The 72,089-nt window shown below is 48.1% G+C and overlaps 1 protein-coding gene across 2 annotated transcripts; it reads left to right on the top strand.

The window, feature by feature from the left end:
- Positions 1-9,785: 9,785 nt before the first annotated feature.
- LOC140207753 (myelin-associated glycoprotein-like) lies at positions 9,786-35,079 on the top strand. 2 transcript variants are annotated; one of them, XR_011888644.1, is made up of 9 exons: positions 9,786-9,904; positions 19,615-19,989; positions 21,177-21,482; positions 24,680-24,937; positions 26,187-26,468; positions 29,986-30,079; positions 30,604-30,682; positions 31,510-31,667; positions 35,024-35,079. XR_011888644.1 is itself a non-coding variant. In XM_072276312.1 (8 exons), the coding sequence occupies exons 1-8, from the start codon at positions 9,850-9,852 to the stop codon at positions 31,597-31,599; spliced, it is 1,539 nt and encodes a 512-aa protein (XP_072132413.1). In that variant the 5' UTR covers positions 9,786-9,849; the 3' UTR covers positions 31,600-32,764. The 2 variants fall into 2 exon arrangements, 1 of the variants encoding a protein (XP_072132413.1); XM_072276312.1 differs by lacking the exon at positions 35,024-35,079 and having other exon boundaries at positions 31,510-32,764.
- Positions 35,080-72,089: the final 37,010 nt, after the last annotated feature.

The following is a 72,089-nucleotide window of genomic DNA, read 5'->3' on the forward strand; positions in this document are numbered from 1 at the left end:
TCAAACAACGCAGGGTTTAAATACAGCTGACACTGTATTGCTGTTCCACGACAAACTCGTGGGGCTGAGAATGACATGAGGCCGCCCAACTAACTCAGCGCTAAACACAGATCTTGTCTGCAAACTAACAACATGACTCACATATTCACTGTTTCGCATATTTTTTGAATAAAAATCACTTGGACTAGATGGACGTGTGAACATTTGGAACAAAGAACATCAAACACGACAACTCAGTACACGCTCCTCGGCCCCCGATCTTTCAGTCTACTCTAAGATCAATCTAACCCTCCTTTCCAACATAACGGTGCAGTTTTCTATCATCCATGTACCTGTCGTAGAGTCTCTGTGATGTATCAGCCTCTACCACCACTCCTGGCAGGATTTTCCACGCACTCGCCATTCTCTCTGTAATAAATCTCATCTCTGACTTCCCCGCAATAACCTCATCCAATCCCCTTAAATGATGGACATTCATATTGGTCATTTCCCTCCTGGGTAAACGTCTCTGGCTATATGCTCCTTACATGTCTTTTGTCAAATTGTACATCTCTAAAACGTCACATCTCATCCTCCTTCGCTCCAAAGAGAGAAGCCATAGCTCGCTCAACCTTTCCTTACACGACCTGCTCTGTAATTAAAGCATCCCGGTAAATCTCCTCCGCGTCCTGCCTGGATGTAATATTCTCAGTGTGGCCCAGCTACGATGTTACCTCGCCGCTCTTGAACTCAATCTTCAATAAACTGAAACAAATTAAAGTAATTGGAATTAATATAACACCCTGAAAACAAAACTCACCAGTGAATACTCTGTGAGAGCTATTGTTGGAGTATCCCAGTTACAGAGCTTTCATCTTCTCACTCAGAGTCCGTGTCGGTGTAATTACCCAAAACCAAGCGGGAGCTGTCATTGGAATTGAACCGGCCGCATGATTTAATTTGCGCTGATAAGTACGTTTGAAAATGTTGGACAGAATGAGCTGGAGTTACACGCACAAAATTCAGGTGGAACTCAGCGGGTCAGGCAGCATCTATGGAGAGGAACAAGGAGGCGACCTTTCGGGCCGAGACCCTTCATCAGGAATGCCTTCAGATCCCACCATTGCTTTCTGACCTGCTGAGCTCCTCCAGCATTTTGTGTGTGTTACTTCGGATTTCCAGCATGTGCAGAACCGTGTGGGTTGATGGTGTAGCGAGCAAGTTCAGCAGGGTGGAGATAACTGAGGGGAGATTTGATGGAAATTAATAGGATAGCAATGAAAACATCATTCCCAGTTTAGGATAGTTAAAGGTCAGATATTTAATCAAAACACGGTTGAAGGTTAGATAGTTAGTCAAAGTAAACTTTTTCTTTTAATTCCGAAAACTCTTTGTCTATCAACACAACAGAATCCATTCGAGTGCTGATGCAGGGTTTCGAACAAAACCTCGACAGTTCCTTTCCCCCTACCGACGCTGCTCGACACGCAGAGTTCATACAGCAGGTTGTTTCTTGCTCTGAATTAGAACATAGAACATACAATATGGAGCAATACAGAACTATACAGACCCTCCGGCCCACGACGTTGTGCTGAACATGTAGCCTGATCCAAAATCAATGTAACCCCCCACTCCACAACAACCCACCATTTCAAACATCGAGGGTTCCAATACCAATACCTGTGGATCAACACAGATCACAAGCAGCCGATTATAATCCCTCTGTCTCCTGTTGCCGTAGTAACAGGGGATCCACTTTGCCAATTGCTGTGAATCCCAGCAGCTAGCTATTTGGGCCAGTCTCCTTTTAGCGTCGAGAAAGTTCGAGAACTAGAAGAGAGGCAGAGAGAAGGAAATAGGGGAGAGATAATAAGGGAAGGAGAGGTAGGGCGAGACGGGGGACTGGAGGGAAACAGAGAAAGGAAGGAGAGGTAGATGGAGGGAGGTTTGTGAAGTTACAACCTGCGGAAAACACTCAGCAGGTCGGTCAGCATCTGTGAAGGGAGAAAAACAGACAATGTCTCAGCTTGAAACGTACATTTACTAATAAATTTCAGATAAAACTATAAACAAGAAAGTTTTAGGTTGCCAAATAGAGGAGCAATGGTTGGGACAAAGGCAACTTATCTGATAGATTGCGTCAGGGCCATGTCACATTGGGATGGGACATTTTATTCTCTGTGCCTATCCCCATGGGGGGAGGGGCAGCCTATGTAGTACCAGGAAGATGGGCAGGTGTGTGCTGAGCTGTACCGGGAGTGGGATGGGGGATCCGGCGATGCCAGGGATATCACTGTTTTGCTGGCAGGTTGGGTTGCAAATTCAGTGCACTTGCAATCATTGCGCTGGCACGGAGTTGGTACTGGGTGATCTGTGGAGGCTGGCACCGGCACGGGCATGCCCTGTTGTGGGGTAGGCTCAGGGAGGGGCCTGCGGAACGGATTCGAGGATGGGGCGAGGCACCATCAGGAGGGGTAGGGAGAGGGTGAGCTTCACGGACTGTTGTTGCGGGCTGTGCTGAACGTGGGGCCTCGCGTAGAGACAATGTCCAGCGGGCTGCTCCTGGCAACCACTGGGAGCCCCTAGGCACATGTCGGCCAACTTTTCAAACCGAGCCTGGCACAGCTCCCAGCTGAATTGCGGGCACAGCGCTGGTCTCTGAGCACACTCGCACACCGTACACAGAATCCGTGCCCCTCCAGCCCAGCGAGGACGACAGCATCTTTGAACGGTCCCGGGGAAAGTCTGAACGCAGCTAATGTTAGTGGGGAGTAGCAGTAAACAGTGATAACATCATACACTTTATTAAGCCTAGGGAAAAGGCACCAGGTAAACGACTATCAGTGGCACACATTGGTGATCCTAAAGAGAAGGTCGCAGAGTGCGGCAAGGTAAAACCAGACAGTGGTTAGAGTTAGTGGGATCTGACCCAGCAGAACAGAACCGCCTGCAGAGACGTTCATTGAACAGTCCAACACAGGAACAGGCCTTGCTGTCTGTAATGTTTGCAGAAACCAATTAATAATCAAAGGGGCAACCAAACAAACCCCTTATGCCGTCACAATGTCCAGATCCTTTAGGTTTCGACCCGAAACAGCGACTCTACTCTTTACCAGGTGCTACCTGGCCTGCTGAGTTCCTCCAGCTTGTTCTGTGTGTAGCTCGGATTACCGGCATCTGCAGATTTTCTCTTGTCCATATCCGACTATTTCCTCACAGCCACCTGCTTATCTAAACGTCATTTAAACATCTCTAACACGTCAGCCCCTACTGCCACGACAGGCAGCGCATTAAAGGCAGCCACTATTCTCTGTGTAAAACCTTGCCCCTCACATCCCTTCCCACTTACCCCCTCACATTAAATGCATGTTCTCTGGTATTAGACATTTCAAACCTGGCATGAAATAGTACTGTCTGTCCACTCCGTCCAAACTCTCGTTATAGCACGTGTACTCTTCTCCAGGCAGCAACCTGGTAAATCATTTGTGCACCGTTTCCAAAGCCGCGACTTTATCCTGACAATGGGATGATCAGAATTGTATACCATACTCCACATGCGGGCTAACTAATGTTTTATAAAGTTGCAACTTGATTTCCTGACTTTTGAACTCAATCCCTTGGCCAATAAAGTCAACATGCCATATGCCTTCTTAAACTCCGTATAAATCTCTGTCGCTAGTTCGAGGGAGCTGTGAAGTTGGACCCCGAGACCCCAATGTTCATCACACTGTTAAGGGGCTGCGCTTACCAGTATACTCCCCTTTTATAGTTGACCTGTGAGGTGCAACGCTTCACATTTGGCCGTGTTAAACTCCATCTGCCAATTTTCTTCAACAGATCTATTTCCCAATGTATCCTTTGCCAATCACCTATACTATCCACAACACCACCAATCTTCGTAACATCTACAAATTTATTTGCAGCCCCCACCCCCTCTACATTTCCATTCCGGTCATTTTTAAACCTCGCAAACAAAAGAGGTCTCAGCGCAAATCCCTGGAGAACACCAGTAATCACAGACTTCCAGCTCCAATGTCCTTTTGACCACGACGCCCTGTCTTCTGTGGGCAAGTCAGTTCTGAACCCAAGAGGCCAATTCACCACTGATCCCATGCAGCTTAATACTTTGGAGGAGCCTCCCATGAGGGATCTTGTCAACGCCTGACTAAAATCGAAGTAGACGACATCCACACATCCACTTCCAGTGAGGCCTGCACATGTAGGCTCCTCCCAGCTTCCACCCAGCTAACTGGAGTCACCTGCCACTCGTTTCCAACTCACTACCTGCAGGCTGTTTAAACTCAGCTCTCATGCACAGTCCATGTTCACGTATCCGATCCAGCTGACCTCAAAACCTCGCTCCGAGCCATCAGTTACCTTGTTGCCTCGTCGTGTTTAGTGTCAGTTCTGTCTTGCTCAGTGGCCCCTTGTGGCTTGTTATTTTGCAGTTTATTACTAAAATAACCGTTCCCCGTTGGATCGTATCCGCTGCTCTGCGTTTGAGTCAAGCGTTCTCGACATTTCCTGACAGGATCGGCAAACCATCGACTGACCCAGCAGAGAATGCTCACCTAAAGGGAGTTTTCTGCCGAGATGGATGCCCGATCCGGAAGCAACAGGAAACCACTGACTGTCTGATCACCTCTCTCCTGCAACCCCGGGGCAGCCAACCTCCCCTCTCTGAGCCCCGGATTCCGCTGCCCGACGCCTCGAAGGATCCCAAACCCAAAGCCGCAACTTCCTTTCCCTGTGCGTCTTATACTTCGAGCTCCAGCCATCTCTGCAGTTGACGGCTCGAGTCAGGATTGCCTTCGTCACCTCTCTCTTCAGTGGAAGAGCACTGACCTGGGCGGCGGCCAACTGGGAAAATAGAAATACCCTTTGCAATGTATACGACTAAACACCACTGGAATAGCCCGGAAGTTCCTCGCAATTGAAAAACCAGTGTGCTTGGCTATGCCCGTAGATCAGTTTCTACCAGCTTGAGCTGAAAAATGAAATAATAATAATAATTATAAGAGTAAATGTCTGAGTAACGAGATGGGTAGATAGATAAAGAGATAGATAAATATATGTATGTAATTGTAGATGCTTTCAAATCGTGTCAGTAGGTTATGGAATCAATTCTGCGTCGAGCTGCGTGCAGTTACCCACAGTAGCTCAGGAGCCTGCAGTGTGAAGGGTAATAACTGAATCTCTTAATCATCCTTCATCCCAGACGCAGATAGTATATTCCAGGTACCCACCATTCTCTTGTCCCGAATATCTTCTATAAACTCCCCTCCCCCTCGCCTTATCTTCATACGTCTCATATTATACCATTCCATCAGAAGTCGATTCCCGCTGTCGGCCCTGTCTGTCCCGTTCAAACTTTTACAAAGTTCTATCATACCTCTCCTCTGTCCGCGACGCTCCGGAGAAAGCGACTCCAGTTTGTTAAAACACTCTTCACACCAGAAGCCCGTTAATCCAAGTGCAAAGTTCAATGTTCAAAGGAAACTTATTATCAAAGTACAATATGTCACAGTGTACGAGACAAAGATTTCTTTTCTTGTGGGCCTAATCAATATATCCAACAATCACAATGGATTCACTGAAACACCGCACCAACTGGTGTATAATCAGTGTGAAAAAGATAACAAACTGCGGAGATACAAAATAAACGATAGAATAGCAATAATAAGAGGAAATTTAAAAGAAAACTTCGCAAAATGAACAGAGTATAAATTGTCCTGACTGTAACATCTACAGCTGGTATAATTCCAAAGTCAGTACTAAAGCGTTATACAATTAGGGCGACACAGCAATATCTGTGTAACTGTTCAGAAAGCCACAAACCTAAATATAACGAGAATAACAGTTGAGAAAAGAACGTGCTCCGTTTTTACCAGCTTCAGCTCAGAAAAATAAGTGCAATAATGATAATGACGATTTGAGCAGACTAGACCTCTTCAAGAGATCCCGACCGGCCGGCTCAGAGTTGGAGACATCTTCCCATAAATAGAAGAGTTCGTCGTGGTAATACAGGACCCGGTAGTTAACACGAAAATGATCAAAAATACATAATTGAAGACCAAAAAATTCAAGACGATAAATACAGAAAATGCCAAGAGAAATCGAAAACAATCCAACACCTTACAGAATCCTGCAGCAGTTTATCTCAACCTGATTACTTACACAGGCACAGTAAAGTGGTAAACATCATTCACCAAACTATTGCTATAAAATACAAACTCATTAATAAACCGTACTTTTATATAAGTACTTTTATATATATCCTTCCTGTAGTGGGGCGAACAGAATGTAATGCAATGCTCCAGGTGCGGCTCAACTGGAGTTCTATAAAACTGCAGCACTATTTCCTGATCATTGATATCAGTGTCTGGCTGAATAAAGACAATCAAGTCCTCAGCATCTGTTGTTGTTTTTTTGTAAACCAGCTCATATTCTTGTCTGGTCTCTTCCCAGGAGCTATGAACCTGGTCCCCATATCGGTGTGCACATCAACACGGTCATTACCAATCTACCCGCATTTCACATCCGACCTCCCAAATTGCTTTACCTCCTACTTGCCCTGGTCAAACTCCATTTGCCATTTCATCGTCATGATCTGCAACTTCACCTGCATCTGCTGTGCTCTCTACAGTATCCACAAGAGACTTCATGACCATCCTAATGGGAGTCGCTGCAGAGATTTAAGGTGTGCAAATAGCAATCGACCGAAAAAACACACACTAGATTTGGGAAATGTTCCAGAGGACTGGAAACGATAGAAGAAAGGAGGATGTCTAGCACTCTCTGTTAGGAAGGCAGTGAACCCATTATTAGTGACATGATCCCAGGTTGTGTGCAAGTGCATGAAGCTATCAGGCAGAATGGAGATGAAGGAAAATAGGAATACTGTAAGGAAATCTGCTGACCTTTGAGGATTAAACATACAACTTAATAACTGAAAGCCAATCCATGTCATATATATTTGGATTGTGTGGAAAGGACTAGATGGGGGGTGGGGTGTGGAGAGGACGCTTCTTATGGTGGGGGTATCCGGAACTAGAGGGCACAGCCTCAAAACTGAGGGGCGACCCTTTAGAACGGAGTTAAAGAGAAATGGTTTTAGCCAGAGAGTCGGGAATCTGTGTAATGTTCTGCCACAGGCTGCGGTGGAGGGCAAGTCCTTGGATATATTTCAGGCGAATGGTGATCGGTCATGACATAAAAGGATATGGCGAGAAGGCAGGTGAATGGGGTTGAGTGGGGTCCGGGATCAGCCATGATGGAATGGCGGAGCAGACTCGATGGCCTGAATGGACTAACGCTGTTCTTATGTCTTATGGTCTTCTGGATTCGAGAAAATGGTCATGAAGACGCTGCATAAAAGTGTTTTGTGCATGATTAAGCAGGTGCATTAGAGGAGAATAGTCAACAACCATCACAGAGAGTTGAATACTTTGACTTAGCGACCATAACCTATTCGGGTGCAATGCAAGACCCAACTCCAGCTTGAAAAACAACGTCTCATCTTCCCTTTTTAGCATATAACAGACTTCTGTGGTGGGACAACTGTCCGCGACAGAAAAAAACACTTTTGCCAAACATCCAACTGTGAAACGGTCTCTGCGTTTATCCTTCTACCGCTGTATTCTGGCCCATTGTGCAGCCTTGCCATTTGCAATAGATAACCAAAGGGGGAAAATGAAGAATCGATGATTTGTTAAAATTTGCACAATATGTATTTCCTTGTACATTGATTGTCCGTATAGATGCACAGTTTTTTAAAAAAATTCCATCTTATTTCGTTGTTCCTGCAATTGTCTGCAAGGAAATTAATCTCAAGTTATCCATGGCGACACATATATTACTTTAATAATACATCTACTCTGACTTTGACTTACCCTATTATTTTTATCCTTTGTTCCATCCACGTTTCGTCAATCGCCGCTGCTGTTGAAAACTAACCTGTCTTCACTCTTTATCAATGCTTCATCGTCACAGGGACCTGGATAAAAATTCCTACGGCTTCTGTTTCCTTGTGTGCTGCTAAAACCCGGAGAACTTTCCGCATTTCCGGTTGTACTCCCCATTCCAAATGCCGTGTTGTGCTGTTTAGGTTCTAACTCTATTGAAGATGAATTGTGACAGTTACCAGCAGCCCGCAAGGTTTGAAAATCCCCGATTAATGAATAACTCATTATTTCATAAAACTGTCATTTTTGTAGTCTCCCAGAAGAACAGGAAAGCTGGAACACGAAACATCGCCGGTACGACCCCTCCACGATCATCAGCTGCCTTACTTAGGTTCTTGGGTCTAAACGTCGACAATGCATAGAAATGGTTTGCTTTCGCCCAAAAGAGCAATAAACATTTCTCACCGAAACCCATTAGATACCTCCTTTGTTGGTTTAGCTAATGGGGAAGGAAGAAGAATCAGTTTTCCTGTAATGAACTGGGAATTTTCATAAATGTACCGCTCGGAATAAATAGCGGCAACAATAGTGACAGAAGCGAAGGCTGCGAGACGTTCACAAAGTACAGGAAAACAATCGGGATGTGCGGGGTGGGGAATGGAGAATAAATATCTCTCTCCACATCGATTATTATACACAACACACATTGACCTTGTCCGATAGAGGTTATTTTCACTCATGTAAAGAAAGAGCAGTACAGAAGTGTACCTGATCTCCGGATTGAATAAATAAAGTCCGAGATAGATACATAGGACCGTGATGGACAGAAATGGGCCCTTCGGCACAACACGACCTCCCCTGCCCAAGTCAGCTGAAAATGACATGTTCACTCTGAGTGAGTTCTCAGAAAGCCGGACGAAATAAACCCGTCACGGAGTCTTGGAACGAAACAGAATTCGATGCAACTCACATTAAACGGGCAAATTCTGTTCTTTTTTGCCCCTGTCCATGTTCCCATTAACTGCCCGAGATTCCATCACGCATGCGCGCAGTTGGTGCCATTTACAACGGCAAATCAAACTAATAGTCTGAGGAGACAGCAGGCCGGCAGAAACACGTAAAAACAAAACTGTTCGGACTTAAACCTCCGCATTTTCCACACCCTTCAAAATCCGAGACAGACTATTGCAAAATATCGCCAATTCCGCAATCAATTAGCATTTTAATTGATGACAAGGTCCGAATCTCCTTAATTTAATTTTTCTTTGTTTGAAACTTTCTTTAATTTATGAGGGGGATCAGCGATTTAATATCTGCAAAAGTTTTCAACAATGAAGCGAAATATTTAATTTCTGCAAAAAGAAATGCGACCTTTCTCGTTAATTAAATTGTTTGAAAGATCATCGACAGGGCGTGGGCCGCGTGCGGCTGACATTGCTGCCGTCTGTGACGTCACAGGCGCCCAGCCTGACTCAGACCAGCGGCCATAAGGAACCGCAGGTCGCAACACATGGCGGTCAAGCTAAGTTCAGTGAGGGCATCCACGTCTTCGGTGTTGTATTCGCTTCCGGAAAGAGTGAGGCCTCAGCAAGTGTGGGCGGTGGGCATATGGTGTAGATTCGCATGCATTAACCACAACAAGAAAAGGTTAAGGAAGATGCGTGAGTAGCATACCAGTATTGGTTTGAGAAAACAACTCTTTAGTTATTTTGGGGTGTTCCCTGGGTGTGTGCATATCCAGCAACAGCTTATTGATCACTAACGTGCCAGCAGCCGGTATGAGCGGGGATCTCACAATACACAGCACCAACAGGCTGTCTTGACAGTCACAGTCAGCAGGGCTGGGTAGATGAGCGGAATGAGAGTTGACCATCAGCTGAACAGCCATTACCAAAGGCATCCCAGGTCGGGCGGATGGGAAAACAAACCGAGTATTCGACTCCCGAATCGGCCAGTGCGATCAGCAATGTTCATGGCCACGTGCGGCTCTCTGGTTCTTTTCCTCTTGACGCTTCCCGAAGGTAAAATTATTTAAGCATAGTTTGTGAATGGTGTTACCTAGCGCATGGGAAAATGTCGGAGAAATGGGAGCAAAAATCTTTACTAAGCTTGAAGCAGGGCAAAGAAGATATTATTATGATCCACAGAGTGTTTCATAAGTTTAGGGTTGACATATTACAGTTGAATACGTTGGTGTGCTGTTATCATTTGTTGCTAAACAAAGAAAGAGAGAGAGTGAGTGTGTGTGAGAGAGAAAGAGTGAGTCTGAGAGTGTGTGTGTGTAAGAGAGAAATAGATAGAAATAGAGATAGAGGAGAGAGAAAGAGAGAGAGAGACGTTGTTATCGTTTTTCACCGGGTGTTGGTTAACTTATAAAATATATTCTGCGCTAAGATAGATGACATTTATGTGAATTAGAAAGAAGAGTTATTGCATTACACATTTAAAAGCGCGTCTAGTGAGCAGCGCACTTATCTAAGAATAAATTATTTTAAATATAATAATAGTAATAATCTATATTGATCCGTACCTATCAAAACATATCAACCGTTTTCCTTAAAATTCTGAGAAAGTGCCCGAATGTTTGATAAGACAAAAATATCTCTTACCAAAAGGAGAAATCACAAACAACCCATCAAAATATCGTCCTATTACTTGTTTACAAACTGTATATAAAATTGTAACACCATGTATCTCGCAACTACTCAGCACTCACTTAGATTACCATAATATACTTGCAGAAGCGCAGATTCTTCAATTCTAAATCAAGTCCGGCCAAAAAGCAGAAATCTTTCACGCTGTTATACTGAGTGCCATAAAGCACCTGATTCTGCCCCACACGTGGTTAATAGAAGCTCTTAAAATATCTAAGCTACACCCAATACCTGTGAAATTCCCACAGTAACTGGTGAAGTATTGGGACACTATAATCTATTAATATCCGTAAAAGAACAACCGCCGTTTGCAAAATCACATGGAGCCATTCCTGGTCGACTCTCTAAGCCCACTATTGTTTTGTACGGCTTTAAACCCGCTCTCTCGTTTACAGAATCGGGAGAAAATATAGTATAAAATCAGAAATAAGCAACCGAATTATACATTGCCACCGGCTTCTACAAATTGGCGGTTTAAAATTCACGCTCCTTCATCGTAAAGCAAACAATTAAGTCAAATATTAGAATTATTTGCTCATCAGGCTTGTTGAGGTAGGTATCTAGTACGTCTCTTCTTCTTTCTTCTCTTTCTCCATCTCCTCCTCCTCCTCCTTTCCTCATCGCTGATCCGCGAGTACTCCGTTAGTGCAGTGAGAATGGTCCAGGGACTGGGTTGCGTTCTGTGTGAGAGATGTGGGAATTCTATGAGAATTCCAGCCTCCAGGATAATCCCATCTACACCAGGTGCACAGAACCGCGACTCCTCGGGGAATGTGGTCAGGAACTGGAACTCCAGCTCGATTTCCTTCGGCTCACACGGGAGACTGAGGAAGTGATAGATAGGAGCTACAGGGAAGCCGTCACCCTCGGCTGCAGTGGGCGGGTTACTGGATGGCTGTCAGAAGAAGGAATGGAAATGGGTGGCCAGTACAGAGAACTCCCGTGCCGTTTCCCTCAGTAATGAGTATACTGTTATAGATACTGTTGAGCGGGACGAACTACCAGAGGGGAGCCGCAGCGCCGGGTCTCTGGTGCTCAGGGTCGGAAGAGAGGAGAGGTGAAGAGCACTGCAATATTGAGAGGAGAGTCCATGGATGGAGAAATAGTGGCGAGATTCTGTGGACGCGATGGAAACACCCGAATGGTGTCTTGCCTCCTAGATACCAGGGTCAGGGATATCTCGGGTCAGGTTCACGGTCTTCTGAAGGGGAAGGCGAACAGCTCGAAGTCTTGGCCCAAATTGGCAGCAATGACATAGGCAGGGTAATTGAGGAGGTCCTGAAGAGAGATGTCAGGGAGCGTGGTAGAAAGCTGAAAAGCAAGACAACAGGGTGATGGACTCTAGTTTGCTCCAGAGCCTCTCGCCAGTGATGGTAAGAATAGGAGAATTTGGCAGATAAATACGTGGCCCAGGAACTGGCGCAGGGGCCAGGGGACCAAATATCTGGATGATTGAGATTTCTGCTGGGGAAGGTACGACTTATACACATGGGACGGGTTACACCTGATCCCGAAGGAGACCAATATCTGTGCGGTCAAGTCTGCTAGAGGTCCTCTGGAGAGTTCAAACGAAATTGGCAGGGGGGTAGGAACCAGAATGATAGGGCTGAGGGTGGGGTAGTTGGTTAAGCAAATAGGAGCAGTGTGTAGTGAGACCGCTAGCAAGAATAGCCTGATGATGGGGCAACATCGTAGTCAAGGGGATGAGTTGAAACGTAAAAGGGGGACAAAGTGGAAAAGAGTGACGAATACAGGACTGCAGGTGTGAATTCTGACTTCACCGTCTACACCGATAGGTGGATGAACTTGTAGCACAATTGTGGACTGGCAGGTCTGATATCTGATACAAGTCGAGGGACCGAGCAGTATACCTCCCACGCATTCGCGGGCCGGGTATCCAAGGCGGGACGCTGACACGGTGGGAGAACGTATGAACCGAGCATCGTGCCGTCCCAGAGAACCCCGACGGGGTTGAGCGTACCCAAGCTCCCCAACCTGGGGGACACGGCTCCGCAGCGTGCCGTGGACTGATATCTGCTACCGGTGTGGCGAGACTGGCCATTTGGCCCGGTACTGCACCACGCCACAGCCCAGCGCAGCCACCGGGAAACGTCGAGCGGGCGGCGCCGCCTGAGACCTCCAGCAGAACCCCTCCGGTGCCGCCTCTCCGGGTGGACCGTTTGGGTGAAGAGCAAGGCTTGTCCACGGACTGCGTGGTGGAGGGCAGCAGATGCCTCGGAAGCGGACCGGCCATCCGCGCCAGGGTGCTTAAAGACGGTGGTCCGGCTGGCGACCGTGCGCTCATGAGAGGGAAGAGGTGACCGCGCATCGTAGTGGGAAAAAACACAGCGGATCACGCGGTGTGGCTGGCCGACATCCGCGAGTCCTGCATCATTGTCCTGGACCTGCTGTCCCGCCGGGGGCCCGTGTGGCTGTACCGGGGACAACACTCTACCCCGGCGCCGAAGGGCGGCTCCAGGACGCATACCAGGCGGTGCACCAATAACTACCACCGGTCTCACAGCGGCCCGCCACAGTGCAGCACAGCCCGCAGCGGCGGATCGCAACACAGCGGACCCAGGGGCAAGGGACGGTGGCGGCAATTCAGTTTGCATCCGGCGGTGGTCTTATAGTTAGACAGCGACTGCACTCCATTCGAAGTTTGAAGAGATTTGGTATGTCAACAAAAAACACTGAGAAACGTCTATAGATGCACCGTGGAGAGCATTCTGACAGGCTGATCACTGTCTGGTATGGGGGGCGAAGGGAGGGGGCTACTGCACAGGACCGAAAGAATCTGCAGAGGGTTGTAAATCTAGTCAGCTCCATCTTGTGCAAGCCTACAAAGTACCCAGGACATCTTCAGGGAGCAGTGTTTCAGAAAGGCAGCGTCCATTATTAAGGACCCCCAGCACCCAGGGCATGCCATTTTCTCTCTGTTACCATCAGGTCGGAGGTACAGAAGCCTGAAGGCTCACACTCAGCGATTCAGGAACAGCTTCTTCCCCTCTGCCATCCGATTCCTAAATGGTCATTGAACCCGTGAACACTACCTCCCTTTTTAATATATATCATGTTTGTTTTTGACGATTTTTATTCTATTCAATACACGTACATTGCAATTGATTTACTTATTTATTTGTTGTTGTTAATATTATTATTTCTTCCTCTATATTATGAAATAGCAATGAACTGCTGCTGCTAAGTTAACAAATTTCACGACACATGCCGGTGATAATAAACCTCATTCTGATCCTGGTCTAAATTTACTCAACTGTCAGATGAAACTTCCAAAGATTTTTTTTTTCATTATTGAAAAGAAAATTCAGCACTCCACGCGAGCATATGCATTCTGTTAAGAAGCACACACTACTAAGATTGAATGAAGTATAACCCAGAAACAATGAGGAAATGATCAGTACAAAAGGAAAAGAAAATGACCAGGGGAAGAGTGTGACCCTCCTTGGTAGACATCCCCCAATCTGGGCAGACTGTTTCCCTTGGCGTTCAAGGAAGAGTTCAAGGAGTTGAAGACTTCTGCCCAGAATCGGGCTCCTTGTGGCGTCACAGGACCACGTGGCTAACTTGAAAAGTATCAAAAACAGAATAAAAGACCAATAAACTGAAGACTATTAATGTAGAAAATGCCGAGAAAACAACCAGAATCAAACATTTCAGTTTCCTCCAGCAGTTTAACTGAATTTCATCACTTGCATAGGCACAATCACCTGGAAAAAGTCTTATTTACCACAATCTCCCTTTAAAATGCAAACTCATAAAAATCCCCTACCTCATTACAAATACACGCCTGGTCCAGTTTTTGTCACAATGCCAGGGCATTGAGAGCAAGAGTGGACCCAAATGCATGACACAACTTGTGAGGTTACTTAGATTTAGTTTATTGTTCGATACCAAGGGAGGAAGGCACGAGCAGGAAATAGCGAACTGGACAAGGACTCAGGACTACGACTAGGCTGGAACAAGGGTCTGGGCTTGGACTCAGAATCGGCTCCCAGAACTGGAGGAGACATGAAGAGGCTAGGGTATGGACTCCGAGCTCGAGACTGGGCAAAGACCCAGTACCTGGGTCTTGCGTCGGGCTCGGACCCCAGAACCAGGCAAGGACATGACATGGGCTAGGGAGAGGAGGTACATGGAAAACAGAGCCTCGGTCTCGGGAGAGCAGGTACATGTAACCATGGACACATTCACAGAACACAGAGTCGGGACACCTCCTTGGGTACAAGACATCGGGCCGGGACTCACACACAGAACAGAGAGTCGGGACCCCACCTTGGGTACAAGACATAGGGCCGGGACTCATGACCCCTCGCGGGGCAACAGCAAGACGGCCTGACTTATCCCACGGAGGCGAGGACGAGACAAGACAAGACCAAAGCACACCAGACAGTACCTATCTAGCCCTGGCGATGGAACTAGACCGAAGTGCAGGCGGGAGCTGCAGACGAGGGCTAGAGGCGAAAGGGGCAGAGAAGGGATTCAGACAAGGGAGTAGGACAGGAATCACAGACCGCCAGGGCCAGGACTTGACTTGGTACTTGCATGCCGCCAGGGACAGGACTTGACTTGGTGCTTGAATGCCGCCAGGGCCAGGACTTGACTTGGTGCTTCAATGCCGCCAGGGACAGGACTGGACTTGGTGCTTGAATGCCGCCAGGCACAGGCCTTGACTTGGTGCTTGAATGCCGCCAGGGCCAGGCCTTGGCTTGGCGCTTGAATGCTGCCGGGACCAGGACTTGGCTTGGTGCTTGAATGCCGCCGGGACCAGGACTTGGCTTGGTGCTTGAATGCCGCCGGGACCAGGACTTGGTTTGGTGCTTGAATGCCGCCGGGACCAGGACTTAGCTTGGTGCTTGAACGCTGCCAGAGCCAGGACTTGGTTTGGAACTTGAACGCCGCCGGAGCCAGGACTTGGCTTGGAACTTGAACGCCGCCGGAGCCAGGACTTGGCTTGGAACTTGAATGCCGCCGGAGCCAGGACTTGGCTTGGAACTTGAATGCCGCCGGAGCCAGGACTTAGCTTGGAACTTGAATGCCGTCGGAGCCAGGACTTGGCTTGGAACTTGAATGCTGCCAGAGCCAGGACTAGGCTTGGAGCCTCCGAGTAGTGGCGAGCTCTCTACTCGGCTCGGGAACAGTAGACAGCGGTTCTTGATTCCCTCCGTCAGGTTAACTGACGGTCCCACCTCAGTTAGGAAACTTTGCAGGCTCGCTTTGGCGAGGTAACTGGACAGGGTTGCTCCGGTGAGGAGAGGCGAATTACCGGCACTCGCTTCGGCAGAGAGTAGGCTTGCTCCGGCCAGATGACATCGGCATACCGTACCTTGGATGAATTTGCAGACGCTCCCGCGCCGAACGGCTGAAAGCCGGAGACTATAAACTACCGGTTCAGCCGAGTGTTAATTGCCTCTAATCACCAAAATCGAGGGGCAAGCGAAAACAGGGAATCAACGGTCCAGATCGTAACATAAACAAGGTAAATTTAAAGGGACCCCGATCCGGACAATGACAGTTTTCGAGTCTGGGTCCCGCAAATTGTATTCCGACCGATCCGTTATTGCAGACAGGACAATCCAGGATACCCGCCCAGACATAATAACACAGGATAAACAAACAAAGACCACTTACTGAATACATACAGCCATTCCAAACGCACAGAACATATAGAAACCGATATTCATGTAAATGTCCCTAAATCCACAATCCTAAACATCACTAGAATAGTCCGTAAGCTCCAAGCAATTGGGAAATGAGTGTGCGTGTTTATGCCCCTAGCCCACGTTTTACCAGCTTGAGCTCAGAAAAGTTAGAGGTACTAAGTAGTGAGGGGGGTGGAGGGGACTAACTGGAAATATAAGGATGGATTTAAAGGGAAAGAGAGAATAAGAAAATTTAAGAAAGACAACAGAACCAACGGAGTAGAAAGCTCAAGAAGGGATCGTAGAGTATGGCCAAGTGAAATAGGAACTGATACGGGAGGTGAGGGGAGTAATTAATTAAAAGTATTGTATATGAATGCACGAAGTACAAGAAATAAAGTGGATGAGTTTGAGGCACAGTTGGAAATTGGCAAGTGTGATGTTGTGGGAATAACAGAGACATGGCTTCAAGTGGACAGGGCCTGGGAAATGAATATTCAAGGATATACGTCCTATCGAAAGGACAGACTGATGGGCAGAGGGGGTGGGATTGCTCTGTTGGTGAGGAACAATATTCAGTCCCTTGTGAGGGGGGGATATAGAATCAGGAGACGTTGAGTCAGTATGGAAAGAACTGAGAAATTCTAAGGGTAGAAAGACCCTAACGGGAGTTATCTACAGGCCCCCAAACAGTAGTCTGGATGTAGGATGTAAGTTGAATCAAGAGTTAAAATTGGCATGTCGCAAAGATAATGCTACAGTTATTACGGGGGACTTCAACATGCAGGTAGACTGGAGGAATCAGGTTGGTACAGGACCCCAAGAAAGGGAGTTTGTGGAGCCCCTCTGAGATGGATTCTTCGAGAAGCTTGTATTGGAGCCTACCAGAGAGAAGGCAATTCTAGATTTAGTGTTGTGCAATGAACCGGATTTGATCAGGGACCTCGAGGTAAAGGAGCCAATAGGAGGTAGTGACCATAATATGATAAGTTTTAATCTACAAATTGAGAGGGAGAAGGGAAAATCGGAAGTGTTAGTATTACAGCTGAACAAATGGAACTATGGAGCTATGAGGGAAGAGCTGGCCAAAGTTCAATGGAACAATACCCTAGCAGGGATGACAGTGGAACAGCAATGGCAAGTGTTTCTGGGAATAATGCGGAAGGTGCAGGATCAGTTCATTCTAAAGAGGAACAAAGATCCTAAAGGGAGTAAGGGGAGGCCATGGCTGGCAAGGGAAATAAGGGATAGTATAAAAATGAAAGCGAATAAGTATAACATAGCAAAGATGTGTGGGAAGCCGGAGGATTAGGAAACTTTTAAATAGCAACAGAAGATAACTAAAAAGGCAATACGCAGAGAAAAAATGAGGTACGAAGGTAAACTAGCCAGGAATATAAAGGAGGATAGTAAAAGCTTCTTTAGGTATGTGAAAATGAAAAAAAAAGTTAAGACCAAAATTGGGCCCTTGAAGAGAGAAACGGATGAACTTATTATGGGGAACAAGGAAATGGCAGACGAGTTGAACAGGTACTTTGGATCTGTCTTCACTAGGGAAGGCAGAAACAATCGCCCAGATATAATAGTGACCAAAGGACCTAAGGGAATGGATGAATTGAAGGAAATTTATATTAGACAGGAAACGGTGTTGGATAGACTTTTGGGTCTGAAGGCTGATAAGTCCCCGGGACCTGATGGTCTGTATCACAGGGTACTTAAGGAGGTGGCTTTAGAAATCGTGGACGCATTGGTAATCATTTTCCAATGTTCGATGGATTCAGGATTAGTTCCTGTAGATTGGAGGGTGGCTAATGTTGTCCCACTTTTCAAGAAAGGCGGGAGACAGAAAACAGACAATTATAGACTGGTTAGTCTGACGTCAGTGGTGAGAAAGATGCTGGAGTCAATTATAAAAGATGAAATTATGACACATTTGGATAGCAATAACAGGATCAGTCTGAGTCAGCATGGATTTACGAAGGGGAAATCGTGCTTGACTAATCTTCTGGAATTTTTTGAGTATATAACTATGAAAATGGACAAGGGAGAGCCAGTGGATGTTGTGTACCTGGACTTCCAGAAAGCCTTCGATAAAGTCCCACATAGGAGATTAGTGGGCAAAATTAGGGCACCTGGTATTGGGGAAAGAGTACTGACATGGATTGAAAATTGGCTGGCTGAGAGGAAACAAAGAGTAGTGATTAACGGGTCCCTTTCGGAATGGCAGGCGGTGACCAGTGGGGTACCGCAGGGTTCGATGCTGGGACCGCAGCTGTTTTGTAAATGATTTAGTTGAAGGGATTAAAAGTAACATTAGCAAACTTGCAGATGACACAAAGCTAAGTGGCAGTGTGAAATGTGAGGAGGATGTTATGAGAATGCAGGGTGAACTGGACAGCCTGGGTGAGTGGGCGGATGCATGGCAGTTGCAGTTTAATGTGGATAAATGTGAGGTTATCCGCTTTGGTGGTAAGAACAGGAAGGCAGATTATTATCTAAATAGAGTCAAGTTAGGAAAAGGGGAAGTACAACGAGATCTAGGTGGTCTTGTACATCAGTCACTGAAAGCAAACATGCAAGTACAGCAGGCAGTGAAGAAAGCTAATAGCATGCTGGCCTTCATAACAAGGGTAATTGAGTATACGAGCAAAGAGGTCCTCCTGCAGCTATACAGGGCCCTGGTGAGACCACACCTGGAGTATTGCGTGTAGTTTTGGTCTCCAAATTTGAGGAAGGACATTCTAGCTATTGAGGCAGTGCAGCGTAGGTTCACAAGGTTAATTCCCGGGATGGCGGGACTGTCATATGTTGAAAGATTGGAGCGATTGGGCTTGTATACACTGGAATTTAGAAGGATGAGAGGGGATCTGATGGAAACATGTAAGATTATTAAGGGATTGGACACGCTGGAGGGAGGACGCATGTTCCCGCTGATGGGTGAGTCCAGAACCAGAGGCCACAGTTTAAGAATAAGGGGTAGGCCATTTAGAACGGAGTTGAGGAAAAAATTTTTCACCCAGAGAGTGGTGTATCTATGTAATGCTCTGCCCCAGAAGGCTGTGGAGGCCAAGTCTCTGGATGCTTTCAAGAAAGAGATGGATAGAGCTCCTAAAGATAGCGGAATCAAAGGTTATGGAGATAAGGCAGGAACTGGATACTGATTGTGGATGATTCAACCAGGTTCACAGCGAATGGCGGTGCTGGCTCGAAGGGCTGAATGGCCTACTCCTGCACCTATGTCTCTTGTCTATTGTCTGTCTATTGTCTATTGATATCAGTTTTGAATGTATATAATTATGGTGGCCGACTGTACATTAATGGGCCCACAAAGCTCACAACCAGTTATTTTCCACACTTGAAATGGTTTTGAATGAGCTTCTGGAGGAAATAATTACAGATCCTGTTTCTCATTTCCAGTTTCTACACAAATGACGGTGACGATGCAGCAAAACGTTTCGACGGTAGTGGGAGCTTGTGCCGAGATCGATTGCGCCTTTCGCATTCCCGACTTTCCCAGCAGACTGCGGGCACAGTGGTTGTCAACCAGATTTCGAAATACCCGACTTGAAGCCGTCTTTGAATATAATTTCAGTAGTCTCACTTTTTACCGTCGCAGCTCGATCGACCGAGCAGATTTCAGCGGCAAACCTGAAAAGGGAGACTGTTCTCTGCGAATAAATGATGCCAAGAAGAGAGACGAAGGTTCATATATATTCACAGTAGATATATACACGACCTTTCCCATTACGACCAATCGACCCGGAAGCTCACAATCCTTTCTCACTGTTTGGGGTGAGTGGTCCTAGTTTGTTTTGTAAACTTTCTCCAATTGTGCTTTCATGTAGATGTGAAGTCACGTCGGCGAGGAGAGGACGCTGCTAGACTGGTGACTACACACGCCATCCATTTTCATTACTAACGTGCAGTTATATCCGAATGCTAGAGTTTTATTAAATTAACTGAACTTCATAATCTCATAATCTGGGTATAACGCCAATCTGTCATGGCCAGCATCGCGCTTCTCCGGGCAATTTACACACGAAAGGGCAAAAACGATGTTTTCCTTCACTGGTTAAGCACAGAACACGAGTGAATATAGAAACACGCCGTGTGTGTTTTCATCTGGGGTTGTACGGGCCCCTGCTGACGTCTCCACCTCGGTCAACTACCGCCTTAATGCGGCAGCTCCCTCCCCAAACACAAAGACCACCAGGTGTTCGTTTGAAATACGTACCGATGTTTTCAGCGCCAGCGAGAGAACAGGTTCGTTGATTGAGAGTAGGGAGGCTGCGGGGAAGCAAGTAGGGTAAGGAATTCAGACGATTGCACTGGGGGACAGCATAGATTAGATGGAGCGAATGGTCCTACTCTTGGCGTTATACTGTCATACAGCTCAGAAACGGGACCTTCGGCACCCCGCGTTCACGCTGATATTTCCGCTCATCTGCCGCGATTTTGCTTTCCCGCAGTAGGGCCATACCTCAAGCACCTCACTGAGCGAGGTGGAGACGTCAAGTGGGGCATAGTTTATCGTAAAATAGTTATTACTAGGCAGTTTTACGTAACGTCTTTCTCTGCATAGACCTGCCCCCCAGTCCTCTTTTAAAAATCTGTCTCTCTGTAACGCACGTGCCTTGATTTTTACACACTCTTACCATGAGATAGCATTTTCACCCTCTCCCCAACCCGGGCCTCTTCTCTAATTCCATCAGGTCACCGCTCCTTGGAAAACAAACCAGTTTGCCCAATCTCTGCCCATAACTCCAGCTCTCCAATCTAGTCAAAGGCCTGGTGAATCTCCGCTGCACTCTCCCCGGAGCACACACTACCTTCCTCTGGCGGGCCGACCATTACCGTACGCAAAACTCCGTGCTGAAGGGAGACAGTGAAATAGCGAGGTGTCATGATTTCTACGTTTCTTTTACTTATATCTGTATTATTGAAATTTACACCCTTCTGAACGCGTTCTTCTGTTCTAGAAAAGCCCCGGATCTCGGTTGGTGAGGATCTGATCGCTGGACAAAGGGCGCGTTTGACCTGCTCCATTCCCGACAGCTGTTCCAGAGACAAACTGGAATTAAAATGGATAGTTTCAGTTCACGTGGTTACGGCACAGGACAGCAAAGCGGAAGGGAAGGTTGTCAGTGAAGGTCCTGGCACTCGGGTGGTGACGTCGGCGCTCACGTTCACTCCCTCACTCGCTCACCACGGGGAATCTCTGGGATGCGCTGTTTTAGCGAAGGGCGTCCAAAGGGCCAAGGAAAATATTACCATGGACGTCAAAGGTAAGCATGTGTTCTCAAAGAGGAAACGGGACACGAGAAAATATATGAATGTTTGCTGCCTCCTCAGGTGTATCAATTCCTGGTGTGTCTGTCCAGTGTTGTCACGAAATTAATCGAAACACACGGCGCACTGCTGCCCTACACGGGCGGTCAAGTTACGAAACTGAGATTTCACTCAGTAACACTTTGCTGGTAGTTCTGTGAAATGCTGTTAGTATACAATTTTGATCCAGTTTTAATCAGTGGACCGAGGTTTGAACAGAACGGCTGAAAATAGCGGCAGAATAGGCGGCTCTGCTCATTAGCACAGTTGGGATCGGTTGCGCATTGTGGCCTCTCTTACACTGGAGGAACCAAGCGCCCATTCGCTTTGCGGGGAAATACCTGAGACTGCGGGAAGAATGCTGAGTTTCCCGTTATCCGCTACTTTAATTATCCCGGCAATACTGGAGACTGCGGGAAGAATGCTGAGTTTCCCGTTACCCGCTACTTTAACTATCTCTCCTACTCCCGCGTCCGTGACCTTCCGCACTGTCACAAAGAGACCCAATGCAATCCTAAGGAACGGAATGTTTGCGAATCTTGCAGTTAGCCGCCTTGATATTAATCTCCCCAGTTATATATGACTCCTCGATCATGCTGTTTGTCTGATGAAAGGTTGTATTTGTCGGTCAGTCTCCCTCACCTTCCAACTGTATTTTCTGGCCTATTGGGCATGACCCATCGGTCAGATTGATAAGATTATATTCTCTTTACAAATTAACGACACATTCCTCATTCAGTAGACTTAACCGACATTTAATGGTTAAATATTTGACACCATCATAGGAAAGTGTTCCACTGTTCGCTACCTCCCAGTACTACCTCCCCCCTCCCTTTCAGTCACATGTCCGGAGCTGTTTCGCCTTCTTTCTCATATCCGATTGATCTCAGCCCCGCAAGATTAATTATTTTATTTTTATATTTATGCTGATTATCCTGTTATTTTTCTCTGATGTTTCCCATTTTTATATCGCATATTTATGTTCTTAACCTTATCCATCTCTCTGCCATGTCGATCTTTACCCATGTCCTCCCGTCTATTGAGGGACACGGATCCCACATTTCTCTGTGGCCGGGAATTACTCGGTTCCACCTCTTCCCAGTGGATAAGTATCGTATCGCTCTGTCATGAATATCTTATCCTGTGTCATCTGTATGAATAAACCTCTTCCCGAGATCCATCGGACGGAAATACCCGGCGGATGGAGACGTCACAATGTCACACACGTCATCGAGACGTTAATCCATCTGTGCCATCTGCCTCGTGCACTCAACCTCACGCGATAGTCAGACCATTGCAACATGAAGCCAAGAGCATCCCTGTGTTCCCCCTGTCTTTCTTCCTGAGACGGGAACAGTGCCCAATGTCCCCGGTGTTGTCACCACAAATACACCCATTGTCATGTGTTGGCTCGTATTTTCAAATCCTCTTGGAGTAAGGACCAACGCACATTTTGCTGCCTTTAATTTTTGTCTCACCTATTATCTTTGCTTCCAATGAACACTTATTTGCGAACATTTGGGCAAACTCTCCCAACCCAAGTCGATAACTTACATTTATCGAACTGAAGCTGCTCCTGCCATGTGCTTTCCGACTCATTCAACCTCTCTAAATGTACTGTACGTGAAACCATTTATTGTGACTTCTGACAGCTCCTGCCCCGTTTCCTATCTCGTGTCGCTGTCAGAAACACGGCAAAATCCGACAATCGCAACGAAACGGACAGACTATTATTTAAATGGGGAAAGAATTCAAAGTTCTGAAATGCAACGGGACTTGGGAGTCCTCGTACAGGATACCCTTAAAGTTAACCTCCAGGTTGAGTCAGTAGTGAAGAAGGCGAATGCAATGTTGGCATTCATTTCTAGAGGAATGGAGTATAGGAGCAGGGATGTGATGTTGAGGCTCTATAAGGCGCTGGTGAGACCTCACTTGGAGTACTGTGGGCAGTTTTGGTCTCCTTATTTAAGAAAGGATGTGCTGACGTTGGAGAGGGTAGAGAGAAGATTCGCTAGAATGATTCCGGGAATGAGAGGGTTAACATATGAGGAACGTTAGTCCGCTCTTGGACTGTATTCCTTGGAGTTTAGAAGAATGAGGGGAGACCTCATAGAAACATTTCGAATGTTAAAAGGCATGGACAGAGCGGATGTGGCAAAGTTGTTTCCCATGATGGGGGAGTCTAGTACGAGAGGGCATGAGTTAAGGATTGAAGGGCGCCCTTTCAGGACAGAAATGCGAAGAAATTTTTTTAATCAGAGGGTGTTGAATCTATGGAATTTGTTGCCACGGGCAGCAGTGGAGGCCAAGTCATTGGGTGTATTTAAGGCAGAGATTTATAGGTATCTGAGTAGCCAGGGCATCAAAGGTTATGGTGAGAAGGCGGGGCAGTGGGACTAAATAGGAGAAAATGGATCAGCTCATGATAAAATGGCGGAGCAGACTCGATGGGCCGAATGGCCTACTTCTGCTCCTTTGTCTTATGGTCTTATGGTCTTATGGAAACGCCATGTTGATGGAGCAGGGGTAGGAGGCTTTTCTGACAACTGGATGTGAATTTCACTTGATTATGCCCCGACACACTTCGAATTCACAATTGGTGTAAATACCCACAGTAAAATAATCCCTGTTGATTAGAGCGTACGGCATTATTGATTAGAGTAACGCGGGAACGGAGGGCCCTGTGAGCTTCGGGAAAGGGCGGGAAACATTCCTTGTCAGACGCTTGAGGAACCAACGGTGTTCCTGAATTGTCAGAGTCCGGATTAACAAAGGAGCCAGAAAACCCAGTTACACCACGTCCGATTTATTATTATTATTTTTATTATTATGATTATTGTTGTTGTTGTTGTTATTGGTGGTATTATTATTATTATTATTATATGCTACCAGTCACGTGGCAGAAGACTAACGCCATTGGACTGCTCAGTACAATTCCGATCGTTTCCTGTATTTCAGGGCAGACAGAATTCCTGCCCATTGTTGGTTTCACATACTGTAAGACGCCTCGTCATAGTTGTGGTTGGGTAAAAGTGATATAGCTTAAAGGTTTTCAGAATGGAAACATTTTTAATGAATTCTAAGTATGGAACACTGAATTTAAATCGATTTGATTTTCGAAGGAGAACATTTATTATTCTATGTTTTATTTCAGAACTTCCTCAGAAACCGACCGTCAATCGGTCAGTGGTCGCGCTGGAAGGCAGCTCCATCTCACTGTACTGCAGAAGCTGGGGGACAATTCCCGTCACTTTACTTTGGGTGAGAAATGGAGAGGATATCGGTGCATCTTCGACCGGAGAATTGAAGGTGCTTCTGCGTGATGTCACATCAGTAGACGAGGGGAAATATTGGTGTTTGGCTGTAAACGACGTGGGCGTCTCCAACAGCTCTACCAGCGTTTCCGTTCAGTGTGAGTGTGGGTGATATTCTACTCAGGCAGTCGCCTCCTCGCTCTCTGCGTCCAAGTTTGGCCCACTGGTTTGTTCGCTTCTTTAGCAGAGTAGGACACGGCACCGCACCCCATCGCAAGTGTCGGCTGGTTTCCAGGGTCAATAGAGTTCAAAGGTGAGCTGAGGGCAGTCTGCAAGTGTCGGCTGGTTTCCAGGACCTACATACCACACCCGCGGAAGCAAGCGGAGCACCGGCAGGAAACGCTCCCGGTCACGGGGAGGATGCATAATCTCTTTACAGACGATGGCAAACAAGAGAAAATCTGCAGATGCTGGAAATCCGAGCAACACACACAAAATGCTGGAGAAACTCAGCAGGCCAGGAAGCATCTACGGAAAAGATCCTGATGAAGGGCCTCGGCCCGAAACGTCGGCTGTACTCTTTTCCGCAAATGCTGCCTGGCCTGCTGAGTTCCTCCAGCATTTTTTTCTGGGTTACAGACGATGGAAAGCTTTTCCCTCGCCTCTACGCCCCCTTGTCACTTCTATTGACGTAGCCAGTTAAACATGAGTCCTGACGCTCAATCGATCCCGGTTCAGTCCTGAACCCCGCTACTGACTCTGGGGATTTGCCATATATTTCTATCGCTATGACCACCTAGATTTCCACTCATACCTAAATTTGCTACGAAATCCCCAAAATCTGATTGATTTTCCTGGCAACCTTAAATTTACTGGAATATCTCAGCGTGTATGTATGAAACGCAGGAACATAGGAGTTCTGAATTGTCTTACTACTAATTTCCCGCCAACTTCCTGTGACAAAAGTCACCTTATCTGAACAAATCACACGCAGCGGACGCTATTTAAAAACTTTTTGCACTGAGAACAGTGCGGTGCCTAATGGCCACTCAAGTGCTCACGTCTGACGCAGGTTAGAATGTGTTTTATAACACTCTCCCGTCGCAATGAAGTGGCTCAGTGTCCCAGATAAACGAAGGGAGCCCCGGGTATTTTCTCGATTTGTTCTTTAAGAGTTGTCCCATCTAAGCGGCTGCCCCGAATAAACGATCGCGCAATTAACCGAAACCGCTGTATATAATTATCGTTATATATTTGGTAATATTAAATATAATTAACTAGTAATTGCCGTTTTGCAGTTTTTTTTACATAATTCAGTAAAATCAATCTACATTTAGAGTGTGTTCCGCAGCGTGAATTTGTCACCAGTTGTAAGCATTCGTTTCTCACTTGTCGTTCCATATCCAGACAGACCCAAAACTGAACTGGCGTGCACCAGCACTGAGACCGTGACGAACTGTGTTTGCAAGGTCAGAGCCAACCCTCCGGCAAACGCTTCATGGAGCATCGACGGGGAAGCCCTGGCGGAGCTCAGGTCGGAGGATGTGGTCGCGGTCTGGGAGACGGACGGGAACGTGATACGGAGCTCAGTGAATCTGACCCGTGCAGATAGAATGGGAAATGCGATTTCATGTTCTGCAGGGAATACCCACGGTTACCGCGCCTCTGAATACCCGCTCCGTTCCGAGGGTGCATATTATAACTATCAGTAATTTGAGGGAGTGAGAATGGTGAACCAGATTTTCTCCTATTTAGTCAAATTTACCCAAATCAAGTCAGTAGATGAAGCAAAGTCCATTTGGATTAAAGACTGACTGTCAGACAGTAACACACATAAAATGCCGGAGGAAATCAGCAGGTCAGGCAGCGTCTGTGGAAAAGCGCACAGTTTCGTGCCGAGACCTTTCATCAGTCCTCCAGTGTTTTCTGCTCAGTTCCTGCTGAGCTCCTCCAGCATTTTGTGTGTGTTGCTTGGATTTCCAGCATCTGCAGATTTTCTCTTGTTTGTGATCACAGAGTAGCGCCCAGCAGAATTAGACCCGACGGCTTTTCATGTCCATGTTGACTAACAAGTATTTACAATACTAATATCATTTTACCTGCTATTAGTCTTAGACTTCTATGCGCTTACAAATTAACGGCTCAACGAGATATTTCCTGTTTCCTTCACTAACTTCTCACTTACTGCATTTCACAATCCAACCACCCCCGGCTGAAGAAATGCGTCAAATCTCCTCCGACTGTTTTACACCTCGCCTTAAACCCGTGCCCTGCAGCTTTCCATACCTTTGATATGAGGATAAATCTGCGCTCTCTGTCCATATACCCTGTGGTCAGAAAGGCACTGTGGTCAGTGGCAACGGGTGGTCAGAGCTCCTCCGGCCAATATTCTTGCCAGGAAGTTTGGTATTGAGTGAGCATAACCTCAGCCGATTCATCGTGAATTCCTGGTGCCCGACAGCATCGATGGGCACCTGACAGCTGACTTTCAAATGGCCACATGCTGTATATGTATATAAACTATATTTTAAACATATCTAAGTCGAACGTTTAGGAATAGCTAATTTATTAATTATTGAAAGAAGACAATGCGAATGACGTTCGTGATTAAATCATATGTCAACTTTGACATGAAGTTAAAATTGACTGTGATTTCCAGACAGACATTGGCGGAGAGAGGATTGGATCCCAAAGAGAATTTTGTCTTGGACCTTCAGTTTACCGCGCAAAAGGCGGCTGAACGTGGGTTACGGATAAATGTCTTTCTAGAGCCGTATGACGTGGGAACACGGTTTCGATCCATTAAGCTCGTTCTGGTCGTAATTCTCCACTCATCCGACATTAACCCAATTTTAAATTATCTCTACATGCTCATAACATCCCCTACCACAACCCATATTCCACCAGTTATGAACACTAGAGTCAATTTAGGGTGGAATGTGGAAGCTTTACGGAGGGAGCAAAATAGGTTTCCCAGCGTGCTGTCCGGGTGAGTGAGCATGTTTTATGAGAATAGACTGAGTGAATTGGGATTATCTTTTCACTTTGGACTGAAGGGACATGAGTGTTATGGTTCGGTCCGTGAAGTCCGCGTTCTGGTTCACAGTCCAGTCCATCGTTCCTTATTCCAGGTTTTCTGGTTTTCCCTTATCGTGTTGTGTCCCTTAATTGAGGCACATGATTCTCATTTTGGGCTGGCTACATAAACAGCTCCTGGGTTCAACTTCAGGTGCTGGACTGTTCCCTCCCCTTCCCCTTACTTCTGAAGTCTCGCCTGCTACCTTCTCGTGTGTCCTCGCCTGTAACGCCGTCAGGTTCAACTGCCAGGGCAAGATCGGGGCCTTGCTGTGTCTGGATAAGGAACTGTCTTTCGTTGTTTGGAACTGTGTCCTCACCTTCGCTAGGTAGGTCCGGCCGTTTGCCGCTACCTTGAGTTGAAACTGTCTCTGTGTCCACGCCTTCGCTAGGTAGGCCCCACCGTTTTCCACTACGTTGTTTTGGGAACCGTCTCGTCGTTTTCAGCATTCTGTGTATGACACCCGGCCCTACGACCTGTTCCCAAGGAGGAGTCCCGGCTCTGTGTTCCATGTTCCTGGCTCTCAAGACCAAGGATCTGCGTTCTGTGTTCCTGTTCTCCCTCGACCAAGGCTCTGCGTTCCTGTTCTCCCTCGACCAAGCCAAGGCTTCGTGTTCTCGTCGTGTCCATGTGCCTCGCTCAGGCCAAGAATACCTCGCTCTGCCCGGTACTGGCTTCCCTCGTCCTGTCTAGGAGTCTCACGTCCAGTCCTGTTGCCACTCCTTGTACCGTAGCCACGTTTTGTCCTCGCCTAGATCCGGGGACCGAGCCCGAGTCAAGACCCAGGTTCCGGGCCCCTGTCCAGTCTCTGGCTCGGAGTCTTTGTACAGGTTCCAAGTTCCTATTTCCTCGACCACTTCCCGGTTTCCTAGTCTAGTCCTAGCCCAGGCCCTGTACAATATCCTAACCTCGTCCAGGGCCTGTGTCTTGTCCAGCGTCGTTTCTTCCCCACTTTCCTTGCTTACTTGACACGCCCAGTCCTGTTCCTAGTACTTCAGTGTGTGTGTGTCTTACATTTGGGTTCGCTCCCAGCGGCCCGCCCCCCATGAAAATGAGAGGAGACTCGATATTTTTTTTTAACTGTTGACTGAAGAGACATGAGAGGAGACTGGATAGTTTATTTTTTTCACTGTTGACTGAAGAGACATGAGAGGCGACTGGATAGTTTATTTTTTCACTTTGGACGGAAGGGACATGAGATGAGACTCGATAGATGTTTAGCAAATGTTAAGTGACATGGATTGCCACATAGTTTTCCCCTACGGGCGCAAATGGCTAATACGAGAGGATAATAATTTTAAGGAGATTAACGTATGGGGGGGTGGTAGGTAGATGTCAAAATGAAGTATTTACCACAGACAGTGATAGGTGCGCGGGACCTCTGCGAGGGTACTTGCAGACGCAGACGTATCGGCGACATTGAAGAAACTTGGGTAGGCAGATGGATGGTAGAAAATGGACTATAAGAGAGAAGTGTTACGTGATAATAGAGTCGGCGAAGAAGACGGCACAACATCGGGGTCTGAAGGGATGAATTGTGGTGTAGTGTTCTGTTCGAGATTTTAATTCGGCTTTGGGTGTAGAACCCGGAGGACACCCGCCGGTCACCGAGAGAAGGCAAAAATCTACCTACAGTACTGGAGGTCAGAATGAACCTAGATTTCTGGATTAATATTGTAATAACTGAACTTGTTGCGCCAGTTTCTTCGCCTTTTCGAAGAACCAGCTACTAACGTCAGTAGCTTTTGGCGCGTGATCATGGCCGTAACTTCTTTGAATCCTTTATGTGATTTGCAATGATGTTTGATAACTGCTCCTTTTTTGTGGTTAGTTTGCGCATAGTTTCATTTACGTACGGTGCAGTGAGAGGATTTTCATACACACCACGTTTTCCAGTGAGTAACATACCAGATAAAACCACGGAGCCTCTAATAGTCTCTTAAAACGTGCAATAGGGGTGGTCTTTGTGCTCACATTTCACAAGAGAGCTGCGGGAGGAATCGCAAATTACAATCATGTAGACATAACATGCGGTGAATTCTTTTTTAGGGGATGGGTCTGCATTCTGAAAGCACGTTATCAAAATATCAGTTCTGATGGCTCATTCCGTGCCCTTGTTCGCCATTTCAGGAACAGAATTCCGGACGATCTGCTTGACAGCAGGCGGGGTGGGAGCCGGCTTTGTCATTCTGATTGTCGTCCTCTGCACGATTGCAGTGTGCCGGTATGTATGATTTGTAACCCAGGGGAGGTAGTGCCCAATGCCAACCAGTTTCGGTAAATAATCCAAATTTCGTTCATTGCCACTCAAAGGAGAATCTGACCATCTGCCTTAAAGGAGCAATAAACTGGAATTTAGAAGGACAATTTCAGAGGCCGAATTAAGACAGCGTGGGATTGAACAATGAATTCTACATACGTTGTTCCACTTAATTCGATGTTTCCTTGTGTTTTCACTCCGAAAACTTCGAACATTTTTGTTTGTATTTTAAACGACCACGCTCTGTAAACATGCTCACCCGTTTTTAATTTGGGCAAACATTAAAGGCTGTACAATAAATAACCCTCACGTTTACTTTGTGCGCGACATGATAAGGCGGCTCCACTCGAACTATTCTGAACGAGAATGCCGGGGGATAAACCATAAGAGACACAGTTATTGAAATATTGCTCCTCGTCGCGGTGCCGCTGCAAATCATTTCTATGGTTTGCAACCAATTTGTAACCCGTCTCTGTTTGGTGCTTTAGGAAGCAACGACAGAAAGCTGCAGCTGTTTCCGAGTTTTCGATCGTCTACAGTACTGTGACGCCTTCAATAAATTTCATGGTAAGCAGCGTCAAACTGGAGTGACATTTTCATGTAACGTAGTTTGCTTTTATTCAGCCGGTTATACTTCACAGGCAAGAGAGTCGTTGCAAATAGTGTTGTGATACTTGGCGAGGCCGTGCTGATGGCTGTATTGGTGGGAATGAGGAGCCGATGGGCCGCTGGACACTGAAGGAATGGCAAATATCTTCTTTCACATTTCGATGCTCTTTTGCTTGGTCTTGCCTTGATATTTGCTAAAAACGCTTTCTCTTTTTCGTTGCCTTGATAAGAAGAATTGAATCAGCTACTAGGTTTAGTGTTTTAATATTACGCTGCTGCTCTGCAGCCGTTTGGGAAATTAGTAACCCACCATCAATCAGGGGGTCATAATCTATTGGTATAAAGTTTACACGGTGTTCTCGTTATATCGTGGGTTTCCCGTGAGTTCCATCCCCGACACCCACCCTAAATGTCAAAGGTCACAATGGAACGACTTGCAGCTCCGTGACAAAAATGTATCAACGTGGCTTGAGTGGACAGACTAAAGAGACGTTAAGGTGTCTGGATTTGGAGAGAAAGCAGAGGGGAATACGGCTGATCTGATGTGAAGAGTAAATGAGCGGTGGTTGGTGGGATAATCCAAAATTCAACGTAATTATCTTATTGTCTTCAGAAAATATAATGGAACTCCCATCAAAATATAATGGAACTCCCATCAAAATATAATGGAACTCCCATCCAGAATTGAAAAGATTTTCATCCGGATTTCGCTTGTGTCCATTCTTCACTTCCAAGCCAAATATAAGCTTTGTCTTTATGTGGAATACAAATATGTTCTCTTGCAGGGCGTCGCCCAGGAATCGTGTCGTGTTGGCGACCCGCAGCCGACTCAAAGAGACGAGATCGTCTATGCTGATATCAAGTTCCAGAAGTGAAATGTACAGCAACTGCTTTGGACTGAAGTGTCACACCGGTGATAATGTAGCTCATGGAACATCAAACGGTAGAGCAAAGGAGCTCTTCGTTCACCGTGATCCGCCCAACTGACGAAGCTAATGACGCCTGATCCCTTCTGTCCTGTCATTGGTCGGAACCACCGTCTTCATTTGCATATCTATCGGCATTCCAAGCGTCTGTATCGTATTTACTCCGCTACAGAGCGTCCAGACACCCACCACTCTCCGTGTAGAAACACCCGACCCGTACATCTCCATTTTAGCATTAAAACCGTTTGCTTTCGCCTTAGACATTTCCGCCATGGGGAAAAGATGCCGGTTTTCAATCGATGCCTCTCGTAATTCTATAAAAGATTTACAGGTCTCCCCTTAGTCTCCAAAACTGTAGAGGAAACAAACCAAGTTTGCACAACCTCTCTTTAAATCCCTTATCCTCTAATCCAGGTAGCATTCTGTTGAACCCGTTCGGCACCCACCCAGCGCCTCCACAACACATAATGGGGGAAGAAGAATTCTGCACTGTGCTTCAATTGCGGCTGAACCAGCGATTTATCGAGCTGTCTTCCTTACTGCCCAAACTACCTTTTCTGGAGATATGGTTCCATTGTCCCTCTGTGCAGCGACGCTGTTAATCGCAAATTCATTAACTGTGTCCCTCCCCTTTACTCCAGACCTCCCAATGCACAACACCTCACACTTGCCCGAATTAACTTCCATTTGCCCATATCTACATCAGATAGACAGTGCTCTGTTATTCGGCAAAGCACTACGCTATCCATTAAGGCAACAATCTTTGCGTCATTACCAACATCACAAACACACTCTACCAAGTTTCAGCCAAGCCCCATGCAGTATGTATAGAGGTACCAACCCGGGTCCCTGAGGGACACCGCCAGGTAAAGTTTGAGTCAGAGTAAGATCTAACGACCACTACACTCTGTCTTCAATAGGAAAGGCAATTCTGTATCCAAACAGCCGAGTGACACTGCTTCCTATAAGTTAGCAAAGATGATCCTGAAATCGCCGAGCACTAGAAGACCCGCGAGTTTTAAAATCTATGGTTTATACAGCGTTTAGTAACAAACAAGTTACTTGAAGCAAATTTATGGAGACAAGGTTTTGAATAAAAAATATTTATAGTATGCTCTACATCAAAGTGGGAACATAACCGCGCGGTAAGAGAGCCACTAAGATCCCTGTTGAATTCTGCTGTCTGGTGGTGTTTGTGTGTCGAGTTCCAAAATTCCCCATGTGAACGGAGGTGGAGTGGGATCCTCGGATATTCCACTTTCCTGCAAGATTCCCAATACGCGTCTCGACGGTTCAATAGAAATTAGGCCTTTATTTCCATTAGAAAGTAGAACATAGAACATAGAATAGTACAGCACAGTACAGGCTCTTCGGCCCACAATGTTGTGCTGACCCTCAAACCCTGCCTCCCATATAACCCCCCACCTTAAATTCCTCCATATACCTGTCTGGTAGTCTCTTAAATTTCACCAGTGCATCTGCCTCCACCACTGACTCAGGCAGTGCATTCCACGCACCAACCACTCTCTGAGTAAAACACCTTCCTCTAATATCCCCCTTGAACTTTCCACCCCTTACCTTAAAGCAACGTCCTCTTGTATTGAGCAGTGGTACCCCGGGGAAGAGGTGCTGGCTATCCACTCTATCTATTCCTTTTTAAAATCTTGTATACCTCTATCATGACTCCTCTCATCCTCCTTCTCCCCAAAGAGTAAAGCCCTAGCTCCCTTAATCTCTGATCATAATCCATATTCTCTAAACCAGGCAGCATCCTGGTAAATCTCCTCTGTACCCTTTCTAATGCTTCCACATCCTTCCAATAGTGAGACGACCAGAAATGGACACTGTACTCTAAGTGTGGCCTAACCAGAGTTTTATAGAGCTGCATCATTACCCCGCGACTATTAAACTCTTTCTCTCGACTTATGAAAGCTAACACCCCATAAGCTTTCTTAATTACCCTATCTACCTGTGAGGCAACTTTCAGGGATCTGTAGACATGTACTCCCAGATCCCTCTGCTCCTCCACACTACCAAGTATCCTGCCATTTACTTTGTACTCTGCCTTGGAGTTTGTCCTTCCAAAGTGCACCACCTCACACTTCTCCGGGTTGAACTCCATCTGCCACTTTTCAGCCCTCTTCTGCATCCTATCAATGTCTCTCTGCATTCTTCGATAATCCTCTACACTATCTACAACACCACCAACCTTTTGTGTCGCCTGCAAACTTGTCAACCCAAACTTCTACCCCCACATCCAGGTCGTTAATAAAAATCACGAAAAGTAGAGCTCCTAGAACCGATCCTTGTGAGACACCACTTGTCACAACCTTCCAATCCGAATGTACACCCTCCACCACGACCCTCTGCCTTCTGCAAGCAATCCAATTCTGAATCAACCTGGCCAAACTTTCCTGGATCCCATACCTTTTGACTTTCTGAATAAGCCTACCATGTGGAGCCTTGTCAAATGCCTTACTAAAATCCATATAGATCACATCCACTGCACTACCCTCATCTATATGCCTGGTCACCTCCTCAAAGAACTCTGTCAGGCTTGTTAGAGACGATCTGTCCTTCACAAACCCATGCTGACTGTCCCTGATGAGACCATGATTCTCTAACTGCCCATAGATCCTATTTCTAAGAATCTTTTCCAACAGCTTTCCCACCACAGACGTAAGGCTCACTGGTCTATAATTACCCTGACTATCGCTACTACCTTTTCTGAATAAGGGGACAACTTTTGCCTCTCTCTAATCCTCCGGTAACATTCCCGTGGACACCGAGGCCATAAAGATCCCAGCCAGAGGCTCAGCCATCTCATCCCACGCCTCGTGAAGCAGCCTGGGGAATATTCCATCAGGCCTCGAGTACTTCTCCGTCCTAATGCATTTTAACAACTCCAACACCTCCTCTCCCTTAATATCAACATGCTCCATAACGTCAACTTCACTCATATTGTCCTCACCGTCATCAAGTTCCCTCACATTGGTGCAAACAGAAGAGAAGTATTCATTGAGGACCTCGCTCACTTCCACAGCCTCCAGGCACATCTTCCCACCTTTATCTCTAATCGGTCCTACCTTCACTCCTGTCATCCTTTTGTTTTTCACATAATTGAAGAATGCCTTGGGGTTTTCCTTTACCCTACACGCCATGGCCTTCTCATGCCCCCTTCTTGCTCTTCTCAGCTCCTTCTGTAGCTCCTTTCTTGCTACCCTATATTCCTCAATAGATCCATCTGATCCTTGCTTCCTAAAGTGAATTAAAAGATGATGGACGCAGAATTCCTGCAAAATGACTGATGGACAGTGTGGCTGAAACAGTTGTAAATTTTCTCTTTATGACGATGACTTGTCAATCTTTTCAGATGCATGCATCGACAACCGAAGACTTTGTTGTGGAAGAGACATAACTGAACACTAGAAAATACGCCAAAGTTTACCTTATTATCCTACGTCCACAGTGCTCTGCATTCATTCAATGAAAGAACAAGCGGAGTAGAATTTTTGTAGCCCAATCACAAAAAATATTGCCCGTTAGTAAGGATACAGTCCAATAGAGCAAGACTTATTCATGGGAGTTCATAGATAAAAGTATCAATGGGCGATCCTTCTGCAGATAATAACCATAACCCACGAAGTTTCAAAGCAGTTGTGGTAAATGTGTTTGAATTGGACCGTCTGATTTAAATATCATTCCACAACACCCGTGGAAGGTTGACTGGGAGCTTAATAAGAAGTTGCATTTCCGTTGTGAGACTTCTTTGAAAGTGAAATTGTGAGAGTGCAGAGACAACGTGTTTCCCTGAGGGTGAATGTTATCAACGAGATCGCAGAGACCCTCAAGTAATGAGATATCGCGGGCTCGATGACAGATAAATGGAGGCACAGATTAGTTATGGTGTGTGGAACCTTGAAGAGGGAGAGGGTGTTCAAAACAGGAGAGGAATCACGGCTACGAAATGTCACTGACTGGTAGAATTAAGGACAGTCCAATACATTTTATGCATTATAGAGCAAGAGCTCAGGGATCCCAGTGATGTCTGAATTTCCCAACGAACATAACTGTGGCACCTCTACTGGGAAATCTGTAGCGTAACCAGACCAAGCTCCGGGATGGTGCTGCAGGTGTCGTAACAGTCGAACGATTAAACATCGAATAATCCCGAAAACGAATTAGTTTTGTGGTGATCGACTTTCCGGCAGCTTTACATAACGTCCCTCTGATATTCCTCAACGTCCTTGACATCCACACTCCATTCTTGGGAATAGGGAGTTAATCTACATCGGGTACAAGGACGCGATTCATTCATCTTAAAGCCATCTTCCACGCCAAACACTTCATTTCATTATCGCCGTTTACTCCACTGCCCTCACCTCTGTTCTCAGTGTCCCAGTGCAGTGGAGACCCCTCCATTTCCCGTATTCCTGCAACAAATGCCACTCCCCGGTTAGCCCAGCTTGTGCGTCGCATTAGAGTGACTGTTCTCCATCAGTCCTTCGTATTAATTGTATGTCTTTCCTCTTTCCGTCCACACGCTTGTGAATTAAACGGCCCGTCTCCCAGACACCACCGGCAGAGTCAGAATCTCGGGCCATAATTTCCAGAGCCATTTAGTGACAGCGGAACGAACAGTCTCTTCCATCCCTTGCAGTCTAGTCTCCAAACACCGGATCTAATCCGTATTAACACCACTTCACACTTGGTTTCTGGTCATGCTCAGTGAGTCGTAGAGCAGAGAAGTGGATCTTTGGGCAAGCGCGTTAACGCGGAAAGTCGAGGACCCATTCTCATTGATCACATTGACTGGAACCTGATCAATAATCTTTCCATATTCACAGTCGCGCAGTCCCGCGATATTCTGTCTCGCTCGTCACTGCCGGCCATTCGGCTTGCGTCCCTGTTAATTCCATCGTCCAGCGCTTAGCCTGTAGAGTCTCTCGGGACTTTTCCTGCAGGTACTCACCAGTTTCACTGCCCCTCAAATCCCATCATCTTCTTACTAATTATCCGAAAATGTCCTCGTTTTAATCACCACATTTATGGTGGAAATCTTCCTGCAGTCCGCCCCATCTATTCCAGTCAAAATGTGATGCACTCTAATCATTCCACTATCGACGTCTCTTCTGTCCCTAGGCTCTCTGGTTTATCTTTTTACCTGGGACACCCCTTCCCGGCCAGCTCGTTTGTGGAGTTTCCATACAATTTCTCCAACCCTTTCCTGTGCTTGGGGGAGCAGGAATCCGGCTACTGTCTGACGAACGGTTATGAAATTTGAGCAAAGCCTCACTGGTCTTGTGATCAATGAACTGACTCACGGCGACCTTTGCCCCTGATGTGGACTTGCATAGCGGCATCGAGCCTGTGAGAGATGACATCCTGGTGTCAATCGATGGGCCAGTGGGGGCTGTTGCCTGGGAATCGTGACGAGGTTATTGGTGTTGCCTTACGAAGCTGTTGGGCTGGAGACCAATGATGTGCAGCCAATGAGGTCACCCTGTGGGGATCCTCAGCGTGGTTATTGGGTAGCAGCCAATCCGTGATGATGATGGAGATGAGCCAATGGAAGACATCATCATCTTTGAGTGAATTTTGTCAGATGGTTTAAATATCCCTGAGGTAGTGTGTTAATGGATGTGGAGGGGAAAAGGGGTAGGATGGATCCTCATGAGCCAGTCCCATCTTCCTGAATTTGGACGTATCTCACTGAACCTTTCCAATCCATGTACCTGTCCGACTCATATATCAGTCCCTTAGAATACCTTCCAATAACCTCCCACTGCTGTTGTCAGGCTCACCGGGCGATAATTCCTGGTTTACATTTCGAGTCTTGCTGAAACAGCAGGACAACATTAGATACCCTCCAATCCTCCAGTACCTCGCCTGTCACTAAGGTTGATATAAATACTTTCACTAGGGCACCTGCAATTTCTCCACTTGCCTCGCACAAGCCCCGGGGAATTATCCATTCTAATTTGCCTCAAGTCAGCAAACTCCTCCTCCTCGGTAGTCAGTATAGGATCCATGACCTCACTGCTGCTTTGCCTCACTTTTATAGATTCTGTGTCCATCTCCTGAGTAAATACAAATGGAAAAAAAAATCAATTTACGCTCTTCCCATCTCTTTTTGCACCACACATCATATACCACTCTAATCTTCCAGAAGACTAATTTTTTTGTCCCTTTCAAAACTTTTGCTCTTAAAATAATGTAGGATTCTTCTTCACCTTGTCTACTAAGGCAATCCTTCATCTTGTACAGCACTGTAACCTCGTGTCCTCTTTTACCATCCTGATTTCTCTCTTAAGGGGTCTCTTGCATTTCTTATACTCCTGAAGTGCCTCATTTTATCCTATCCTAACCTAACCTTCCCTTCTTTTCCTACCCTGGGTCTCTAAACCTGTTAGCTTTGCCTTTTACTCCAAGTGCAACATACAAATTCTGTGCTCTCAATATTTTACTTTTGAAAACCTCCCACTTACAAAGCATCTCTTTGCCAGAAAACAACCTCCCCCAATTCCACACCTGCCAGATCCCTTCAGACGCCACCAAAATTGGCCTTTCTCCAATTTAGCATCACAGTCCGAGGAGCAGTCCTTTCCTTCTCCGTAATTACCTTGAAACTAATGGTTCCTTCAGGTTGTCATTGAATTGGGAGGGGAGGTGGTAGGAGTAATCCAATACCCATTGAATGCTCTCAATGGCGTGTGAATCAAATACTCTCTGACAACCAAGTTCAGCTCCTGGCTTCCCCGTGTGGTTTAGCTAATATGCCCAGAGGAACCGTTTCTACTGACAGGAGAAGAGGCAAAGGCAGATTATTGGAGCCTTAAAAGCAGTCGCTTCGGGCAGACGGAACTTGTCATCCGTTGTTGGTGGTTTATCTGGGGAAGGATATCTCTGATCTCAAACCTCCGCTGTCTTGCGGCCATACCCACTCATGTGTATGGCTTTGGGAGTAAACCCTGAGGAATAATATGGAGCTGGAGTCTCTAGGACAATGTTGTGTTGAGTTCTACACAGACTGGAGATTCCTGAGATGCTGCTGGTTCCAAACTTTCTATTTTCTCTGTTGCTTTGGATTCGAGGAGAGGGGATCCTCCTACATGGGCAAAAACTTTCTCTCTTTATCCTACAGTCCTGGTTGTGGACTGGCTCACATATCATGTAGACAGCTAGGATGCACCACCATGGGAGACAGCGACCAACAGAGGGTCTCAGTTGAATTGTGATCACTAGACCAAAAGTGTGCCCCTACACACACTCTGTCACCTGTCCTGTCTCGTTTCCCAAGAGGATACCAGTAACGTTCTCAAATGGTATGCTGGCATTGCAAATGGTATTTAAACGCAAACAACAGGAATTCTGCAGATGCTGGAAATTCAAGCAACACACATCAAAGTTGCTGGTGAACGCAGCAGGCCAAGCAGCATCTGTAGGAAGAGGTACAGTCGACGTTTCAGGCCGAGACCCTTCGTCAGGACTAACTGAAGGAAGAGTGAGTAAGGGATTTGAAAGTTGGAGGGGGAGGGGGAGATCCAAAATGATACACTTATCCGTGTAAGCGGAACAAGTGCTACACATGCCCTTACACTTCCTCCCTTACCACCATTCAGGGCCCCAAACAGTCCTTCCAAGTGAGGCAACACTTCACCTGTGAGTCGACTGGGGTGATATACTGCGTCCGGTGCTCCCGATGTGGCCTTTTATATATTGGCGAGACCCGACGCAGACTGGGAGACCGCTTTGCTGAACATTTACGCTCTGTCCGCCAGAGAAAGCAGGATCTCCCAGTGGCCACACATTTTAATTCCACATCCCATTCCCATTCTGACATGTCCATCCACGGCCTCCTCTACTGTAAAGATGAAGCCACACTCAGGTTGGAGGAACAACACCTTATATTCTGTCTGGGTAGCCTCCAACCTGATGGCATGAACATCGACTTCTCTAACTTCCGCTAAGGGCCCACCTCCCCCTCGTACCCCATCTGATACTCATTTTTATGCACACATTCTTTCTCTCACTCTCCTTTTTCTCCCTCTGTCCCTCTGAATATACCTCTTGCCCAACCTCTGGGCCCCCCCCCCTTGTCTTTCTTCCCAGACCTCCTGTCCCATGATCCTCTCGTATCCCCTTTTGCCTATCACCTGTCCAGCTCTTGGCTCTATCCCTCCCCCTCCTGTCTTCTCCTATCATTTTGGATCTCTCCCTCCCCCTCCAACTTTCAAATCCCTTATTCACTCTTCCTTCAGTTAGTCCTGACGAAGGGTCTCGGCCTGAAACGGCGACTGCACCTCTTCCCACAGATGCTGCTTGGCCTGCTGCGTTCACCAGCAACTTTGATGTGTGTTGATTGCAAATAGTATGCTGGCATTTATAGTGAGAGGATTCGAGTACAGGAGCAGGGAGGTACTACTGCAGTTGTACAAGGCCTTGGTGAGACCACACCTGGAGTATTGTGTGCAGTTTTGGTCCCCTAATCTGAGGAAAGACATCCTTGCCATAGAGGGAGTACAAAGAATGTTCACCAGATTGATTCCTGGGATGGCAGGACTTTCATATGAAGAAAGACTGGATGAACTGGGTTTGTACTCATTGGAATTTAGAAGATTGAGGGGGGATATGATTGAAACGTATAAAATCCTAAAGGGATTGGACAGGCTAGATGCAGGAAGATTGTTCTCGATGTTGGGGAAGTCCAGAACGAGGGGCCACAGTTTGAGGATAAAGAGGAAGCCTTTTAGGACCGAGATTAGGAAAAACTTCTTCACACAGAGAGTGGTGAATCTGTGGAATTCTTTGCCACAGGAAACAGTTGAGGCCAGTTCATTGGCTATATTTAAGAGGGAGTTAGATATGGCCCTTGTGGCTATGGGGATCAGGGGGTATGGAGGGAAGGCTGGGGCGGTGTTCTGAGTTGGATGATGAGCCATGATCATAATAAATGGCGGTGCAGGCTCAAAGGGCCGAATGGCCTACTCCTGAACCTATTTTCTATGTTTCTATATTTCTATGTAAATAAAACAATCTATATTCATAATAAAAATAGTGTTTACCAGTATAATGCATCCAATGCCTTTTATTTCTTTACATATGTGGTGAAAGCATCATGTTTCGGGGCTCCATTAAGAAGGTGACTCCTGTAAGTAGCTCCAATGGTAATCATCCAAGAGTCTCGTTTTAGACTGCTGCACCTGAACCCCACAGCTATACCCATGGACAATACAGGATATGACATGCTGTTATGGCATTTGAAAAGGTGGAGTGTGTTTTATGATTAATTCCTCATGGTGGTCAAACATGGCGGCTCTATCCCACTTCTACTCACCCAACCTGGATCATCTAGCGACCAAGTGTCATCTAGTTTACATGTCACAGGGCCTTCCAGACATAATCTTGGACCATTAGATATCGGGGCAGAATTAGGCCATTTGGCCCATTGGGTCTATTCTGCCTCTCAGTCTAATATCCTGCCTTCCTGTCCCATCAAGAATCTATCACCTTCTGCCTTAAATATACCCAATGTGAAGACGAATTCCACAGATTCACCACTGTGGATAAAGAAATTCCTCCATATCTCCATTAAAATGGACGTCCATCTATCCTGAGGATGTGTCCTCTGGTCTTAGGCCCCTACCAGAGGAAACATCCACTCTACATACACTCTGTCGAGGCCTTTCACATTTGAGAGGTTTACTGATATCTCCCCTCATTATCCTGAACTCCACACAGAACAGGCACAGAGCCATCAAACGCTCTTCATGTGATGAGCATTTCACTCCTGGAATCATTTTTGTGAATCCCCTTTGAGCCCTCTCCCTCTTCTTAAATAACAGCCCAAACCTCTCGCAATACTCCAAGTGAAGCCTCACCAGAGCCTTATCTAGCCTCAACCTTACATTCTTGGTTTTATATTTGAGTCGTCTTGGAATAAATGCTAATGTCGCGTTTGCCTTCCTCGCCCCCAAATCAACCTGCAAGTTAATCTTTAGGGAATCCTGCACAAGAACTCCCAAGTCCCTTTGTGTCTCTGATGTTTGAATTTTCCCTCCATTTAGAAAACACTCTGCACTCTTATTTCTTCTACCTAAGTGCATGATCATACAGTTCTTGACACTGTATTCCACCTGCCACTTCTTTACTCACTCTCCTGATCTGTCTCGGATCTTCTGCAAACTCCCTGCTTCCTCAAAACCAGCTGCCTCTCCCACCTATGTTGTGTTGTCCGAAAACCTGGCCACAAAGCCATTAACTCCGTCACTGAAATCACTGACATACTTTACGATATAAAAAGAATCGGTCCCAACACAGACTCCCGTGGATTACCAATGGTCACCAGCAGCCAAACAGAAAAGGCTCCCTTCATTCCCACTATTTCACTCCTGCCAATAAGCCAATGCTTTATCCATGCTATATTCTTTCCTCTAACACCATGGGACCCTTAACGTGTTAAGCAGCCTCATGTGTGGCACCTTGTCAAAGGCCTTTTGTAAATCCAAGTACACAACATCCACTGATTCTCCTTTGCTGATCCTGGGTATTATTTCTGCATGGAATTCCAATCAATTTGTCAGGCAAGATTTTCCCTTAAGGAAACCATGCTGACTATGTTATCATGAGCTTTCGAGCCATTAACCACATCCTGAACAATTGACTCCAATATCTTGCAACCACTGAGATCAGACGAACTGGCTGATAATTTCCTTTCTTCGCCATTTCTCCTTCTTGAAGAGTGTAATGAAATTTGTAATTTTCCAGCCCTCCGGAACCATGGCAGAATATATTTATTCTTGAAAGATCAATACTCTTGCCTCCACAACCTCTTCAGCCACCACTTTTAGAAAACTGGGGTGTAGACAATCTGGTCCAGGTGATGTATGTACCTTCAGAACTTTCTGTTCCCCAAGCCCCTTCTCCTTAGTAACGACAATTTCACTCACTTCAGCCTGACACACTTGAACTTCCAGCATACTGTTAGTGTCTTCCACCGTGAAGACTGATGCAAAATACTTGGGAACTATTCAAAAAGCTTTAAGATTGGTGAGACATGACCTACTATGCACAAAGAAATTTTGATTATCCCTCATCAGGCTCTGCCTGTGCAAATACAGTCGGGTCTGGTTAATTGGGACACATTGGGCCCAAATTCACTTTGGCCCAATTAATTGGCTGCCCCAGTTAGCTGAAATTTCATGGATAAGGTTTAAAAAAGACAAACTATTGTTTAACTGATTAACAATTGAGTATTTAAATGAAATACGGACAAATCAGAACACTGCTAATGCTACGACAGTATGAAAAAAATGTGTATTAGTCCCTAATGATCTTAAAGGGAGACACACCTACTGCAGGGAGATGCAGAACTGTTGTGTATTCTGCTTCACCAAGACCTGGCTCTCCCCTGTCACCCCGGACTGTGCCATCTGACCGGAGGGATTTTCAATCCATCCGATGGACCGCACGACGTCTTCGGGCAAGACGAGGGAAGGTGGTGTCTGCGTACTGATCAACACTGCGTGGTGCGCAGACACAGAGGCACTGACAAGCTCCTGCAGCCCGGACCTGGAACACCTGTCGGTGAACTGTTGTCCCTTCTATCTGCCATTGGAATTCACCTCGGTCATACTGACAGCGGTCTACATTCCACCCCCCCAGGCAGAAGTGGAGTGTACTCTGAACATACTGTATGCCAACATCAGTGAACTTGAGACCAGGTATCTGGAGGCTTTGCTCATTACAGCCGGGGACTTTAACCAGGCCAACCTCAGAAAGGCGCTGCCAAAGTTATACCAACATGTCTCCTGCCCCGAATATATTTGACCACTGCTACACAGCAGTCAAGGATGCCTACCATTCTGTCCCACGACCTCACTTCGGAAAATCGAACCATCAGGCTGTACTCCTCCTCCCGGCTTACAAACAGAAACTGAAGCGGGAGGTCACGGTGTCAAAAGTAGTGTTGCGTTGGACAGAGGAAACGGATGAGGTCCTCCATGACTGCTTTGAATTGGTGGACTGGTTTGTATTCAAGGACTTGGCAGCTAACCTCGATGATTATGCCTCAGCTGTCACAGACTTTATTTGGAAATGCATGGAGGACTGTGTATCTTGCAAGACGATCCGGGTATTCCCTAACCGGAAACCTTGGATGAATTATGAGGTCAAGTCCCTTTTAAAGGCTACAGCTGCGGCTTTTAGGTCTGGGGATACCAGTCGCTACACAAAATCCAGGGGTGAACTCCGGAAAGCCATTAAGGGGGCCAAGAAGCAATATAGAGTCAAGTTGGAAGCCCAGGCTAACCAAAGGGATTCCAGTAGACTATGGCAGGGTCTAAATGAGATCACTGAGTGCAACAAAAAGGCTGGGAATATCAATAACTGTGGCGCTTCTCTTCCTGACGACCTTAATGTATTCTACGCAAAATTCGAACAGAAGAGAAGCGTCCTGCTCCCTCTGGATGAACCGGACCTGGTGGCATCGAGATTCATCGTCATCAAGGAGGACATTAGAAGGGTGTTCCTGAAGATAAATCCAAGGAAGACGACGGGCCCAGATGGTGTCCCGGGACGGGTTCTCCGGGCCAGTGCAAGCGAGCTAGCTGGAATGTTTACTGACATCTTCAACTGCTCCTTGCTTCAGTCTAAGATCCCCTCGTGTTTTAAGAAGGCAACGATAATCCCAGTGCCGAAGAAGAGCAAGGTGGCATGCCTGAATGACTATTGACCTGTGGCTCTGACACCAATTGCTATGAAGTGCTTCGAGAGACTGGTTATGGCACACATCAACAACTGCCTACCGGTCAACGTGGACGCTTTGCAATTCACCTGCCGGAGCAACAGGTCAACGGCAGATCCATCTCTCTGGCCCTACATTCCTCCTGAGAACACCTGGAGAATAAAGACGCATACATAAGGTTCCGTTTCATTGACTACAGCTCTGCCTTTAATACCATCATTCCAAATAAACTGATTCCTAAGCTCTGGAACCTGGGCCTTACACTCAGATCTGCAGCTGGATGTTCAACTTCCTCACAGGCAGGATCCAGGTTGTAAAAATAGGGGACAAGCTCTCCTCTACAATCACTCTGAGCACAGGTGCCCCACAAGGCTGTGTACTCAGCCCCCTGCTATACTCACTGTACACCCATGATTGTGTAGCCAAGTTCCCATCAAACTCAATATGTAAGTTTGCTGATGATACAACAATTGTGGGCCATATCTTGGGTAATGATGAGTTTGAATACAGAGAGGAAATTAAAAACCTGTTGGCATGGAGCGAAGACAATAACCTATCCCTCAACGTCAGCAAGATGAAGGAATTGGTTGTTGACTTCAGAAGGAGTAGTGGACCGCATGACCCAATTTACATCGGTGGTGCACAATTGGAACAGGTCAAAAGCTTTAAGTTCCTCGGGGTCAATATCACAAATGACCTGACTTGGTCCAACCAAGCAGAGTTCACTGCCAAGAAGGCCCACCAGCGCCTTTACTTCCTGAGAAAACAAAAGAAATTTGGACTGTCCCTAAAACCCTCACTAATTTTTATAGATGCATCGTAGAAAGCATTCTTCTAGGGTGCATCATAACCTGGTATGGAAGTCGTCCTGTCCAAGACCGGAAGAAGCTGCAGAAGATCATGAACATGGCACAGCACATCACACAAACCAATCTTCCATCCTTGGACTCACTTTACACCGCACGCTGTCGGAGCAGCGCTGCCAGGATAATCAAGGACATGACCCACCCAGCCAACACAAATTTCGTCCCTCTTCCCTCCGGGAGAAGGTTTAGGAGCTTGAAGACTCGTATGGCCAGATATGGGAACAGCTTCTTTCCAACTGTGATAAGACAGCTGAATGGATCTTGACCCGGATCTCAGCCGTACCCTCCAAATATCTGGACCTGCCGCTCATTTTTCTTGCACTACCTTACTTTCCATTTTTCTGTTTTCTATTTATGATTAATTTTTAATTATAATTAATCATAATTAATTTTTTAATATTTACTAATTTTTACTATTTTTAATATTTAATATTTGTAATCCAGGGAGCGGAAAGCGCAGAATCAAATATCACTGTGATGATCATATGTTCTAGTACCAATTTTTTGGCGACAATAAAGTATAAAGTATAATAATTACCGACAGAGGAATTTACGCAGTGTACGCTGCCGTATCTTTTTGATTGACTGAAAATGAACAAGATCAGCACAGACACCGAGTGTGGATAACAGACTTCCTTCAGTGCCTTCCTGCATAAAGAATTCTTGAAATCCAACAGTAACGTTCCTGGCATCCTGTGCAGTCTCTCGATCAAGTTCAGACACGTCACCATCATCACAAGGTATCTTGTCTAAGAGCCACACGAGTGCAGGTGACTGACACTAGTTAGAAACTGTTTGTCAACAGTCTCTGGTCCGACTTAAGAGGCCTGTGTCCCAAATGAAGAGAGGGAATCCCAGCTAATTTCTCCATTAGTTTTTATTCTTTAAGAGTTGTCCCAGCTGCCCAATTAACTGTAATCCACTGTATTTATTAATCCTGCCCTTCAGAATGCCTGCAAATAATTTACCCACGACAGGCCCACTGGCCTATAATTTCCCTGCTTTTTCTAAGAAACTTTCTGAAACAATGGGACGTCAGTAATCCTCCAGTCCTCTGGCATCTCGCCCAGGACTAAGGACGTTTTAGCTATTCCTGGCAGGGCCTCTGCATGTTTCTGCATGAGCCTCCCACAGGGACCAAGGGGATACATTATCAGGCCCTGGTGATTCATCCACCCTAACATGCATGAAAACCACCAGCACCTCCTTACAGGGACCTCAGTGAGGTCTTTGATAAGGCTCCACGCGGTGGCTGTTGTGGAAAGTTGGATCACATGGAATGCAGGGAGAGCTCGCTGACTGTGAGCACAGTTGGATTACATGGAATGCAGGGAGAGCTCGCTGACTGTGATCACAGTCGGATCACTTGGAATGCAGGGAGAGCTCGCTGACTGTGAACACAGTTGGATCACATGGAATACAGGGAGATCTCGCTGACTGTGATCACAGTCGGATCACATGGAATGCAGGGAGAGCTCGCTGACTGTGAACACAGTTGGATCACATGGAATGCAGGGAGAGCACGCTGACTGTGATCACAGTTGGATCACATGGAATGCAGGGAGAGCTCGCTGACTGTGAGCACAGTTGGATTACATGGAATGCAGGGAGAGCTCGCTGACTGTGAACACAGTTGGATCACATGGAATGCAGGGAGAGCTCGCTGACTGTGAGCACAGTTGGATCACATGGAATGCAGGGAGAGCTCGCTGACTGTCAGCACAGTCGGATCACATGGAATGCAGGGAGAGCTCGCTGACTGTGATCACAGTTGGATCACATGGAATGCAGGGAGGGCTCGCTGACTGTGATCACAGTTGGATCCCATGGAATGCAGGGAGAGCTCGCTGACTGTCAGCACAGTTGGCTTGATGGTGGGTGACGGTGAAATGTCAGGCTTCCGATTGAAAGCCCATGAATAGTTGTGTGCCTCAGGAGTCTGTTCTGTGTCAATTAATATTTGTTTCCTGTATCAGTGATTTCAATGAGAATGGGCTTGTTTGTAAATTTGAAGATGGCACTGAAACAAGGGATGTCGTTGACAAACAATTATCATGATTGACAGAGCAATTTGGATCAATTTTTTTTTATCAGAGGGATGAGGAATGGCCAATCGAGTTTATTTCAGAGAAGTGCTGAGGTTACATTTTGGGAAGAAAGGTGTGGGGAGGACTTTCAGGTTCAAAGGTGAGGCCCCGGCGAGTGTTGTTGGAGAGAGGGACCTGGAACTACAGGAAGGAGGCGTCACATGTCGAGACGTGGTGAGGAAGCTTTGGGATTGCTGAATATCATCAGCCAGGACACAGGGTTCAGACATTGGGACGACATGCAGCAGTTGGACAAGATATTGGTGAGGCCGCATTTGAAATGTTGCCATAGATAATATGCCATAACACTGTAAAGTTCGAGAGGATATTGAAGAGAATTTTGCCAGGATCCGAGGGACTGAGTTATGGAGAGAGTTTATGCAGCTTGGAACTTTATTCATTGGATCAGAGTAGAGTGAGCTGTGATTTTATAGAGGTGTATAAAATAATGAGGCATATGGACAGGATCGATGCACACAATATTTCTCTCAGGATTGTAAAATCAGGAACCAGAGGGCAGCGGTTTGAGGCAGATGGTCAGGGGTGGGGGTAGGGAGAGATTAGTAAGAACCGGAGGGGCACCGTTTCCAACCAGAGGGTGATCAGGAGATAGACTGAGCTGCCGTAGGAAACAGTTGACACTGTGACATCAGTAACGTGAGTGGGGAAGGTTCAGAGGAAAATGGGGGAAGCCTTGCCAAATTGCACAGGATTAGGTGGGAATCTTTATCAGCTTCAGTGAGTTGGGTCCAGCAGGGCTGTTTTTGTGATGTTTGACTTCATGACTCTGTGACTGTGTAACTTTGAGTCCCTGTGAGTGTTGCTCTCAGCAACCGAATAAATATGTGATTGTACTGGACTGGACACAGCGGCACACAAAATGCTGGAGGAATTCAGCAGGACAGGCAGCATCCATGGAAAAAGAGTACAGTCGACATTTCAGGCTGAGACCTTCAGCAGGACTGGAGAAAAAAGATAAGGAGTAGAGTTAAAAAGAGGGGGAAGGGAGGGAGAAATACAAGGTGATAGGTGAGGGGGCGAGGTGAAGCAAAGAGCTGGAAAAGAATATCAAAGAATTTGATATGTGAAAGAGCTACAGAACTGGAGAGAACGGAATTGAATTGGAGAGGGCAGATCAATGGAGACCACCCTTCATTGACGCTGCAGGCCTTCTGTGTGTCTGTGTCTGTCTAACTCTGAATTTCCAGCATCTTCATACTCTCTTGTCCAGAACTCTGCTGCATCCTGCTGTTCTGTGTCTACCAGGAAGTACACAGACTGAGTGCAAAGGACTTTTCGCTCTAAAGGAGCGGGAAAACTCCGTTGTTAGTTCACCGATGCAAATTAATCTGCAACTGGAAACAAGGAAACAAAGAGAAGGGTCAGTGGAATAAGACTGAGATGTTTGGGGAGGGGCAGAGGAGAAGGATAGAGGGTGAGAGAGGGACAGTTCACAGGATAAATTCCCCCGACACCGGCAATGTGTCAGTGTCGGACACCGGGCTGAGTTCACGGGAATATAATGGACAGAAAGGGTGAGAGAGGGACAGTTCAGGGGATAAATCCCCCCACACCGGCAATGTGTCAGTGTCGGACACCGGGCTGAGTTCACAGGAACAAAATGGACAGAGAGGGTGAGAGAGGGACAGTTCACAGGATAAATCCCCCCACACCGGCAATATGTCAGTGTCGAACACCGGGCTGAGTTCACGGGAATATAATGGACAGAGAGGGTGAGAGAGGGACAGTTCACAGGATAAATCCCCCCACACTGGCAATGTGTCAGTGTCGGACACCGGGCTGAGTTCACGGGAATATAATGGACAGAGAGGGTGAGAGAGGGACAGTTCAGGGGATAAATCCCCCCACACCGGCAATGTGTCAGTGTCAGACACCGGGCTGAGTTCACGGGAATATAATGGACAGAGAGGGTGAGAGAGGGACAGTTCACGGGATAAATCCCCCCACACCGGCAATGTGTCGGTGTCGGACACCGGGCTGAGTTCACGGGAATATAATGGACAGAGAGGGTGAGAGAGGGACAGTTCACAGGATAAATCCCCCCATACCGGCAATGTGTCAGTGTCGGACACCGGGCTGAGTTCACGGGAATATAATGGACAGAGAGGGTGAGAGAGGGACAGTTCACGGGATAAATCCCCCCGACACCGGCACTGTGTCAGTGTCGGACACCGGGCTGAGTTCACGGGAATATAATGGACAGAGAGGGTGAGAGAGGGACAGTTCACAGGATAAATCCCCCCACACCGGCAATGTGTCAGTGTCGGACACCGGGCTGAGTTCACGGGAATATAATGGACAGAGAGGGTGAGAGAGGGACAGTTCACAGGATAAATCCCCCCACACCGGCAATATGTCAGTGTCGGACACCGGGCTGAGGTCACGGGAATATAATGGACAGAGAGGGTGAGAGAGGGACAGTTCACAGGATAAATCCCCCCACACCGGCAATGTGTCAGTGTCGGACACCGGGTTGAGTTCACGGGAATATAATGGACAGAGAGGGTGAGAAAGGGACAGTTCACGGGATAAATCCCCCCACACCGGCAATGTGTCAGTGTCGGACACCGGGCTGAGTTCACGGGAATATAATGGACAGAGAGGGTGAGAGAGGGACAGTTCACAGGATAAATCCCCCCACACCGGCAATGTGTCAGTGTCGGACACCGGGCTGAGTTCACGGGAATATAATGTACAGAGAGGGTGAGAGAGGGACAGTTCACAGGATAAATCCCCCCACACCGGCAATGTGTCAGTGTCGGACACCGGGCTGAGTTCACGGGAATATAATGGACAGAGAGGGTGAGAGAGGGACAGTTCACAGGATAAATCCCCCCACACCGGCAATGTGTCAGTGTCGGACTCCGGGCTGAGTTCACGGGAATATAATGGACAGAGAGGGTGAGAGAGGGACAGTTCACAGGATAAATCCCCCCAGACCGGCAATGTGTCAGTGTCGGACACCGGGCTGAGGTCACGGGAATATAATGGACAGAGAGGGTGAGAGAGGGACAGTTCACAGGATAAATCCCCCCGCACCGGCAATGTGTCAGTGTCGGACACCGGGCTGAGTTCACGGGAATATAATGGACAGAGAGGGTGAGAGAGGGACAGTTCACGGGATAAATCCCCCCACACCGGCAATGTGTCGGTGTCGGACACCGGGCTGAGTTCACGGGAATATAATGGACAGAGAGGGTGAGAGAGGGACAGTTCACGGGATAAATCCCCCCACACCGGCAATGTGTCGGTGTCGGACACCGGGCTGAATTCACGGGAATATAATGGACAGAGAGGGTGAGAGAGGGACAGTTCACAGGATAAATCCCCCCACACCGGCAATGTGTCAGTGTCGGACACCGGGCTGAGTTCACGGGAATATAATGTACAGAGAGGGTGAGAAAGGGACAGTTCACGGGATAAATCCCCCCACACCGGCAATGTGTCAGTGTCGGACACCGGGCTGAGTTCACGGGAATATAATGGACAGAGAGGGTGAGAGAGGGACAGTTCACAGGATAAATCCCCCCACACCGGCAATGTGTCGGTGTCGGACACCGGGCTGAGTTCACGGGAATATAATGGACAGAGAGGGTGAGAGAGGGACAGTTCACAGGATAAATCCCCCCACACCGGCAATATGTCAGTGTCGGACACCGGGCTGAGGTCACGGGAATATAATGGACAGAGAGGGTGAGAGAGGGACAGTTCACAGGATAAATCCCCCCACACCGGCAATGTGTCAGTGTCGGACACCGGGCTGAGTTCACGGGAATATAATGGACAGAGAGGGTGAGAAAGGGACAGTTCACGGGATAAATCCCCCCACACCGGCAATGTGTCAGTGTCGGACACCGGGCTGAGTTCACGGGAATATAATGGACAGAGAGGGTGAGAGAGGGACAGTTCACAGGATAAATCCCCCCACACCGGCAATGTGTCAGTGTCGGACACCGGGCTGAGTTCACGGGAATATAATGTACAGAGAGGGTGAGAGAGGGACAGTTCACAGGATAAATCCCCCCACACCGGCAATGTGTCAGTGTCGGACACCGGGCTGAGTTCACGGGAATATAATGGACAGAGAGGGTGAGAGAGGGACATTTCACGGGATAAATCCCGCCCCCCCCCCACACCGGCAATGTGTCAGTGTCGGACAGTGGGCTGAGTTCACGGCAATATAATGGACAGAGAGGGTGAGAGAGGGACAGTTCACAGGATAAATCCCCCCACACCGGCAATGTGTCAGTGTCTGACACTGGCTGAGTTCACGGGAATATAATGGACAGAGAGGGTGAGCGAGGGACAGTTCACAGGATAAATCCCCCCGCACCGGCAATGTGTCAGTGTCGGACACTGGGCTGAGTTCACGGGAATATAATGGACAGAGAGGGTGAGAGAGGGACAGTTCACGGGATAAATCCCCCCACACCGGCAATGTGTCGGTGTCGGACACCGGGCTGAGTTCACGGGAATATAATGGACAGAGAGGGTGAGAGAGGGACAGTTCACAGGATAAATCCCCCCACACCGGCAATGTGTCAGTGTCGGACACCGGGCTGAGTTCACGGGAATATAATGGACAGAGAGGGTGAGAGAGGGACAGTTCACAGGATAAATCCCCCCACACCGGCAATGTGTCAGTGTCGGACACCGGGCTGAGTTCACGGGAATATAATGGACAGGGAGGGTGAGAGAGGGACAGTTCACAGGATAAATCCCCCCACACCGGCAATGTGTCAGTGTCGGACACCGGGCTGAGGTCACGGGAATATAATGGACAGAGAGGGTGAGAGAGGGACAGTTCACAGGATAAATCCCCCCGCACCGGCAATGTGTCAGTGTCGGACACCGGGCTGAGGTCACGGGAATATAATGGACAGAGAGGGTGAGAGAGGGACAGTTCAGGGGATAAATCCCCCCGCACCGGCAATGTGTCGGTGTCGGACTCCGGGCTGAGTTCACGGGAATATAATGGACAGAGAGGGTGAGAGAGGGACAGTTCAGGGGATAAATCCCCCCACACCGGCAATGTGTCGGTGTCGGACACCGGGCTGAGTTCACGGGAATATAATGGACAGAGAGGGTGAGAGAGGGACAGTTCACGGGATAAATCCCCCCACACCGGCAATGTGTCGGTGTCGGACACCGGGCTGAGTTCACGGGAATATAATGGACAGAGAGGGTGAGAGAGGGACAGTTCACAGGATAAATCCCCCCACACCGGCAATGTGTCGGTGTCGGACACCGGGCTGAGTTCACGGGAATATAATGGACAGAGAGGGTGAGAGAGGGACAGTTCACGGGATAAATCCCCCCACACCGGCAATGTGTCGGTGTCGGACACCGGGCTGAGTTCACGGGAATATGATGGACAGAGAGGGTGAGAGAGGGACAGTTCACGGGATAAATCCCCCCACACCGGCAATGTGTCGGTGTCGGACAGCGGGCTGAGTTCACGGGAATATAATGGACAGAGAGGGTGAGAGAGGGACAGTTCACAGGATAAATCCCCCCATACCGGCAATGTGTCAGTGTCGGACACCGGGCTGAGTTCACGGGAATATAATGGACAGAGAGGGTGAGAGAGGGACAGTTCACGGGATAAATCCCCCCGACACCGGCACTGTGTCAGTGTCGGACACCGGGCTGAGTTCACGGGAATATAATGGACAGAGAGGGTGAGAGAGGGACAGTTCACAGGATAAATCCCCCCACACCGGCAATGTGTCAGTGTCGGACACCGGGCTGAGTTCACGGGAATATAATGGACAGAGAGGGTGAGAGAGGGACAGTTCACAGGATAAATCCCCCCACACCGGCAATATGTCAGTGTCGGACACCGGGCTGAGGTCACGGGAATATAATGGACAGAGAGGGTGAGAGAGGGACAGTTCACAGGATAAATCCCCCCACACCGGCAATGTGTCAGTGTCGGACACCGGGTTGAGTTCACGGGAATATAATGGACAGAGAGGGTGAGAAAGGGACAGTTCACGGGATAAATCCCCCCACACCGGCAATGTGTCAGTGTCGGACACCGGGCTGAGTTCACGGGAATATAATGGACAGAGAGGGTGAGAGAGGGACAGTTCACAGGATAAATCCCCCCACACCGGCAATGTGTCAGTGTCGGACACCGGGCTGAGTTCACGGGAATATAATGTACAGAGAGGGTGAGAGAGGGACAGTTCACAGGATAAATCCCCCCACACCGGCAATGTGTCAGTGTCGGACACCGGGCTGAGTTCACGGGATTATAATGGACAGAGAGGGTGAGAGAGGGACAGTTCACAGGATAAATCCCCCCACACCGGCAATGTGTCAGTGTCGGACTCCGGGCTGAGTTCACGGGAATATAATGGACAGAGAGGGTGAGAGAGGGACAGTTCACGGGATAAATCCCCCCACACCGGCAATGTGTCGGTGTCGGACACCGGGCTGAGTTCACGGGAATATAATGGACAGAGAGGGTGAGAGAGGGACAGTTCACGGGATAAATCCCCCCACACCGGCAATGTGTCGGTGTCGGACACCGGGCTGAGTTCACGGGAATATAATGGACAGAGAGGGTGAGAGAGGGACAGTTCACAGGATAAATCCCCCCACACCGGCAATGTGTCAGTGTCGGACACCGGGCTGAGTTCACGGGAATATAATGGACAGAGAGGGTGAGAAAGGGACAGTTCACGGGATAAATCCCCCCACACCGGCAATGTGTCAGTGTCGGACACCGGGCTGAGTTCACGGGAATATAATGGACAGAGAGGGTGAGAGAGGGACAGTTCACAGGATAAATCCCCCCACACCGGCAATGTGTCAGTGTCGGACACCGGGCTGAGTTCACGGGAATATAATGTACAGAGAGGGTGAGAGAGGGACAGTTCACAGGATAAATCCCCCCACACCGGCAATGTGTCAGTGTCGGACACCGGGCTGAGTTCACGGGAATATAATGCACAGAGAGGGTGAGAGAGGGACATTTCACGGGATAAATCCCGCCCCCCCCCCCACACCGGCAATGTGTCAGTGTCGGACAGTGGGCTGAGTTCACGGCAATATAATGGACAGAGAGGGTGAGAGAGGGACAGTTCACAGGATAAATCCCCCCACACCGGCAATGTGTCAGTGTCTGACACTGGCTGAGTTCACGGGAATATAATGGACAGAGAGGGTGAGAGAGGGACAGTTCACAGGATAAATCCCCCCACACCGGCAATGTGTCAGTGTCGGACACCGGGCTGAGTTCACGGGAATATAATGGACAGAGAGGGTGAGAAAGGGACAGTTCACGGGATAAATCCCCCCACACCGGCAATGTGTCAGTGTCGGACACCGGGCTGAGTTCACGGGAATATAATGGACAGAGAGGGTGAGAGAGGGACAGTTCACAGGATAAATCCCCCCACACCGGCAATGTGTCAGTGTCGGACACCGGGCTGAGTTCACGGGAATATAATGTACAGAGAGGGTGAGAGAGGGACAGTTCACAGGATAAATCCCCCCACACCGGCAATGTGTCAGTGTCGGACACCGGGCTGAGTTCACGGGAATATAATGGACAGAGAGGGTGAGAGAGGGACATTTCACGGGATAAATCCCGCCCCCCCCCCCACACCGGCAATGTGTCAGTGTCGGACAGTGGGCTGAGTTCACGGCAATATAATGGACAGAGAGGGTGAGAGAGGGACAGTTCACAGGATAAATCCCCCCACACCGGCAATGTGTCAGTGTCTGACACTGGCTGAGTTCACGGGAATATAATGGACAGAGAGGGTGAGAGAGGGACAGTTCACAGGATAAATCCCCCCGCACCGGCAATGTGTCAGTGTCGGACACTGGGCTGAGTTCACGGGAATATAATGGACAGAGAGGGTGAGAGAGGGACAGTTCACGGGATAAATCCCCCCACACCGGCAATGTGTCGGTGTCGGACACCGGGCTGAGTTCACGGGAATATAATGGACAGAGAGGGTGAGAGAGGGACAGTTCACAGGATAAATCCCCCCACACCGGCAATGTGTCAGTGTCGGACACCGGGCTGAGTTCACGGGAATATAATGGACAGAGAGGGTGAGAGAGGGACAGTTCACAGGATAAATCCCCCCACACCGGCAATGTGTCAGTGTCGGACACCGGGCTGAGTTCACGGGAATATAATGGACAGGGAGGGTGAGAGAGGGACAGTTCACAGGATAAATCCCCCCACACCGGCAATGTGTCAGTGTCGGACACCGGGCTGAGGTCACGGGAATATAATGGACAGAGAGGGTGAGAGAGGGACAGTTCACAGGATAAATCCCCCCGCACCGGCAATGTGTCAGTGTCGGACACCGGGCTGAGGTCACGGGAATATAATGGACAGAGAGGGTGAGAGAGGGACAGTTCAGGGGATAAATCCCCCCGCACCGGCAATGTGTCGGTGTCGGACTCCGGGCTGAGTTCACGGGAATATAATGGACAGAGAGGGTGAGAGAGGGACAGTTCACGGGATAAATCCCCCCACACCGGCAATGTGTCGGTGTCGGACACCGGGCTGAGTTCACGGGAATATAATGGACAGAGAGGGTGAGAGAGGGACAGTTCACGGGATAAATCCCCCCACACCGGCAATGTGTCGGTGTCGGACACCGGGCTGAGTTCACGGGAATATAATGGACAGAGAGGGTGAGAGAGGGACAGTTCACTGGATAAATCCCCCCACACCGGCAATGTGTCGGTGTCGGACACCGGGCTGAGTTCACGGGAATATAATGGACAGAGAGGGTGAGAGAGGGACAGTTCACGGGATAAATCCCCCCACACCGGCAATGTGTCGGTGTCGGACACCGGGCTGAGTTCACGGGAATATGATGGACAGAGAGGGTGAGAGAGGGACAGTTCACGGGATAAATCCCCCCACACCGGCAATGTGTCGGTGTCGGACAGCGGGCTGAGTTCACGGGAATATAATGGACAGAGAGGGTGAGAGAGGGACAGTTCACAGGATAAATCCCCGCACACCGGCAATGTGTCAGTGTCGGACACCGGGCTGAGTTCACGGGAATATAATGGACAGAGAGGGTGAGAGAGGGACAGTTCACAGGATAAATCCCCCCACACCGGCAATGTGTCGGTGTCGGACACCGGGCTGAGGTCACAGGAATATAATGGACAGAGAGGGTGAGAGAGGGACGGTTCACAGGATAAATCCCCCCACACCGGCAATGTGTCAGTGTCGGACACCGGGCTGAGTTCACGGGAATATAATGGACAGAGAGGGTGAGTGAGGGACAGTTCACAGGATAAATCCACCCCCCCCCCCCACACCGGCAATGTGTCAGTGTCGGACACCGGGCTGAGTTCACGGGAATATAATGGACAGAGAGGGTGAGAGAGGGACAGTTCACGGGATAAATCCCCCCACACCGGCAATGTGTCGGTGTCGGACACCGGGCTGAGTTCACGGGAATATAATGGACAGAGAGGATGAGAGAGGGACAGTTCACAGGATAAATCCCCCCACACCGGCAATGTGTCAGTGTCGGACACCGGGCTGAGTTCACGGGAATATAATGGACAGAGAGGGTGAGAGAGGGACAGTTCACAGGATAAATCCCCCCACACCGGCAATGTGTCGGTGTCGGACACCGGGCTGAGTTCACGGGAATATAATGGACAGAGAGGGTGAGAGAGGGACAGTTCACTGGATAAATCCCCTCACACCGGCAATGTGTCAGTGTCGGACACCGGGCTGAGTTCACGGGAATATAATGGACAGAGAGGGTGAGAGAGGGACAGTTCACGGGATAAATCCCCCCGACACCGGCACTGTGTCAGTGTCGGACACCGGGCTGAGTTCACGGGAATATAATGGACAGAGAGGGTGAGAGAGGGACAGTTCACAGGATAAATCCCCCCACACCGGCAATGTGTCAGTGTCGGACACCGGGCTGAGTTCACGGGAATATAATGGACAGAGAGGGTGAGAAAGGGACAGTTCACGGGATAAATCCCCCCACACCGGCAATGTGTCAGTGTCGGACACCGGGCTGAGTTCACGGGAATATAATGGACAGAAAGGGTGAGAGAGGGACAGTTCACAGGATAAATCCCCCCACACCGGCAATGTGTCGGTGTCGGACACCGGGCTGAGTTCACGGGAATATAATGGACAGAGAGGGTGAGAGAGGGACAGTTCACAGGATAAATCCCCCCACACCGGCAATATGTCAGTGTCGGACACCGGGCTGAGGTCACGGGAATATAATGGACAGAGAGGGTGAGAGAGGGACAGTTCACAGGATAAATCCCCCCACACCGGCAATGTGTCAGTGTCGGACACCGGGCTGAGTTCACGGGAATATAATGGACAGAGAGGGTGAGAGAGGGACATTTCACGGGATAAATCCCCCCCCCCCCACACCGGCAATGTGTCAGTGTCGGACACTGGGCTGAGTTCACGGGAATATAATGGACAGAGAGGGTGAGGGAGGGACAGTTCACAGGATAAATCACCCCACACCGGCAATGTGTCAGTGTCTGACACTGGGCTGAGTTCACGGGAATATAATGGACAGAGAGGGTGAGCGAGGGACAGTTCACAGGATAAATCCCCCCGCACCGGCAATGTGTCAGTGTCGGACACTGGGCTGAGTTCACGGGAATATAATGGACAGAGAGGGTGAGAGAGGGACAGTTCAGGGGATAAATCCCCCCACACCGGCAATGTGTCGGTGTCGGACACCGGGCTGAGTTCACGGGAATATAATGGACAGAGAGGGTGAGAGAGGGACAGTTCACAGGATAAATCCCCCCACACCGGCAATGTGTCAGTGTCGGACACCGGACTGAGTTCACGGGAATATAATGGACAGAGAGGGTGAGAGAGGGACAGTTCACAGGATAAATCCCCCCGCACCGGCAATGTGTCAGTGTCGGACACCGGGCTGAGGTCACGGGAATATAATGGACAGAGAGGGTGAGAGAGGGACAGTTCAGGGGATAAATCCCCCCGCACCGGCAATGTGTCGGTGTCGGACACCGGGCTGAGTTCACGGGAATATAATGGACAGAGAGGGTGAGAGAGGGACAGTTCAGGGGATAAATCCCCCCACACCGGCAATGTGTCGGTGTCGGACACCGGGCTGAGTTCACGGGAATATAATGGACAGAGAGGGTGAGAGAGGGACAGTTCAGGGGATAAATCCCCCCACACCGGCAATGTGTCAGTGTCGGACACCAGGCTGAGTTCACGGGAATATAATGGACAGAGAGGGTGAGAGAGGGACAGTTCACAGGATAAATCCCCCCACACCGGCAATGTGTCAGTGTCGGACACCGGGCTGAGGTCACGGGAATATAATGGACAGAGAGGGTGAGAGAGGGACAGTTCACAGGCTAAATCCCCCCCACACCGGCAATGTGTCAGTGTCGGACACCGGGCTGAGTTCACGGGAATATAATGGACAGAGAGGGTGAGAGAGGGACAGTTCACGGGATAAATCCCCCCACACCGGCAATGTGTCGGTGTCGGACAGCGGGCTGAGTTCACGGGAATATAATGGACAGAGAGGGTGAGAGAGGGACAGTTCACAGGATAAATCCCCGCACACCGGCAATGTGTCAGTGTCGGACACCGGGCTGAGTTCACGGGAATATAATGGACAGAGAGGGTGAGAGAGGGACAGTTCACAGGATAAATCCCCCCACACCGGCAATGTGTCGGTGTCTGACACCGGGCTGAGGTCACAGGAATATAATGGACAGAGAGGGTGAGAGAGGGACGGTTCACAGGATAAATCCCCCCACACCGGCAATGTGTCAGTGTCGGACACCGGGCTGAGTTCACGGGAATATAATGGACAGAGAGGGTGAGAGAGGGACAGTTCACAGGATAAATCCACCCCCCCCCCCACACCGGCAATGTGTCAGTGTCGGACACCGGGCTGAGTTCACGGGAATATAATGGACAGAGAGGGTGAGAGAGGGACAGTTCACGGGATAAATCCCCCCGCACCGGCAATGTGTCACTGTCGGACACCGGGCTGAGTTCACGGGAATATAATGGACAGAGAGGGTGAGAGAGGGACAGTTCACAGGATAAATCCCCCTCACACCGGCAATGTGTCAGTGTCGGACACCGGGCTGAGTTCACGGGAATATAATGGACAGAGAGGGTGAGAGAGGGACAGTTCACGGGATAAATCCCCCCACACCGGCAATGTGTCGGTGTCGGACACCGGGCTGAGTTCACGGGAATATAATGGACAGAGAGGGTGAGAGAGGGACAGTTCACTGGATAAATCCCCTCACACCGGCAATGTGTCAGTGTCGGACACCGGGCTGAGGTCACGGGAATATAATGGACAGAGAGGGTGAGAGAGGGACAGTTCACGGGATAAATCCCCCCACACCGGCAATGTGTCAGTGTCGGAGACCGGGCTGAGGTCTCGGGAATATAATGGACAGAGAGGGTGAGAGAGGGACAGTTCACGGGATAAATCCCCCCACACCGGCAATGTGTCAGTGTCGGACACCGGGCTGAGTTCACGGGAATATAATGGACAGAGAGGGTGAGAGAGGGACAGTTCACGGGATAAATCCCCCCACACCGGCAATGTGTCAGTGTCGGAGACCGGGCTGAGGTCACAGGTCAGTTCATCTCCCCGCCGCGCGAGCCGCACCTTCCGTCCTGTCATTGGTCAATTCACCTGCTCGCCGCGCGCACTCGGCTGCGTCACTGGACAGGTAACCCCGCCCACTCTGAGCACCGTTATTGTTCAGGTGACACCATCGGCTCGCAAGCTCCTCCCCCCGCCAGCGGTCGATTCGTTTCCCCGTCGCGCGAGACCCACCTTCCTCGTTTCTTTATTGGTCGCTCAGTCCGCCAATCCTGATAGTCCCGCCTTCCTCCGTCCGTCATTGGTCGATTAATCTGCCCGATGCTCGAGCTGCGCCTGAGGGTGTCGGAGTGTCTGTTTGGAGGGTCTGAGGGTGAGGAGGGTCTCGGCGAGGGAGGGTCTGAGGGTGAGGAGGGTCTCGGCGAGGGAGGGTGTGAGGGTGAGGAGGGTCTCGGCGAGGGAGGGTCTGAGGGTGAGGAGGGTCCCGGCGAGGGAGGGTCTGAGGGTGAGGAGGGTCCCGGCGAGGGAGGGTCTGAGGGTGAGGTGGGTCTCGGTGACGGAGGGTCTGAGGGTGAGGAGGGTCTCGGTGACGGAGGGTCTGAGGGTGAGGAGGGTGTCGGTGAGGGAGGGTCTGAGGGTGAGGAGGGTCTCGGCGAGGGAGGGTCTGAGGGTGAGGAGGGTCTCGGTGAGGGAGGGTCTGAGGGTGAGGAGGGTCTCGGCGAGGGAGGGTCTGAGGGTGAGGAGGGTCTCGGTGAGGGAGGGTCTGAGGGTGAGGAAGGTCTCGGCAAGGGAGTGTCTGAGGGTGAGGAGGGTCTCGGTGAGGGAGGGTCTGAGGGTCAGGAGGGTCTCGGTGAGGGAGGGTCTGAGGGTGAGGAGGGTCTCGGCGAGGGAAGTTCTGAGGGTTAAGAGGGTCTCGGCGAGGGAGGGTCTGAGATTGAGGTTAGTCTCAGTGAGGGAATATGATGGTGAGGGAAGGTCAGAAGTTGAGGTAGGTTCTGAGGACGAGGAGGGTCTGAGGTTGAAGAGAGTCTCGGGGAGGGAGGGAATGAGGTTGAGGAGGGTCTCGGGGAGGGAGGTTGTGAGGATCAGGAGGGTCTCAGTGAGGGAGGGTCTGAGGGTGAGGAGGGTCTTGGTGAGGGAGGGTCTGAGGGTGAGGAGGGTCTTGGTGAGGGAGGGTCTGAGGGTGAAGTTAGTTTCAGTAAGTGAGGGTCTGAAGCTGAGGTGGGAGCTCTTTAGGATGAGTGATGTTCTGAGTAGCTCCTGAGGTAGAGATGGGTCTGAGGTGAGGGAACACTCCAGGGTGAGGGATGGACGGAGGGAACTCAGGTGGCAAAGGACACATCTCAGCTGAAGGAGCTCCAGGGATGGGCTGAAGGTTCTCCTGAGGTAGACAGATAGGCTGAAGTGGTGGAACTCCTTCGGGTGAGGTAAGGATTGAGGATGTGGGATAGATTGAGGTGAAGGAGCACCCTTGGGTGAGCAATTGACCTGAGGGAGCTCCTGAGATAGAGGGACCATCTGACATGAGGGATATCCCTAGGGTGAGAGATAGCCGGGTCTGAGGGACAGTCTTGAGGGGGCTTCTGAGGTACTGGTACACTCTGGTGTGAGGGAGCTCCCTTGGGTGAGGGATGGTGTACTGAGAGGGAGCTCACCCTTGGTGTGAGGGAGCTCCCTTGGGTGAGCGAAGGTGTGTTGTGAGGGAGCTCCCTTGGGTGAGCTACGGTTTGTTGAGATGGAGTTCACGAGGGTGAGGGACAAATCTGAGGGTGTGAGGTGGGCAGAGTCCCAATGGTCAGAGTCCACTGATGACGGGTCTGTTACAGGAAGGTGTCAGACTGAGAGCGATGGACTCTCCGTGTCAGAGGCAGGGGCAACGTCTGGTGAGGAGCCACAGGGGAACATTGAACAACAGATGGAAACCAGGCTGAGGTGAGAGATGGAGCTGAGACTGGGAGGGTGAACATTTCCTCTGGTCTTACTCCCCACTGAGATATCACTGCCGTCCCATCCCTGCCCTGATTATCCTGAATTAATTTCTACAGCACTGTCCACCTTGACCCTCTGCTCTAGAATTACCTCCCGAGACCCCTCCACCACTGAGTGTATGTCCCTCTGATTGTCTACACCTCTATAAGATGACCACTCATTCTCCTGCTCTCCAACGGGGACAAAACAAAAAGTACCAACCTGCTCAACCTCTGTCCATAACTCAGTCCCACGAGTCCTGGCAACATCCTGGTAAATCTCCTCTGCACTCTGTCCAGCTTCATGATATTGTTCCTGTAGCAGTGTGACTAAACCTGAACATAGTATTCCAAATCTGGCCTCACCAACATCTTGTACAACGAATAATGTCAGAACATAGAAATAGGAGCAGGAGAAGACTCACAGACACGAGACAATCTGCAGATGCTGGAAATCCAAAGCAACACACACAAAATGCTGGAGGAACTCAGCAGGTCCGGCAGCATCTGTGGAAAAGAGTAAACAGTTGTCGTTTCAGGCTGAGACCCTTCATCAGGACTGAAAAGAAAGAAGAGAAGTCTGATTCAGAAGGTGGGGGGAGTGGAGGAAGAAGTACAAGGTGGTGGGTGATCGGTGAAACCGGGAGAGGGAGAGGGGGAGGAGGTGAAGTAAAGAACTGGGAAGTTTGATGAAAGAGATAAAGGGCTGGAGAAGGGGAATCTGATAGAGGGTAGAAGACCGTGGGAGAAAGGGAGGGGGTAGGAGCACCTGAGGCAGGTGATGGGCAGGTAAGGAGATAAGGTGAAAGAGGGAAAAGGGAATGGTGAAGGGGAGTGGGGGCAATTACCAGGAGCTCGAGAAATCGATGTTCATGCCAACTGGTTGGATGCTATCCAGACAGATGTTGCTCCTCCAACCTGAGTGTGGCCTCATCGTGACAGTAGAGGAGGCCATGGACTGACATGTCTGAATGGGAATGGGAAGCAGAGTTGAACTGGGTGGCCACTGGGAAATCCTGCTTTTTCTGGCAGATGGAGCGTGGCTGCTCAGTGAAGCGGTCTCCCAATTTTAATTGGGTCTCTCTGATATACAGGAGGCCACTCCAGGAGCACCGGATACAGTAGATGGCCCCAACAGACTCACGGGTGCAATGTGAGCTCACCTTGAAGGACTGTTTGGGGCCCTGAATGGTCGTGAGGGAGGAGGTGTAGGGGAAGTTGTGACTCTTGTTCCACTTGCAAGGATAAGTGCCAGGAGGAGATCAGTGGGGAGGGATGAGAGGACAAGGGAGTTGTGTCCGGAGTGATCCCTGTGGAAAGTTGGGGGGGGGGTGGCGGGAGAGGGAATGATTAACTTGGTGGTGGGGTCAAGTTGGAACTGGCAGAAGTTAGTAGAATTATGTGCTGTACGTGACAGCAGGTGGGGTGGTAGGTGAGGGAAAAAGGAACTCTGTCCCTGGTGTGGTGGCGGGAGGATGGGGTGAGGGCAGATGTGTGCGAAATGGAAGAGATGTGGGTGAGGGCAGCGTTGATTGAGGAGGAAGGGAACCCCTTTTCTTCGGGAGGAAGACATCTCAGTAGTTCTGGAATGAAGGGTGATGGTATTTTTTAAAGTAACAGGCTGGAACAAGGTATAGTCCAGGTAGCTGTGAGAGTCAGTGGGTTTATAAAAGATATCAGTTGGTCAACTGTCTGCAGAGATGGAAGCACAAAGATGAAGTTGACGAGCTCAGCACGGGTGCAGGAATCAGCACCAATGCAGTCATCGATGTAGGGTCGGAAGAGTTGGGGAGCAATACCGGTGTACGCTTTGAACAAGAATGTTAAATGTAGCCGACAAAAAGGGAGGCACAGCTGGGACCCATGTGAGTGTCCATGGCTACACCTTTGGTTTGAAGGTAGTGGGAGGAACCGAAGGAGAAATTATTGAGGATGAAGACCAGTTCCACCAGATGGAGGAGAGTGGTGGTAGAGGGGAACTGGTTGACTCTGTTGTGCAGAAGGAAGCAGAGAGCTTTAATGCCCACCTGATGCTGAATGGAAGTGTGTAGGGTCTGGACATCCATCGTGAAAATGAGATGATCAGGACCAGGGAGCTTAAAGACATTGAAAAGATCAAGAGCACGTGAAGTGTGATGGATGTAGGTAGGAAGGGACTGAACAAGGGGGAATAAAACAAGAGTCAAGTTATGCAGATGTAAGTTCAGTGGGGTAGGAACAGGCTGAAACGCTGGATCTGCCTGGACAGTCAGGTTTGTGGATCTTGGGTGGGAGGTAGAAACAGGAGGTGCAGGTTAAGGGAGTTATGCAGTTGGTGGCAGTGGATGGGAGATCCCCAGAGTCGATGAGGTCGGTGATGGTGTGGGAGACAATAGTCTGGTGCTCCTTAGTGGGGTCCTGTTCAAGGGGTAAGTAAGAGGAGGTGTCTGAGAGTTGTTTCCTGGACTCAGCAAGGTAGTGGTCAGCCCACGAGACTGCTACAGCGCCCCCTTATCTGCGGGATTAATAGTGAGGTTAGGATTAGTGTGGAGAGGGGGGAGAGCAGCGCGTTCAGAGGGAGCAAGGTTAGAATTGGAGTGAAGAGGGTTAAAGTTGAGATGGTTGATGTCTCACAGGCAGTTAGCTATAAAATGCAGAGCAGGCAGAAGCTCAGAGTGGGGTGTCCAGGAAGAGGAGGAGGGTTGAAGAAGGGAGACGGGGTCATTACTGAGGGCTGGAGGGTCCTTGCCAAAGACGTAGGCACGGAGATGGAGGCGATGGAAGAAGACTCAATGTCACGGTGGGCATGGAACTCACTGAGGTGTGGGTGCAAGGGAACAAATGTGAGGCCCTTACTGAGGACAGAATGTTCTGCCTCAGAGAGGAGAAGGCCGGAGGGAATTGTGAAGATCTGGCACGGATGAGAGCTGGGATTGGAGGGGGAAGAGGGTTGGTAGTGACTGAGCAGAGAGGAGGGTTGGGGTGTCCAGGGAGGGTGGGGTTGGAGGAAGATGGAGGCTCCATGGACCCAAGAGTTGATAGTGGGGCCTGAGAGACCCGGGATTGCAGAGTGGTGGTGGGGGAAGGGGAGACTGGGGTTCCAGTGGCAGCGTGTAAAGTCTCGGCCTGGAGGTGCCATTGTCAATGTCCAGGCTAGAGTCGGATTAGAGGTTGTGCAATTAGCAGTTTGAAGGTGTCCAGGGTCATTGGAACCAGCATTGACGGCAGTGGAAACCGGTTCTGAATCCTCTGGGGATCATTGGAACTGGAGTTGGTGATATTAGTGTCATTGGTACAGAGATGTCTAAAGCCTTCGGGGCTAGGGATGGATTCGGAGAGATTCGTAATCTGGCGGCATCTGATCGTATCGAGGTCCTAGCGGGCGGCAGCAGGAACTGTGGCCTCAGGGTGTCCAGGATGGTGGGTTCCGTGGTCTGCAGATAGGCTATTGTCCGATCCTTGCTGGACGTGAGGAAGGCAAAGGATCAGTGATTGAAAGTGTGGATCGAGCTGAGGCTCAAGTGTTGGAGAGGCCCATTGCATGCAGAGGAGAGAGAATCCTGGAGCTGTGGCAATGACTCGGTCAGGGTCACCAGTTATCTCCTCGTGGTGGAAAGGCTGGCTCGTAGAACACGTAGGGAGAAGCAGCAAGAGAAGCAGTCAATTGAATGTGGGGTGGGGAATGGCTTTATCTGCTCCTGTATAAACCAGGTCTAGTGATTTTTCACCTCTGCTGCCAAAACCAACATGCTGGTGGAATTTAGGCTGATGACATGTCAAAATTGCAATCAGTGGGATTGGGTGAAGTTTGTCGTTAAACTCAATAACAGGTTCAACATTTCAACAGTTTGGACGAGTGAGGATGAAGTAAAAGGGAAGGAGAGTGCAGGAGAGGTGACAAAAGTCTCCAGAAAGGGATATAAATTTAACTTCTGGTAACATGGGGGTAAAATTGAAAAGGGTGGTGAACACAGCACTGAAAGTGTTATCTTTTAATGCTCAGGTATGACGTCGTGGGCATCACTGAGTTGTGGTTGAAAGAAAATCATAGTTGGGAGTTTAACATGCAAGGATATGCATTGTATCAAATGGACAGGAGGGTAAGCAGAAAGTTGGGGTGGGAATTGAATTCTGAGAGGGAGTTGATAGAGGATTGAGAATATGTGGCACCCTTGTGAGTAAAATTAAGAATCTGCAATGGTAAGAAGACTCTGAGAGTTGTATCACACTGACACAGTGGTGTCAAGAAAACAACCTCTCCCTCAATGTGGCAAAAAACAAAGGAGCTGGTTGTGGACTACAGGAGGAATGGAAACAGTCTAGCCCCTATTGACATCAATGGATCTGGGTTGAGAGAGTGAACAGTTTTAAATTCCTTGACATAAACATCACTGATGATCTTATGTGGTCTGTACACGCCAGCTGTGTGGTGAAAAAGTCACAACAGCACCTCTTTCAGCCCAGCACATCTGTGGATGTGAACTTCCCACTATTCAGGAAATTTACAAAGACAGATGTGTAATAACAGCCTGAAGGATCACTGGGGACCCGAGTCACCGCAACCACAAACTGTCCCATCAGCTGCTACCATCCGGGAAACGGTACCGCAGCATAAAAGCCAGCATCAAAAGACACTGGGACACCAGGCCATCAGACTGCTCAATTCATGCTGACATAACTGTATTTCTGTGTTATATTGACTATATTGCACATAATATTTATTATAAACTACTATAAATTGCACATTTAGACAGAGATGTAATGTAACTCCTCATGTAAAAATGTAAGGATGTAAGAAAAAAGTCAATTCAATTCAATTTATACAGGCCTCGCAACAGTAACTAAGATGTGGACGACAAATTACACCAGGAGCTAGAAAGGGCAATGTAATGATAGCCATGTGGGATTTCAATTTGCGGGTAGGTTGGGAAAATCATGTTGGTGCTTGATCCCAAAAGACGGAATTTGTAGAATGCCTGTGAGACGGGTTTTTAAAGCAGTTCGTGTTTGAGCACACCAGGGAAAAGGCAAGTCTGGATTTGGTGTTGTGTAATGACGCAGTGATCATAATATGATGGAATTCACCCTGCAGTTTGAGAGGGAGGAGCTAAAATCAGATGAATCTGTATTACAGTGGAGTAAAGGGAAATATAGAGACAGGAGCTGGATTTTCTGGGATTAATTTGGAAGGTACAGGATAGATAAATACAAAGATGAAGAAACATTGTAAAGGGAGGATGAGGTAACTGTGGCTGTAAAAGGAAGTCAAAGGCAGCATAAAATCAAAAGAGAGGACAACAATAAAGAGATAATTAGTGGGAAGCTGGAGGATTTTAAAAACTTAGTGAAGGCAATCAAAAAGCGATAACAAGAAAAGATGAAATATGAAGGTTAATTAGCCAGTAATATAAAAGAAGAAAGCAAAAGCTTTTTCAGGTATGCAAAAAGTAAAATAGAGACAAGAGTGGAAAGTGACCCTGGAGAGGTCATAATGCAGAATTAAGAAAGGAGGACAAACTTAGTAAGTATTTTGTATTTGTCTTCACTGTGAAAGACACCATCAATATGCCAGAAATTCAAGTGTCAGGGAGCAGAAGTGAGTGTCATTGCTATTGCTAAGCAGAAGTATAAGTCAGTTGGACCAGATGGACTACACCCCAGGGTCCTGAAAGAGGTGCCTGAAGTGATTGTGGAGGATTGTAGAGATCTTTCAAATCACTAGATTCTGTGATGGTTTTGAAGGAATGGAAAATTGTAAATGTGACTCCACTCTTTAAGAAGGGTGGGAGGCAAACAACAGGAAATGATAGGTAACAAAAAACACACAGATTGTGAACAAAGGACTGTTTATTTCACTCACGGAGGTATCACGTGTTGAAAGCCACAGATGCAAATTCACCCAGAGACAGAACTGAGAGGAGTTCCTGGAACAGGGTGGTGAGCTGATACAGGGAGAGTGAGACAGAAAGGGGGGGGGGTAGGTGTGAGAGAGGGTGAGAGAGATGCCATGTAGTTTGTGGGGCTGAATATTCAGTTTCTCTGCAAAACATTCCAAATTATTCACTCTTGCTTCTGTGGCCATTACAGTTGCAACAGGAACATCCCTCTGGTTAATTCTGCCCTGTTTTGTTCTCCTGTTTGCCACTGGATACAAACAGACTGAGAACAGAGGGGTTTTCACATCATAGACACTGGTCACATTTGGTGAAAGTTGAGGAGATTTGATTTGTCAACTAAAACACTCAAACTTCTATAAATGTACCGTGGAGAGCATTCTGACTCACTATCTGGTATTGGCGTGGGGTGGCCACCACACAAGACCAAACTATGTTGCAGAAGCTGATAAAATTAGTCAACTCCATCATGTGTACCAGCCTCTGTAGTCTCCAAGACATCTTCATGGAGCAGTGCCTTAGGAAGGCAGCGTCCATCATTGTGGATCCTCACCACCCAAGACGTGCCCTCTTCTCATTGTTACTGTTGGGAAGGAGATACAGAAGCCTGAAGGCACTCACTCAGCGATTCAGGAACACCTGCTTCCCTGAAATGATATGATTCCTAAATGGACAGGGAACCCATGAACAGTAACTCACTACTTTTTAATCTCTATTTCTTTTGTATTACTTGTTTTACCTTAATCATTTAATAGACATCTATATAATTACTGTCAGTTTTTTTCACTCCCTTATATCTATTTATCCTCTATTTCATTGTACTGCTGCTGTAAAGTTAACAAATTTCGTGACATCTGCGGGTGACATTAAACTTGATTCTGATTCTGAAGTTCACAGGTCAAAACTGGAAGCATTGGCACAATGTGAGGTGTTGTGGGGAATGGGGAGAGTGAGAAAGTGAAAGGCAGTAGAGTTGAAAGGGGAGAGAGAGAGGGTCACAGAGTAGTACAAAACAGAAACAGGCCCTTTGACCCATTGGGTACGTGCTGACCATCAAGCACCATTGACACCGATCCTATGCTGATCCCATGTCATTGCCTCCACATTCCCCCAGAGGCAGTTTTCTGTGGTCATTTAATCTACTGATCAGGGTATGGAACGAAACCAGGACACTGTGCTCTGGAGTTACTTCCTGAGGCCCCTGCATCTCATTATGCAAGAAGACAACACACCAGGAGCAGAAAATGTCCCTCAGCCTTTTAAGGTTGATTTGTTCCAGTCCCACGCTAGTACACAAGAATGGAGAAGCCTGTTAAAAGTGGTGGATTCTGCCCAGTCCAGCACAGGAAAAGCTCTCCCCACCATTGGGCACACCTACAAGGAGTATTGACACAAGAAACCAGCATCCATCATCAGTGACCCCCACCATCCACACCATGCTCTCTACTCACTGCTTCCATTGGACAGGAGGAATGGGAGCCTTGGGTCTCACACCACCAGGTTCAGGAACTATTATTACACTTCAACCATCTAGTGAGGATAATTTCACTCACCTCAATCCGGAATTGATTCCACAACCTATGGACTCACTTTCAAGGAATCTACATCCCATGTTCTCAGTAATATTTATTTATGTATCTATCTGTCTTTCTACGGTGCCTTGAAAAAGTATTCAGCCCCCAACACCTTGTTCACATAAATGAAGAATTTTGATCAATTTAACTGAGAATTTTTATTTGTGAATCACATGCTCCTTTTTTTCAGAGCATAGCCGAAAAAATGGGGAAAATCGTAAAGCATGGAAAAATAACAATTCTAAAACTGAAATGTCTGCAGATCAAAAGTATTCATCCCCCTTTGCCCTGCAGCTAGCTGAACCATCTCTTACAGCTGGTAATATTGACAATATAGGATGTCTTTATTTGCTTTGCGGGCAAGGATATGTTTTTATTTAAAAGCCAAGGCTTCTTCCTTGTTGCTCTTCCATAAGTACCCTTTATGTGGAAGGCTCTAGAGATTGTGGAGCCATGGGTAACCCTGGGAATTTCTAAGGTAGGGACATGTTCGGCACAACTTTGTGGTGGAAGGGCCTGTAGGTTTTCTATGTTTCTATGAAATTCCCCTCCAGTTGCAGCCACTGAATTCTGCAGCTCACTCAGAGTGACAGGGTGGCTTGTAGTTTAAGGTGGCTCTACTGAAGGCATGCAACAGCTTCCCTGTGGTTTATACAGCGATACATACAACCAAATTCTTTATTAATAACACTTCTTCTGTGGAAAATTGTGATAAAAGATCACCGTAAATAATGAAGAAGCGAGCAAAGGCAAGGCTGACTCGAGAGTCGAGCTGTGTGAGTGCGAGACAGATTTGGAGAGAGGTCGAGTCATATTTGAGGAGAAATAGTCGGAGTGAGGTCGAGGCATGCTGAGTAGAGTAAAGTCGGAGCGGAGGAGTTTCGGAGCCCGTCCACCTAAACTAAGAGTGAGATCTGATCAATCTGAGTGCGTGGCCTATTGGAAATGTAGAGTACATGCCGTATCAGTCAGGGATCTGTGTTGGGACCGAGTCTTTTTACATTTTATCTCATTGATTTGAATGATGGAATTGATGACTTTGTTGCAAAGTTTGCAGGCGATGTGAAGATAGATGGAGGGGCAGGTAGCTTTGAAGAGGTGGAAAGGCTGCAGAAGGACTCAGATTAAGAGAATGCGTAAAGAAATGGCAGATGGAATATTGTGTCGGGAAATGAATGGTCATGCACTTCGGTAGAAGGAACGAAAGGATTGACTATTTTCTAAATGCAGAGGAAGTTCAAAATCTGAGGTTCAAAGGGATTTGGGAGTCATTGTGCAGGATTCCATAGAAGTTAATTTGCAGGTTGAGTCTGTGATGAAGGCGGCAAATGCAATGTTAGCTTTCATTTCAAGAGAATTAGAATATAAGAAAGGATGTAATGTGGAGACTTTATAAAGCACTGGTGAGGCCTCCATTGGAGTATTGTGAGCAGTTTTGGACCCCTTACTTTAGAAATGATGTGCTGAAACTGGAGAAGGTTCAAAGCAGGTTCAAAAAAATGACTGCAGGATTAAATGGCTCATCATATAAATAACGTTTGGTGACATTGGTGTTGTATTCACTCGAATTCAGAAGAATGAATGGTGACCTCATTGAAACCTATTGAATGGTGAAAGGCCTTGATAGAGTGGATATGGAGAGGATGTTTCCTCCGGTGGGAGAGTCTAAGACCAGAGGAGACAGCCTCAGAATAAGGGGATCATATTCCTTTTTCAACGGATATGAGGAAGAATTTCTTCAGCCAGAGAGAAGTGAATCTGTGGAATTCTTTGCCACAGGCAGCTGTGGAGGCCCAATATTTATGTATATTGAAGGCAGATATTGATAGATTCTTGATTGGGAGGGGATTCGGGGAGAAGGCAGGAGATTGGGGCTGAGAGAAAAATTGGATCAGCCATGATGAAATGGCAGAGTAGACTCGATGGGTAAAACTGCCTCATTCTGCTTCTGTATCTTATGGTATCGATGTGACAGGGTCCCGGCCACAGTGTGAGTCACGACCCAGAGAGTGGACAATTTAAACACCGGGCCAGATGGTTTGAAAAGACAGGGTATTGGGTCTGGAGATTGGATGATTTAAACACCGGGCCAGATGGTTTGAAAAGACAGGGTATTGGGACCGGAGATTGGATGATTTAAACACTGGGCCAGATGGTTTGAAAAGACAGGGTATTGGGACCGGAGGTGAGGGTTGGGCTGGTTCTGTTCGCTGCTCCACAACATTTGCTCTGCTCTCCGCTGCATTGAGACTGAGGCTGTGGGCCGGCTCCAGCTGCTCTGGGCTTCGTGTCTGTGAACCCCGTCGTGTGATGGACTGAGACTGTGGCTGTGGGGCTGCTCTGGGTTTTGTGTCCATGGACTCACTTTCATTCTGAATGCTGTTGCTTGCTTTTATTGTTCGCACGAATTGTGTCTTTTTTTTCTCTCTCTGTGACCTGAGTGTTGGTTTGTATTTTTGTTCTGGCTTTCTTGTGGGTTTCTTGTTCTGTGGCTGCCTGTACAGAGACAAACCTCAAGCTTTATAATTTATACATACTTTGATAGTAAATGTACTTTAAACGTTGTTTTTGTTGGCTTGACAGGAGCCTCTCTTACAAGTGCCATTCTTCTCCAGTGACTAGGTTCTGAGGGGCGGCTGGACTTGTGCAGTGTAGCTGTGGTTTCGCGATGGACTGCCCTGAGCTCCAAGGTATGTTCAGTGCC

Source organism: Mobula birostris, chromosome 13 (genome assembly GCF_030028105.1).
Source record: "Mobula birostris isolate sMobBir1 chromosome 13, sMobBir1.hap1, whole genome shotgun sequence".
NCBI classification, from domain to species: domain Eukaryota; kingdom Metazoa; phylum Chordata; class Chondrichthyes; order Myliobatiformes; family Myliobatidae; genus Mobula; species Mobula birostris.

Bases quoted from the DNA above. Each gene is read 5' to 3' on its own strand.
- LOC140207753 (XM_072276312.1), top strand. From the start codon at position 9,850: ATGTTCATGGCCACGTGCGGCTCTCTGGTTCTTTTCCTCTTGACGCTT. The intron at 9,905-19,614 runs GTAAAATTATTT...TCTCATTTCCAG, and splicing joins CCTCTTGACGCTTCCCGAAG to TTTCTACACAAATGACGGTG. The intron at 21,483-24,679 runs GTAAGCATGTGT...GTTTTATTTCAG, and splicing joins TATTACCATGGACGTCAAAG to AACTTCCTCAGAAACCGACC.